Source organism: Coloeus monedula (genome assembly GCF_965178545.1).
Source record: "Coloeus monedula genome assembly, chromosome: 25".
NCBI lineage: Eukaryota > Metazoa > Chordata > Aves > Passeriformes > Corvidae > Coloeus > Coloeus monedula.
The window spans coordinates 4,557,966-4,628,325 of record NC_138805.1 but is presented as its reverse complement, the minus strand read 5'-3'; the positions used below and the strand labels follow the sequence as shown (position 1 = coordinate 4,628,325).

General features: G+C 51.4%; 1 protein-coding gene across 1 annotated transcript; it reads right to left on the bottom strand.

Moving 5' to 3' along the window:
* Nucleotides 1-24,736: 24,736 nt before the first annotated feature.
* On the bottom strand, nt 24,737-45,761 carry TRIM29 (tripartite motif containing 29; the record flags this gene model as incomplete). Its single annotated transcript, XM_082296985.1, has 9 exons — nt 24,737-24,799; nt 27,238-27,317; nt 28,284-28,385; nt 29,394-29,453; nt 32,656-32,739; nt 35,812-36,010; nt 36,338-36,571; nt 37,728-37,823; nt 44,907-45,761. The coding sequence occupies 9 exons, from the start codon at nt 45,759-45,761 to the stop codon at nt 24,737-24,739; spliced, it is 1,773 nt and encodes a 590-aa protein (XP_082153111.1).
* Between the last annotated feature and the right edge of the window lie 24,599 nt (nt 45,762-70,360).

The window sequence follows — 70,360 nt, the reverse complement described above, 5'->3', positions numbered from 1 at the left end:
CAGCATCTGTGTGATAGGTTTGGAGGGGAGAGAGGAGGGAAATGCTGGATAACTGGAAATGTCTTGCTAAGGACCCAGGAGGGAAAGAAGTTGAGAGCAGGAATGTCCAAGCCCCTGATGCCTGAAGGTCCCTGCTTTTGGGTTTGCTGCAGAAAGTGGGGGGAAAGCAGTAAAAAATTGCATCCCTGCTGTAGGAGGGAAGGGAGAGATCCCTGACTATCCCAAAATTGCATCAAAAGGTCTGATTTTTGTGGCACTTGAGAGAGCTTTGGAAAAAAGAGCAACGCTGAGAGCAAAGTCCAGGAGCGTGCAGATTTTGTGCCTGGAATTGTGGCAGATGAAGATTTGCCTTGCTCTGGGGATCTATAGCTCCAACCCCGGGCTGTAAATGCCCCAGCCTGGTATTTAGGGACTTATTTTTACCTCAGTATATAATCCTAAATGTAACATGATCACGGAAAATTACGCTTTTTGGCCTGAAATGCTCTTTTTAAGGGGATATTTTTGCCTCCCCCTTATTCCTCCCCATCCCCAGCACCAGAGCTATCTCTACCCGGCATGACTCAGCCACTGAAGGAACCAAACATTCCCAAAAAACCCCGCAGTGCACAGAGCTGGAGCTGTTTGATCAATCAGAGGGGAGTGATGTCAGTGAAAAAAGCGAATTTGCTGCAGCACCACGAGCTGCTGGAGCTGCTCTCCCACATCCCAGCTCCGGTGGGAGCAGCTGCTCTGGATCTGGGAGTTCAGGAAGAGCCCTGGAAGAGCAGCAGCAGCTCTGAACAGCCTGGGCACCACGGGAGAGAGCCGTGGGATGCTTTCAGACGAGCCCTTAATTAATGAGCCCATGCAGAGAAGCAGCGACTCCAGGTGCCCTCCCCAGCACTTTGTCTGAGTCAAATCCCAGGAAACCCTGTGGAAATCCAGCTGCTGGATGCGAATTCCTGTCCTTTGTCAGGGAGTTTGTCAAGGCATTGTTGCCACAAAGTGGCTCTTCAGCACAGAGATGCTCGGCAGCAGGGCAGGGCCTTACCCCGAGGAGCTGCCAGGATGGGATCTGGAAGCCAGGAGAATCCCTAAAGCTGCAGCCAGCCTTCCCTCATGGAGGGAGGAAGTCTTCCCTCACCCATCCTCAGTCGCATCGTCCAGACTGGAGTTTTTCAGATGGGATATTGGGAAGAGATTCTTCCCCGTGCGGGTGGCGAGGCCCCGGGATGGATCTCCCAAAGGATGCCCCATCCCTGCAAGTGTCCAAGGCCAGGCTGGAGCACCCTGGGATGGTGGAAGGTGTCCCTGCCCATGGCAGGGGGTGGAACAAGAAAATCCTTTCCAAGCCAGGCCATTCCATGACACCAGGAGAGGGATAAATGGATGTTTGTCTTTTCCAGACGAGCTGCTTTAATGTTTTTTTGGAGATGACATTAGCACAGCCAGTCAGCTGTAACCTCTGGGCAGATCCAAACCCTGCTCGAGCAGCTGGCTGGGAAAAAACAACCACTGAGGTGTTGCTAAATGCTTTTATTTCCTTCCACTCTGTTGTTTGGAGATCCTTGTCAACGAGGAAGGGGAAAAAAGTTTAATTTGCACTAAAACCACATTCAATATCTGGGTCCCGGTGCATCTCACCAGCACAGATGTTCCTCTGTTGTTCTCCCTTGAATAACTTTGTGAATTAAATTGGGAATTGGGTGATTCACAGCGTTCAGAGCCTATTTTGGGAGGAAATGAGCAGGACGTGGTGGGGCTGTGTGGGCTGAATTCACACCTTTGTGTGGCTCCTTCCTTCTGTCCCTTTGCTGGATTGCTGCTGCTCATCCCAACCATCCCAACCCCTCCCCAGGATCCCCCTCACAGACATTCCAGCACTCAACACCCCCCCCCGGCGCAGGATTTGCTCGATGAATGGCGAAGTTTTGCCTCGCTTTTGCAAAATACAGCTCCGTTTTTCTGTCTCCTCGTTCTCCCAACCCCACAGCGCTGCAGAACCGAGATTTTTCTACTCCCTTTGCTAAAAACAACCCTGTTCCTTTCTTATCTCTGTGAGGTTGAAGGTGTTGTCACAAAGAGGGGGACACCCAGGACACATCTCTTCACACCTCCACCTTTTAACTGGGATGTTCAGGGCACCAGAGGTTTTCCCTTTGGAGTTCATGGCCTGGCAAACCCCTTTGGGAACATTTCCTGCCACTGCGACACCTCCCAGACAGACAACACGATGCCACGTGAACTTTTGGGTGGCCACAGATGGCATCAGAGACAGGAAATGTCACCAGGCACAGACTTTTCCCTTCTCCTGGCCCCAGGGGATGAATTCAGAGCCCTGTTGCTCTGCCTGGGAGTGACCAGCCCCAGTCTCTGCTGGGAGAATCTGTTCTGAGCTGGTTCTGCTCCAGCTCTGCCCTTTTCACGTCATGTCTGGCTCAGCAGGGCTTTGCATTTTTGTTGCTTTTTAAGGGGTTTTTGTCAGGGACCTCTGTCAAAACCTTTCGAGGGGGCTGTGCATCCTCAGGGCAGGAGAAGGGGAGGGAGAAGCTCAGAAATTGGGGGGGGGGGAAAGTGAAAAATGGGCGAGTGGGATTCCCAGCTGCAGTTATTTCATTCTAAAGTCAGTCTCTTCCCGTTTCACTGAAACTTTTGGCCACACTGGCTATTTAGGTCAGGAAAAATATCATGTTTTGTAGTGTAAATATCACATTTTGTAGGTTAAAGGCTGTGGAAAGGAGGAACAGCCCAGCACAAGCAAGGCAAATACGCAAAGAATTCCTCTCAGCGTTTCAAAGCGGAGAGGAGGAAGGGAGCTGTGTCCCAAAATATTTGGATTTTCAAAGCAAAATCGCTTTGAGGAGCCCTCCCAAGATGGATTACCCCCTGCAGCCAGCTCTGGCGAGGTGCTGCTCATCCTGCAGATGACTTTTTGCAGGTCTCAGCCCATGTCAGCTCCCCTCAGCTAAAAAAGGACCCAGCAGATGGGTTCGTGCATACATTTAGCTCAGACGCGAGGAGGTTTTTATGAGCAGTGATTTAACAGGAGCAGATTAAAAAAAAAAAAAACAAACCCTCGACTGTTTTTAGGTGAAACTTGGTCAGCTTTCAAAATGGAACAGGTTTGCCTCAGCGTTGCTGTTTGTAACCTCTCACGTGATAAATTGCAATTTAAATCATCTCCCAAAGCAACAGCAGCGAGATTATTCCAAAACTGCCAAAGCAGAACACCTCATCATTGTCAATATTCTTTTATCCCCCTCTGGTCAAAATTAGCACAATTTCACAACATCATTTGATTCGGAGTGAATGACATTTTCAAATGGAAAACAGGCCTCATTCAGCTGCTCATTCACTTGATTGGAGATGAATTTTTTAGTGGCAGTTTCACACACTTTGCTTTCTGTGAATACTCTGTGATTGCAGCTTTCTCAGACGTGTGTGTTGGCAACAAGATATTCCAAAAAAGAGTTTCTCCTGATAAATCTTGGCCTAAAGCTTGTCACTTATGGGTGTCTGGGAAGAGTATTTGGAGCAGCTTTGATTCTTGTCTGTGGCATGTTTTAAATCCCTGATTGGATGAGCATAAATCATTTCCTGTATAAATCTTTGTGATTATCAAGCTCAGATTTGGTTTCCCAGCGATGGCTCTGCTTAAAACGGTGTCAAAGACACTTTTTCTAAGCAATCAATTTACTGCAATTCTTTAAAAAGAAACCAAACCAACATGAAGATCCTCTGGACACTTCTTATCTCAAGAGCTTTTATCCATTTCCTTTCATTGCCTGCATTTGTTTGTTACTTGTCCCAGTCGTGCTTAATTCCAGTTGAGATCACAGGGCCTTTTGAGCAGCATTTATCTCCCCACGTGAACACAACATTTCCAGCATAAAAGGAGCCTCATCTGGGGAGCCTGTTCTGCTACTAAATAGCACTGGAGGAATTAGATTTAGGTGGGATATTGGGAAGAAATATTTCAGTAGAAGGGCAGGGAGGCCCTGGCACAGGTTGCCCAGAGAAGCTGTGGCTGCTCCATCCCTGGAAATGTCCAAGGCCAGGTTGGAGCAACCTGGAATAGTGGAAGGGCTGAAACTGGATGAAATTTTAAGTTTCTTCCAGCCCCACACCATTCCATGATTCTATGAAGCAATATTGGCCGTTTTTGTAGTGGATGTGTTGGGGAATGCTCACCTGACACCCCAAACTGAGGCTGGGTCTTGCTGGTACTGAACTTGAAAAAGGTAAAAATGCTTTAAATGGTCTTTAATTGGTCTTCAGTTTATTGTAATTACTCATTCTTTTCTGGCAGAGGTTCTTTTAGCTGTAAGGCTGGGTCTTTTCATGCAAGAGCTGACTTGAGGATATTCTCTACCTTTGGTGGATGCCTTGTTCTTATTTCCAAGTATTAAATCCAATTTTCCCTTTCTCTTCCCTGTCCACATCCATAAATCCTTAATTATAAGGTTGGGGGTTTTGTTTTAGAATAAAATAAAACTTCTAGTTTAAACTAAAACATCCTGTCCTGGATGCACATCCCAGGCTGGATGGACCCCTTGCAGGAATTTATCCCAAATTTTCCCATTGAAGTCAATGGGGTTATTCCAGATTTTTGATAATGGGCGTTCAAGCCTTGGGATCTTCCCAGAGAAACAACCACAGAGGATCCAGCCACTGGTCTACCAGAACAATCTATTTATTCCCAAAAGAAATGGCTCCAGATGATGGACAGGAGGTCACCAGCGGGTAACTGGAAGTCTTTCCCCCTGGAGAAAACACCTCGCAGGGAAAACATTTCTTCTCCCTAACATCAGGATTGATATCCTCCCAAAAAAGTAGGAATAAAAGCAGTTTACTGAGCTCTCCCCTTTATAGCTAAGTCATTTTTTCCTTGAGGCTTAGTGCTAATTGGCGCAGCATTTAATTGTCTTGTATTTTTATTTGCAATTCATTTTTCCCAAGGATCGATGCAGTAATTCAGATAAAAGATTGGGAGCCACAGAGAATTTATCATTATGTATCGATTCCCGTGGCATCAGCAAATGAAACTCTTGTCCACACCACGAAAACATAAAGCAAAGTGGGATAAATGAAGAGTGGGAATTGCAGGGTGGATTTAAGGAGCAGTTGCTACAGTTCTGTGTGGCCTTTCTGATCCAAACAGGGAAGTGAGCAATCAGCTCTTGGCGTGCCCTCAAAAGGACTCGAAGAGCAGCAAAACAGAGCTTGGAGGGCCATTCATGGCTCTTAATCACCCAGCCACGGGCAGGACTATAAATACAGGGTGTGAAAATTTTGGATTTGATCCATGGGTGGTTATTAGATCCCAGGGGCCACCAGCAGCCTGCTTTGGTCACTAATTACACACGAGCTGATTGTAGCAATCAGCTCCCTGTGCACCCAGCTGAGGCCAGTTTGGAGCTCTCCACGTGGAGAAGGGGAGAAGAAAAGGGAAATATTTCACTGGGATTGTTGGGCTGAGCTTGGCCCGCTCGGCTCCTGTGCCTGTTCCATCGGGGATTCCATAGGCCTGGAACGTGCCAGGAATGTGGCACCTCCCCAGGACCCTGTCCTGCTCATGCCAACCAGTCTGTGCTGGGTCAAAAACCTTGAATCAGAGCTTGCACAGGTGCCTGAGATCTGCTCCAGTTTTCCAGGAATTCCTCTGGAATCAGAGTAATTTCCTGCACGGAGCCAAAAGGGAATAATGTCACCTGTCCCCTCCCCAGTGCCCACTGATGTGTGAGCAAGCCCAGGCTCCCAGGCTTTTGTAGAACATAGATTTTATAGAATTTATATTTTATAGGCTCTATGTGTTTAGAATATATAGAGTATACACAAATATAAATATAAAAGATACAAATATAAACACATAAATAGATATATTCTCTACACAGAATATATGTATTATAAATACACAGTGCAGAAACCTGTTTTTACTTTCACTTTAATCTTGGAGCAACTAAGAATCTGATCTTACTGCCACAAACCACCAGCAAAACCCTGCTTGTGTCATCCAGAGTCTCCAGGAGGCTTTGTTTCCTGGTGATCCCATAATGTCTCGTTCCCTGCATCCACTTCAAGGGTCTTTTCCTTATCAGTTTTGGGGTCTCAAAGCTTCTCCCTCAGCCTCCCGCCCCAGTCCTGGAACTGGATTTTGGAATATTTTAAGGTCCGTTGCGTTGCTCCCCTGTTGAAACCTCCGTGACAGAATTATGATGTTGTGATTTTGAAAGAAAATTGGAATTTCCCTCTGGGATTCCAGCCTGAGGAAAGTGAGCGTAACGGATCAAGGATATGCAAAAAATGTTCTAAGTTTCACAGAAAGAGCAGGAAAATTGTTGGGCAATCCCATGAATCCCGCATTTATTAGCAGTCACTTGTCAGAATGCAGCGAGAAACCAGTGGCACTTGCATATCTGCGGTTATTAAGGAACGATTAGGGAATTTAGGGATTCCTGCAGCCCTGCCTGCCTTGACCTTGACTTCCCTCCTTGCTCCTCGTGTGTTGCGTTCCCGAGCCGGCAGCAGCGCGGGATGCAGAGGGAGGGAAGGGGGAATTGGTCCCTGGAGTGATGGAGGAGCCGGGAAAATCTGGGAGCTGTGCTGGATGCAGGGCTGGGCACGGCGGGGAGGGCGGCAGCCGCCCGCGCGTCTCGAGTCTCGGGGTTAACAGCGGCATTGAAATATTTAGAAAGCAAATGTCATCGAAGGGAAATGTTGTGCCCCTGCCAGCACAAATCCCGGCGCGGCTCCCGCTGGGGTGTGACGGGGTCCTCCGGAGGTGGCAGGGGCTCTGCAGGAGCCTCGGTTGCTGCTCCTCCCGCCTGCCTGTGCCCTTCCGGAGCTCACTTGGCATCTGCCAGGGAGCCCTGGCACAGGGGAGAGGTCTCCATCCCTTTCTGAATCCTGGGAAAGGCTTCCCTGCCCATCCCTTCTTTACCATCCCAGAGGAAAGAGAGATTTAGGGGCATCACCTGCTCTCCTGTCACCAAAAAGCTGAAGGTGGAGAGGTTTTGTGAATCACCAAGGATGCCCCAGGACCCACATCCCCTTCTTGTCCCCTCAGTCCTCAGAGCTCTGTGTGAAGTCAGCTGTTCCTGCTTCCATACCCAGGAAATCCTCTCGGATTCTTCAGGAACTCTCATGAAGGATGTGAGTGCCCCTCAGTCATTAGGAACTTCTTCCTTAGTTGTTCACATGTCCTCTCCCTTTGTCACGAGCAGTTAAAGTGCCAAAGCAGCCTTGAAATGTGGAGTAGCCCCCAAAGTGCACTCCGAGCTCTGATGAGGCAGGGAATTAAAAAAAGAGAGAGAAAGAAGAGGGGGGAGAAATCGGAAACCAGAGATTTGGGGCTCATTTATAGCCTAGCACCACTGGAGCTGCTGATGTTGTAATAATGGGACTGCTGCTGTGAGATAATTATTTCACTTTTTGTTTCGGAGCTTCAGGTGCAGTCAATCTCCATGGTGCTGAGGGAAATAAGGACTCTGTAGAAGGATGGTCCTTTCCCTCAGACAGTTGAAATTAAATGTGCCAGGAGACAGAGAGCGAGCACAGACAGAGACGAGGCGAGGAGCTGGGGTAGTTTATCATGATGGGCCACGGATGCAGCCCCAGGAAAAGCTGCTGCTTCATTGGTTTCTTCTGCAAAGGTGTTTTCAGGACAGCCGTGAAGGGGAACAAGGATTTGGCTTCGTGCACACTTGCAGGGTGCTTCTCTGGACTCTAAGAAAGCTCCAAAACACCACACAAATGATAAAATAAAGCATCGGAGGGCTTGGCAGCGCTGCGTCTTTGGAAGAGACATCAGTAACTCGGCAGCCAAGAGGTAAAGGGAGGATAGGAAATGAGTAAACCAAAACAGCTGCTCCTGTCAGCTCGGCTGGGGGACCAACTTCACACCAACACTCCTGTTTTCATCTGTAATTAAAACTGCACTGAAAACAGGGCTCCTGGAGGCTGGGTGGATCCTGCAGGGATCCTCACAGTCCCTCTGGAACCTGCAGATTCAGTGCTGCTCAACCTCTGCCAGGGTTCTAGCAGCACAGAAATAAATGAGAAACAACATCTTTGTTTTCCCAGCCCCCAGGGCAGGGATCTGGGTGGACACAGGGGCACGGAACCCAGAGCAGGCAGCTGCTGGCGTGAGCAGCGTGCAGGTGGAGGTGATGTCTGCCCAGCGGAGCTGTTGTGGGAGGGCTGCTGAGCTCACCTGGCGTGAGACCAAATCCGGCCAGGGCTCATTTAGGTGCTTCCAAGGTCCAGGGCTCATTTAGGTGCTTCCAAGGTCCCCTCCTCTCCATGGCAGAGGCGCTGCTGAGGGGGTGCTGTGGGCAGCAGGAGGATGAGGAGGGGAAGCAGCAGGACGGCTCTTTAGTAGAAACGTGACTTTTAGTAGCTGCTCAGAGGGAGAGCGGCGTTTCAGAGCTTGTTCTTGGTTTCCTCGTGCTGCTCACCAGTGCTGCTCCCTCCTCCTTGGAGCGGCTTTCTGTCCCTCTCTTCCCTTGCACCGCTCCCTGCTCGCACCGCAGCGGCTGAGGAGAGGCAGCTGGGAGCGCCCGGGGCTCTGCGGAGCCTCTGAACTCCCCGGTGCTGCCGGGAGAGGGGAAATGAGAGCTGCCGGGATGTGTGTGCCAGCGAGGGACACCCGCTGCCAGGGTGTGTGTGCCAGCGAGGGACACCCGCTGCCGGGATGTGTGCCAGGGTGTGTGTGCCAGGGTGGGACACCCGCTGCCCCAGCACTGCGCGCATCCCGGCCCCGCTGCCAGAGCGGGGATGAGTGGCAGCCCTCACACGGTGCCTGACGGAGCCCAGCTCGCCCCAGAGCTCCTTGGAGGAGGGATGGGAAGCCGGGATTGCCCCTGGGCTGGGGAGGGAGGCAGCAGTAAAGCCTCTGGCTGCGCTTTCCGTGCTTTCCCTGAGCACAGGTGTCCCTGTGTTCCCTGGCCCGCAAATCCTTGTGTCCGGGTGGGGTTGAGACAGAACTTAAGGACTGAGGACATCCTTAGCTGATGGGGGGAGCAAATAGAGCCTGAGAGAGCTGGAGGTGAGGCCAAGAACCTCAGACAGCTCAGCCTGAGAGCAGGGAGATGCCAGTTCCTCTCTTTGCACCTTTAGGTACCTCGAAGTCCCTTTTTGGAAAGCAGCCTGACCTTTCCAGGGAGTTTAGGGCACCAGTCATAAACCAGACATTTTTTATCAGAGGAAAAGGTTCCTCCCAGGAAATCTCCCCTCCTTCAGAGCCCGGCCGAAGCAGGGAGTGCAGCACCAGGCCTGGTCCAAAGCGAAATCTGGGATGAGCCAGGCCAGTTGGCCTCAAGAGGAGATGAACCTCACAGAAAGGTGTCCCCTGCTCTCTGCTGGCTCAGAAGGAGCCCAGGCAGGCTGCACACACCCTCTGTGCCAGGGGTACCTCCACTGGCACAGCTGAGCCTTGTCCTTTAGTTTTGATGCTTTTTGAGGAGAAAACCCAATTCTCCTGCTCTCATGAGCTCTCCCTGTCTCTGCACCGTTTCAGTCCAACCCTTCTTAAAAATGGCATTGAATTCCTCACATCATCCTTCACTGACAGATTCAGGGAGGTGAGGGGACTGCACCGGTCCCCCAAGAGCATCCAGAACTCTCCCAGCCCATCAGTGGCTCATAAAATCCCCAAATCCAGGGCTCCTTTCACCTGCCTGAAGCCCTGTGACCACTGCCAGAGATGTAAAGCTGTCTCCAGGCCAGGGAAGGGGGTGAAAGGAAAGAAAATACAAGATCTAGAGGAAGCTGGTATGTTCAGTAACCTTCAGAGTTTGTTCCTGAACAATTCTTGCTGTTATCCAGATGGGCCCTGTTCCAAGTGGATGTTTGTGTAACTCCTGAGGGGCATTAGCAGCCCTAGATCAGCATTTTAATCTTCCTTCAATTCCTATTTTCTTGTATGGCCTCTGGGGAGCATCTCGGAGCTTTTAGAGCAGTAATGGGAGATTTGAAGTGAAATTAAGGGGGCTGCTGGTGCAGAGGAGGAGATGCTGACCTCCAAAAAACAGGACTTTCCCCGAAGTTTGCTCAGCTGCTCCCAGAGCCGTGATTGCTCTGGAAGAACCTGCCTGGCAACCCAAAATGCAGACACAGCTCGACTGGAGACAAATCCCCCCCTCCCTGCCAGCTCTGCGTTCTGCAGAAAGAAAACCTCCCCGCCTTCAAAGCAAAGCCCAGGTTTTCCCAAATTGGCAGGAAATGACTCATCCCACAAATATAGACTCAGAAATATCCCAGTTCTCATGCAGGTATGGCCGTGGGAGCAGTAGAAAAAGATCACTTAATTAGGGTTTTGTGGGGAAGTGTTTTGGAGGTCTCAGGTGCTCTGCTTGTCCTGTGTTGGTTTTGAGCCTCTTCAAGAGCAGAGAGATTCAAGTGAAGCCTCTGGTCTGTGATTTCCATGTGGAAAGGACTTCCTGGGACAGGAAAATTGTTGCCCACACCATCCAGCCCAGCAGCAGCTCTCTTGCCAGAGAGGCACAGGCAATTAGGTAATTAGACAGGCAATGTCCAGGTAATTAGACAGGTAATTAGGCAGCCAAACCCTGACTGACAGGAAACTTGGGTACCCTTTACTTGGGTCATAACTTCAGGATGTGTTTCCAACTGCCTGGAGAGGAGAGATTTTAGCCAAGGTCTCTCTTTCTACTCTTTAGGCTCAACTGAAAACTATTTTTCCTTGGCAATGCCCAAGAATTCTGTTCCATTTCTATTTTTCATGGGGGGAAACAGGGAACGACAGAAGAACAAAACAAATCCAAAAATAATCCCTGCCCTTGTTTTTGTTCCGTCACTGGCTCCCTTTGGCCGGGCTGCTTAACCGTGGCTGACATCCTCTCGTGGGCACAATCATATTGATTCCACTGATTCTGTTCTGGAGGATCCGCTCCAATTCCTGGGAAAACAGAAGCAAAATGAAGCTCTGCCGGACCAGGGGTAGCTGAATAGTTTGGGGATGTTTTCCTACAGAAACCCCTCAGGGCTGCTGGTTTGGGATTTTCTCTGGGGGAGAGAAGGAAGCAGAGAAACATCAAGGAAACATCAAGGAAACATCAAGCTCTGTGCAAACTGATTCCCATCCCTTTGCCCCCTTTCCTGCATCCCTGCTGGGTGTAAATTTCAGCACATCCTCATCTCCCCCCCCCCAGAGCTCCCATTCCACAGGGAATTCTCTCCTCAGCATTGGAGAACGCCTCAGGAGGAAGGAAGCAGGCAGGGAAGGCTTTGCTGACACAGAACCTGGGGTTGATGTTGGGTTTTGGTTTTTTTTGCTCTTCCTCAACTCAGCTGTGGTAGTTTCTATCAAGGATGTTTGGGTTGAATTTTCCTGATGTATTCATCTCAGATTTGGGGGGATTTGTATGATTTTGGTCTCTGCTTTGAGCTGGATGACCCTAAAGACCATCAGAACTGTCCCAACACCAAAAAAAAAATCCCAAATAAATAAGCACAGCTCAGTCCCCTCTTCCCCATTTGGTGTCTCCCATTTTGGGGATGTGTCAGACACTGAGCTCATCCTTGCAAGCGCTGTAGAGGAGTTGTTCAACTCACCATGTGTAGATGCATTAAAAAAGCTTGATGTGTTTGTCTGGTGGGAGGAAATGCTTTCACTTAGGAGGTTCCAAGGAAAACTTAGTCCACTTTTCCCTACCGAAAAAAGATGATTTCATCAGATTTCCTTGAGTTCTTTTTTTTTTTTTTTCCTTCTTTTCTTTTTATTTATTTTTGGCTTTTCTTAAAGCTTCACCTCCATGAATCGTGTGTTTATCTTTAAAATCAAAAAGAAAAACTCCCTGGCTCGCCCTGCCTTGCGCTGCCATTAAAAATTCTAAAAGCTGCGTAGCCTTAGAGAATAGCCTTTCCAAAGACATGAAAAAGAATCGCTGATTTATTTATTATTTATAGACCTCATTATATTTTAACTCCAGGGGGTGGCAAATATAGGAGAGACTCCTTCAAACAACTTGTGGGCCCTCCAGTGGTGCTCTCCATGGTTTCTGTGTTGGAGAAGGGAGGGAAAAGCAGTCCCAGAAGAAAAGTGAAGTGAGGACAGGTAGGGTGGGCAGTTTCAGGGAGATTTGATGGGCTGGGATAAGGAATAACAGGGCCAGTTTGGCCAGGAGAGCTGGGAATTGTCTGGAATGGGATTCAGGAAGTTGGGAGCTGGCACAGGATCACCCCAGCAGTGCGTGAAGGATTGGAGGAAGGAAATATTTTCCTTGACAGTGCTGGGAAACACGGAGAATTTCCAGCTCCTCTCCCCTCATCCCGTTCCTGCATCCCTGCTCCATTAAACTCCCTCAGGAAGGAACCTGCCAATGGGTCTCAGGTGGCAAATGAGCCCTGGCAGAGGAGCTGACAGCATGGGAGAGGCAGAAAAATGGCCTCAAAATCCGAGGCTTTGTGAGCAGGGGAATTGTTTGGAAGTGCACTCGGATTTCTGGTGTTTTCCCCATCCCACTGGGTTTGGTCACTGGTGTTTGCTGGGGGACAGACAGGGAGAAAGGATGGACAAAAGGAGATTTGTGATGACAGAACCTTTAAAACCCAGCTTTTTTTTTTGCTGATTGTGACTCCCTATCATAATTCTGGTTAAACTTTTCCCAAATCCTGCTCGTTAGCATGATTTGGGTGGATTTATTCTGCGTCTCAACACCATCCCTGATTATTTATGGGAGCTAACGACCAGTCACAATCAACTTTGATGGGAGAAGGAGAAAAATACCCCCTCCCTTTGCCATAATTCGTAATGCAGGTGAGTTTGGGGGTGCAAATAAATGCAAGTAGGTCATAAAACACCCTGAGGCAGGGGGAGAATCTTTGTGCTCTGCCACCAGGTGTAACTCCAGCAGACTTCACGGAATGGCACCGACTTGCTGCAAGTCCTTTATCTTTAATCTGGATTTTTCCTGCTGATTAGAGTTTTCCTAATATTGGGGGGCTGCTACTTTGTGTAGATTTATGCACCCTGGCAATGTTTATGTGAGTGCACACCAGGAAAAAGGGAGGAAATGATGTCGTTGTCAGAGATGTCCAGAGCGAGGGGAGCCTCTGGAGAGGCTTTGGCTTGGGAAGTAGCTCTGAATCCAAGCTAAATTCCCTAATTCTCTACACGAGGAACCATCTTAACCTCAAAAGGGAGAAAATCAGTGAAACCTTGAATTGTGATGATATTCCACGAGGTTTTTGCTGTTCAAATTCCATGGCAAGGGGAGAGAGCCAGCTCCTCCTGGAAGCTCAGCAAAGCACACCCCCAAATCCCAAATCCCACCCCACAGGACATGGGGATGACTGTCCCAGCAGCAACAGGCCTGTGCAGCCTTTCCTGATCCTGACTTTGGTTTCCCCATGGAAACTCACTCTGTGTCCTCAGCAGCTCCCGGATTTTTTCCTCCTTCGGGAAAAACAAGGATTCACATCTTGTTTGTCACTGTTGTCTTGTTGCTGCTGCTGACCCGGGGATAAGGATCTGGCACAGAACATTTTATCAGCTGTAGTAAATGTTCCTTCGTTATTAATTCCATTTGGGATCAATAATTAATGCTGCTGTCTCCTTTACAATCCCCCTCGGTGGGAGAGGAGGTCAGGATTTCACGGCTCTGTGTTCCTTGAAGCTCCCACAGTCCCAAAATACACAAGGGTTCCTATATTATGGAAGTTTTTTTCCTTGTTCAGGGGTCAGCGAGATCCCAATTTATGGAGGCAAGGTGGATAATTGGGAGTAGAATTCCCAGCACAGAGAAAAGGTAGCAAAGATTGAGCAAGGATCATCCCATCCCTCTTTGGTGAGGGCCAGAATAATTCAGAGAGACTTGAGGGGCAGAAAGTGAAATTTAAATCAGTAGGAAAGCAGCAACAGAGAGGATTTCTCTGCCCAGCAAAGTCTCCCCACTGCTGAGAGTTTTCTGACCAATTCTTTTGGCAGAGATCACCAAATTCCAGGTGTGGGTCAGTGCAGCCCAAACCTCTCGTGCCCAGCAGTGATTCCAAGCTGGAACTGCTTTGTGGTCTCTTGAGCCAATGCACGTCCCTGGAGCATCTCTTACTTCAAAAATCGAAGTGATTTGGGTTCCAAATTTCCCAAAACAAATAGGGCAAGGCTCAGGAGCCAGGATTTCTTGGTTTTTTAGCTGCCTTTAGCTCCCAGCTCCCCTTGGGCCAGCCCACAGCACAGCAGGGCTCTTTCTTGGCTGCTTTTCTGAGGCATTAACCAAGAGCAGATGAATCCTAAGCTTAAGTTTATTTCTGGGACAGCAAAATGCCAGGATGGGATCTCTGTGCCAGCAGCACAAATCTCAGCCCCACTGGTGGCTCTTGGCCCTGCTGTGGGTGAAGAGGGAATTTCAAAAGGTGGCAGAGCACCTGATAAAGGCTCAGTTAATCCCACACGTCCTGGTGTAAGAATGGCAGAGAGCTTTTGCACACCCTGCTGAGCCAGGCCTGCTCCTCTCCCTCAGAGGGAGACGTTTTCCTCCTTCCACATGGAGGGAAACAGAGGCAATGGGGATAAAATTTCCCCATCCGCTTCTTTTCAGATGGTTTCCTTTTCCTGCTGTCTTCTCGCAGCTTCTTCCCTGGCCTTAGTCAAACCCAAAGTCATTTCACATGAAAAAAAGGGGGTTTAATTCCTTTCTGTGACAAGGTGCCACAGCACTGAGCCTGACAGCAGTACTGGGATAGATATTCCAAGGCTGCTCCTCCTGGGCAGCTCTGGCTCCTGTGCCAGCCCATCCTTTATCCCAGCCACGTTTGCTCCAGTCTGGCCAAAGCTGCACAAAGCCAGGGGAGATCTCCTGGAGGAGCTGAGCCTCCTCCCCTTGGCTCTGTCCCACACGTGGCTCCAGCTCTCCGTGTGTGGATAATCCAGGTCCCTGCAGAACCTGCTGCAAAAACTCCTCCAGCCTCTGTTGTTGTCATTTGTCTGATGTTCTCCTCTTGCATCCCCAGATCTTTGCCAGTGGTGGTTTCGATTTCAGTGCCCAGGAATTCCTCCTGCTGTACCGTTGTTATTTCCTAGTCCCTGGCTCTTTTGCAAAAGATCTTCAAACAAAGATCTTCAATCTCAAATTCAGAAGTTAATTCACTCAGGTGGTTGGTCTTTGCCCCACATTCGAACCCATGGATGCTCTGTGGTATAAACTGAATTAATATTACCTGGGCCATCCTCGGCCTTTGAAAACTCTCACTGGAGCATTCAATTTTCTTTGGTTTTTGCCTCATCCTCCACCAGAGGCATAAATGGGATTATTCCACAGCCCTCCAGTCAGCCACAGCCCCAAAACAGGGAAACAATGGAGCTCTCTGCCAGCAAAAGTGAATATGGGATTCAGAGCCTAATTAGATGGGGAGACTGGGAGCAAATATGTAAATACCAGGACGACTCTTGTAAAAAATATTTTTAGTTATTTGTACTGCAGGATTTCTTGATTTGCTGCTGGGACTGGGAGGTTTATCTCCATGGTCTCTTAGGAAAGGGGGGGGGGGGGGAAATTGACATGCAAATCAAAGAAGTGGTTTTGTTTTCCAAATGTGCTGGAAAGGGGGAGGGCAGGTGAGCATCACTCAATTAAGAGGAATGTGAGGGGGGAATTAAAAAAGGTGTCAGAGATGCTCAGCAGTGTGATCTCTGAGCACCTGGATATCAACATGGAGCGATGGTTAGTGTCTGAGAGGTGTAAAATGTGGAGAGATCCAACGAGGATCCACGCTGCAGGGAACAAGCCGTGAGACCAGCTGCTCCTTTTGGTGTTTTTTTTTAATGAGTAGAACTAGAAATGCCTGGCAAGAAGAGTTTAATGAGTGCTGCCTGCGGAAAATGGAGCAAGGAATGACAGACAGGAGGCGATGAATGTCCCTTCTGCCTGGGGATCTGGACATTGCAGCAGGTTCATGTGGGACTCAGAGCTTTAAAAGCTGCTGAAACTACAGCCCCGGGCAGGAACTTGTGTTCTGTGGTGGGAAACAGAGTTTGTGATGCCCTGATTGGCAGCAAGAAAGGCAACTGGGCTTACTGGTAATGCAATTGCCAGCTCAGATCACCAGAACAACCTGTGGAAAAGCAGCTGCCTGGAGGAGAGTCTGGCCTTTGAGCAGCAGCTGAAGGAAATTGCTGTGGGCCCTCAGGGGAAGCTCTGAAGGACTGATTTAAGATGGGTCAGAGCAGTTCTTAGCCCAAATTGCTCTCTGTAATTCCTTGTCTACCACGTGCCAGCCCATCTCTGCTCTCAAATCCCAACGTCTCCCAGAACCTTTCCTGCCATGATCTCCTTTCATCCCCTTCCCTGAACCCTGAGCCCATCTGCTTTAAATAGAAAGCATCCTTCCCGTCTGTGGGGAAGCACAGACTCGGAGTTACCTTTAGAGGGGAAGCAGACCCTTGCACCAAAGTGCTTCTGCACTGCTGGAGCTCCAGCTCTGTCTTTGCAGCCCACCAGGGACCTCCTTCCAGACAGGAAAATGCTCAGCAGCTGCACTGCGTCCCTCAAGCACCACTGTAAGGGAAAAGAAAAAGACAATAACATCCTTCCAGCTGGAAACTTCAGCCCCATGACCGTGTTTTCTCTGGGGCGTAATTCCTTCCAGTGAATATTCATGGAATTAGAAGGGGATTCCATCCAGAAGCCACGAACTGGCCATAATTATGCTGACTGGGATTTGTTTACCGGTGCCTTTGCTGGTTTAGTTAATCTAATCAAGTTTACTGGTGCTTAGCACTGGCAGCCCTTTAGAGAAGGCGATGCAGGAGCTTCACTTCTATTTTGGGGTTCTGTGCTCTCCACAAAGTCCCTCAACATCTGCTCACTGCTTTTCTCATCCAGCCTCAGAGGAGGGAATTGTTCATCGTTCCTTCCGAGGGCAAATCCATCTCCCATTAGGGCCTCTAAAGTGCCACGGGAATCTGGGAGGTTTTCTGGGATTCTTTGGTTTTAAACCAGGTGTTATCAGACATCACCCTCTGGAGAATGAAGGATGTTCCCTTTAGGTGCACAGGTGTCTTTAGGAGACACTGGGAAGCAGCTCAGCAGAGTTCAGGCAGGTTCAGGGTGGAAAATCTTGGGGTTTGCTGCAGGCTGAGGAGTTTGATCCTGGGGTAACCCAGAACTGCTCTTCTGGCTCAGATAAATGAGAAACCTCCCACTGAACCTGATCCATCCTTGCCTTGGACACCTCCAGATCTCCAGCCTCGTTCTCGTATTTCATCAGTCCAAGCCAGCCCTCTGTCCTTTATTTAATTCTCTGTATTTCAGACAAACTCTCTGCCTCACAAGTGATGGAACTGGGGCATGCAGAGAGGTTCAAACAAGGATTAATAATTTCTCTGGGTAATGGAAATACAAAGTTATTGTGTTAGTTATGAAGGGCAGGAGTCCCTCATGCCTACTGAACATGAGAGGATGCCGGGATGAGATTTTTGTTCTTGATTATTTCCCTCTCCTTGCAGTGCAGCTGTTCTTTAAGCAGAAGCAAATGGATTTGGGAATATTCAGTCATTACTTCTCCCTGAAATTATTTTTCTTCTAAGTATATCAAATAATAAGTGTTTCAGCAGGGACAATTTTCATTCTCTCATACTTTTTTTTCAGAAAATACATTATTCTGTTTAGGTTCCTCTGCTCCTTTCATCGTGTGTGTTATTCCATCTCCTCTCTGCAGCATCCACACATAAAATATTAGAATTATTTACTATATTTTGTATAGGCCAAGGTTACCAGAATAGAGAGATATTTTAGACTAGATATGAGAAAAAAAGAAACCTTTCCTGTGAGGTTGGGGAGTCCCTGATACAGGCTGCCCAGAGAAGCTGTGGCTGCCCAATCCTTGGAAAATATTCCTCTCCTCATGGCCTTGCTCCAAACTCCTTTTCCTTAAAAAAAAACCTCACCTTCTCCGTGTTTGTGACCCCTGCGGCTGTAAAATGGGGATTCACGTTTGCTGGGGGGGGCTGGGAAAATCAGTTCAGTAGAGATGCTGATGCTCAGCTGTTCTGCTGATGGGCAGCCACCTCAGGTGTGTGGTTAACGTGATTTAAAGGTGCTAAAAGTGGCATTAACTGGGGCTATGAGCCAAGTGCTCACTGAGGGGGGTGTGAGGAAAGAGCTGGCCCCAAAGGCAGTGTCCCCACATCTGGGGTGTTCATGGAGCAGCTGCTCCATGGCAGATGGGCTCCTCAGCCAGCTGCCCGTGCTCTGCCTCCCCTCTGTCTCTGTTCCTGCATCTCCTCACTGATTTTCCCCCAAAAAATGTTCCCCTTTTCCATTGCAGGGTGTCAATGAGGGTTGATCGCCCCAGCCATGTGTAAACCAGGCTTGATTGGGGCTGAGACCTTTCTTTTCCCCCCTAATAAAGCAGGAACTCATAAATATTGCTGAGTGCTCACCTCTGCAAGCCCAGCGGTGAATTTTCTAGCCCAGCCAGGTTGTTGCCACCTGAGGCCTGGGTGGAGGGAGGTTCTGAGGACACTGCTCAGTTCCCATCCCTCAGGGAGCCAAACAGGACTCTGAAAAAGTTCCTTGCGGCTCACTGGTGCTGAGGTCTGGCAGTGGGTTGGGACAAAGAATTGGACACCCTCAGTGACAATCTTTGGCCAAAACAGAGCCAAAAATTGACTGACCAGAGCAAAATAAAGCACAGAATTCAGCACATGGGGAGATGGGATGGGGCAGGTCTGATAAAGCAGAGTCAGGCTGGAGACTCAGCTCCACACAGGCCCTGACACGCTTGTGCCACGCGTGGCACCAGCCAGCTGAGTGTCACAGCAGGCAGAGCTGCCTGGTGGATTTTAATTAGTGAGACTAAATTACACGGGACTCGGCGAGCCCGTCCTTTTCAGCACGGCTTGGGGAGAATGAAAAGACGAGCATTTTCAATTTAAGGTTTAGTTAGATAATGCCTGTTGGTGCCAGTGGATTACAGAGTGGATATTAAATCCTCCAGGATTTGCAATGGGAAAGTACTCGCAGAATCCATAAGCAGGAGGGAGAGCGCGGCTGTGGAGCTGCCGTCCCCTGGAGGACCCGAGCAGGAGGAGAAAATGGGAAGTAAAGCTTCCCTTTGAAGGAAGCAGAGCACGCATGGGCAGGCTGTGGCCTTTAGAGGTTCCCCTGCTAAGGAGCTTTCCTGCTCCTGACAGCAGCCAAAGCAGGGAAAAGGGCATGGGGTTTGTCAGGCTGCTGGAGCAGGGGGAGGCAGGGCTGGATCCCGAGTGCCAGCGCTCCTGCCAGGGGTTTGGGGCCAAGGATCCCACAAAAGACCTTCTGGGAGTGTCCCTGCAAGCCCACACAGCTGTGCTGTGGTGCCTGAGCTGCAGAGACCCTACAACCAACTCTGGCCTTGAGATACTGAATAAAATCAGCATGAGTTGATGCACAGGGTGATGAGCAGCTCCAATGGCAGCAAAGCAAACCCAAGCAAAGCTTGGGATCTGTGGGTCCATTTAGCCCAGCTTCAGCAGGATTTGGGGGCATCTCGGACTTGTCAAGTTCTTCCTAGAGCTCATCAAGGCCAGACTGAACCAGGTTTGGGGTGCCAGCCACGGGAAGATTGACTGGGACCAGGTTCTAACAGGGTAAACAAACACTCTGAGGCAGAGTTTGACAGAATCTGCTTTAAATCCTCCCCAAAGCACATCCCAGAGCACGGGGTTCAGGGTCTGCAGTGCCAGGGAAGCTGCTCCTGTTGGTCCATGCCTCTGTGTCCTGATGCTGCCTGACTTCTCAGGGAGGAAGTGTTGAAAACTCACATTTACAACATTAAAACTCTTATTTACAAAACACTGAAGACCCAATAAAACCAAACAGAAAGGACAGAACATTCACCCTTCATTGCTTCATATATAAGGAGCTTTACTACTCCAGGACTGGATACGTGGCTGAGGGAGAGTGTAAGATTATTCGTTTAGAAGCACTAAAATGTGCAAATTAATTACCACAACTACCCATGCGTGTTTTATCTGGCTTAAATGCTGGGCTGCTTTTTCCAGGTTAAGGGAAATGCTAACCTGTAAGGAGCTTTATCCAGGTCTGTAGCCTGAAGAGCTAAAAGCCTCAAGATCTGAGTCCTGGCAATGAAAATTCAGGAGCTATCATAGCCTTTGATTGAACATCCCAATAGTTTCATTAAGACCTCGTCCCTGTGTTTTATGTTTGCTAATTAGCAAATTCAAACACTTTATCTCCGTGTTATCTTTGTGCAAGAGAGTGGCAAATTTATGTCATTATAAAATATTGCGAGAATTTAAAGGTTCACAAGCAATTAGATTTTGTAATTCTTGTTTATGCCTCTGAAGCACTGTTCATTTTAAAACTTTATAGTTAATATGTACAAAGATAAAACAGTGGCCTGCGTTGCTCTGGTGACTGAAGTCAAGTGGTTGAGCGAGCTGAATGGATTATGAGAGCAAAATGTTTTGGAAGTGGCTGCCTTGATCCTTAGGTGGATATTGCAGGGAATTTACACCCTGGCAGAGGGTCTGTGCCCAGGTTGGTGGCATTTTCCTTGGCATCATTCCGATTAGGAAGCCCGGGATGATGGATGTGGCAGCAGGATTGAGCACAGGCTCGCTGTGCTGGCTGTCACAGTCGGGTTTCGGTGGGTTTGGGGGTAAGAAGCGATGGATGCGGTGGCAGCGGGGTGAATTCCAGGTGCCGGTCCCGGCAGGAATGCAGCGCGGCGGAGCGCTGACACCTGCCGGCAGGAGCGACCTGGGAGCGGCCCCGGCAGCTGCCCCTGCCCCGGGATCCCTCCTGGGATTGTCCCTGGGACCGGCCCCGAGTCCTGTCCCGGGATCCCTCCTGGGATTGTCCCTGGGACCGGCCCCGAGTCCTGTCCCGGGATCCCTCCTGGGATTGTCCCTGGGACCGGCCCCGAGTCCTGTCCCGGGATCCCTCCTGGGATTGTCCCTGGGACCGGCCCCGAGTCACCTCCTGCTCCGGGATCCCTCCTGGGATTGTCCCGGGAGCCACCAGCTCCCCCGGGATTGTCCCTGGGACCAGCCCCGAGCCACCTCCTGCCCCGGGATCCCTCCTGGGATTGTCCCTGGGACCGGCCCCGAGTCACCTCCTGCCCCGGGATCCCTCCTGGGATTGTCCCTGGGACCGGCCCCGAGCCACCTCCTGCCCCGGGATCCCTCCCGGGATTGTCCCTGGGACCGGCCCCGAGTCACCTCCTGCCCCGGGATCCCTCCTGGGATTGTCCCGGGAGCCACCACCTCCCCCAGGATTGTCCCTGGGACCAACCCCGAGCTGCCTCTTGCACTGGGATCCACCCTGCGACCAGCCCTGACACCCTCATGCCCCCGGGACTGACTCATGGACTGGCCCCGAGCCATCTCCTGTCCCCAGGATCCATCCTGGGACTGTCCACAGAGCCACCTCCCGCCTCGAGTAACCCAGCCTAGCAGCTTCCCTGTCCATGGCAGGGCTTGGAACGGGATGACCTTTAAGGCCCATTCCAACCCAAACCATGCTGTGATTCCGTGACCCAGCCCCACCGCAGAGCTGCCACAGCCGCTGGTTTCACTCCGAGTCACCCTGTGGAGGTCCCTGAGCCTTGCTCTGAGAGCTCCTTTGGGTGTCCAAGCATCCCCCACACCCCCACTCCCTGGCTGGACCTGGGAGAGACCCATCACTGCTGCTCCTTAGGCAATCATGAATAATTTGGATTGGGAGGGACCCTTTAAAGCCCATTTAATCCACCCCCCCTGCATCAAAAAGGTTCATTACTCCATTCCAGCCCTGCTCACTGCCTAGGCCAGGAGCTCCATCACCATTTCCTGGTGTCACTGAGCCCAGGAGCGCAGGGAGTGCTCATAACTCACTCTCCTCCTGCTCCCATGGTGGAACTGAGACGTTCTGCAGCAGTTCCAGGACAGGAAGAAGATTTCTCTGTGATTGCTTTTTAATCACAGTAATAACAGTAATGGAGGCAATGAGTGGAATTGATGGGAAAGAGCTGAGCTCTCTCCTCTGCCAACTCCCTTGTGGGGTAAACAAGAAGGATTTACTGGCTCCTCGGTGAATTGGTGGGATCCTGGCTCTTCAGGTTGAGTGTTGGTGATGTCTGGGGAAAAATAGCTGGTGTTTAGTGCCTGGGAGTAGAAACATGCCAGGAATCCTCTGGAAATCCTCCTGCTTTCATCCGTCTGGGGATGTGAATAACCCTTGTCCACACAGAGGGATGTACAGTTGCTCTTTTAACCAGCTGTCAGTGCTACATCTCCTTGGTTTTGGCCTTGAATCTGCATCTTTAGCACCCCACAGGGGTTTTGTCTCTCCCTCTTCCTCAGAGGAAGGAGACGCTGTGATGGACACAAGACCTTTGAACTGAGCAGAACCAGAAGTCCCCAGAAGGGCTCGAGTGGGTGGAGGGTCCCAGTGGTGCCCAGAACCAACCTCTTGAGGAGATCCAGCTCTGGGCTGGGGCAAAACAGTCTCATTTTGGCCAGTGAATACAGGAGCAAGTGTTTTCCTGCAGTGGGAGCTACTGAGGTTTAACTCTGGCACAGGCTGAGGGGTTTTTCAGAAATGCCCTTGCAGGGAAGGACTTTTGTGGCACCAATGCTTGGGAACTGGAAATGCATCCATCAGCTTCTGGCCCTCAAGGATGTGGGAATTTCCTCTGCCCTTAAATACCCAAAAAGCAGCAAAACAGAGGTGGGAAGATGGGTTCTCCAAGCCTGCTGCTCACATAAAGGATAATCTGGGGAGACTCAACCTCACTGAGAGCACAGAGACGCCAAGGACAGAGCTTACCCCGTTGGTTTTGGTCAGACATGGAGCTTTCTCCTTTATTTCTGCAGCGTGGTGCACACGTGAGGGGCCTCGTTTACATCGCCAGCGCGGCCGTGCCCTGCCTGAGGAGGAGGAGGTGGTGGAACCCCTCTTGCTTTGCTGACCAAGACATGATCAAAACAGTTCCTGCACACCTCAAAGGCTCGCTGGAAGTCCCCCCGGGAAGCAGAGGTACCACAGGGCTGGGATGTGCCCCATCCCAGGGGGAAAAGGGGCTGGGGGGCACCAGCGGGGGCCGGGCGTCCTCCAGGGCTGAGGCAAATGGGGAGCAGCTCCATTCCTTGTGGGAATTCGTGTGTGCAAGGGCTGGGAAGGCCCCTGGGGAGGGGAAGGGGAGCAAAGAGGCTGTGGGGGTGCAGAGAGGGCAGGGGACAGCGGGAGGAAGGGGACAGTGGTGTCCTCAGGCAGGTCCCGGCTGGCACCACCCAGCCTTCCTCAGGGCAGGGAGGGACGGGGGGATTTTAACATCCAAGCTTTGGAGGAGGAGGAAGGGTCATGCCCACATTTTGGAGCATGGGAAGGAGGTGGTGGAAGGTTTTACTGGACCTGCTCAGGGGCAAAACAAACAGTGAGAGCCGGAGGGGGCTGGTTTTATCCTTTCACACACATACTCAGAGCCCTCAGTGCTTTTCCCAGCAATTCCATCCCTTTTTGCACATCCCTTTTGTCACATCCTGCCCTACCACGCCAGCCTCTTCCCTCTCTGGTCTTTATGGGGAAAAAAACCCTCATTATAAAGTGACATTTCAAGTTCTCTGGAGCAACAGACATTCAGGCCCAGGAGTTTGGGGTGAGGAGTTGGGTTACAAAGCCGTGAGTATCTTTGCGAAGGGATGAGCCAGGAAGGAATTTTCAGGTGGGATCTCCCTCAGCAAGGTGCTGCAAGCAGGAAAAAGTGGGGGGAAAGCCATTCCAAAACTGCCTGAATAGAGCAAACCATGGAAAGGAGCTGTTAGGTCTTGGTTTTCACCATTTAAGGGCTTTTATCCCATTTCTCCCCCTGACTGCCCTACACGGCACGGACTGAACCCCTCAGCTTGTCCATGGAGAGGGAAAATCACCTCAGGGAGATCATGGAATGGTTATCCAGCCCTGGATGTGATTCATCTGTCCAGGGGACAAATACAAAAACATGATCCTGAGCAAAAAGCTGCGGCAGTAATTCTCATTGCCCACTGCAGGGAAAAAAATATAAAATAGCTGAACAACAGAATGCAGATCAATTTGGGTTTAGGGGAATTAAGAAAAACCACCACAAACCAGAAAAGCACCCACCACCTATGGCATCTAATCAATCTTCTGTTACTAGGATGGATTTGCTTTTTATTTTTTAATTTGAAAAGGTGGCTGGAGGGGCACTTTAATGGGCTGGAAAGCCTCCCTGGCTTCCTCCAGCAGCTCTGGGAAGCTCCTGCTGGACCTCTTTGGCAGGTGAGGAGCAGAGCTGAGCTGCTGGAGGACCCTGGGGATGCCTGATGCCACCAGGGGATCTGATCCCAGCGGGAGCTGGGTGTCCCCAGGGTGGAGAGGTATGGGAAGAGCTCAAGCCTGGGACCTCTTCGTGCTGGGAAGAGCTTTGGGAACGGCCAGCTTGGGGCCTTCACCAGGATTTAACAGCTCTGGGGACAGGGGGACAGCTGCCTAGCAGGGGGTGCCACCCAAGCATCCACAATTCCCAGGAGGGGCAGAGCAGCTGGGGACAGAGAGGGGACAAGGAGGGGACAGCAGAGGACGGGGTTACGCTGTTAAGGCCTGCGGAGCTCTCAAGGCGAGCGGGTGATTTGGGGAAAAGTCCTGGTTTCCTCAGGGAAAGGCAATTCCCTCGTGCACCTCCCCTGTCCCGGGCAGAGATTAGAGCAGTAAGGTTAAGAGAGTAGCGGGTACATCCATGGAAATCCGCAGCTGAGTCTCCACTCCGAGCGCTGCCAGCTCTCCCGGAATCCTCAGGGCGCCTCGTTGGAGGTGGCTCCGTTGCCTTTGTTGACGTAAAAGGGGCGGTAATGTGACTGCAAGGAGAATTTGGGGCACGTCAGTTGGAGCCCCCCTCCTCTTCCTGACCTCCTACACCTCACCCATCCATCCATATCTTACAAATTCCTGCCCCAGCACCTCCAGCTTCTCCTCCTGGACAGCAGCGCTGCCTCCTTCTCCTCCTGGAGGTGCTGGAGCCATCAAATGCAAGCAACTTTGGGCTTTTTTTGATTTACACACGTGCTTTGCATGGCCCCTGCTGCCGAGCCAAAGGATGCCTCATGTAAAACCTCAGACTGTGACTCACGGCTTGATGAGAGGGCTTTTTTAGGGAGAACGGGAATGTCACCTTTATTTTTATGCCTCTGTCAGTGTGTTTTAATTGCTCACTAACCTGACAGCTCAGGGGAGCTGTCACACTGGGAGCCACACACAGTTATGCAAGTTGTGTGGGGTTTATTTGTGCTCTCTGGCTGGCAAACCCCAAACTCTTGTGCGTGGCAATTCCCACACAGTGGGGCAGCGTTGGTTGGTGCCTCCGTGCGCTGCAGCGCCCAGCGTTTGTGTAAACAGAAATATAAATGGAGAGGTGGGGCAGAACCAACAGGAATTGGCATTTTCTGCCTCTCCAGCTCCGTTTGCTGCGGCCCCTGAGTGAACCTCATCCCATCAGGACCTGCCCCTGGAATTTCACTCTGATCTGCCCCATTTCAAGGAGCAACACGTGGCAAGGTTGTGTTGTGCAGCCTCGTGGTGCAAAAACAGCAGCCAGTTTCTTTGCTGGGATCACTGGCTGCAGCCTGGGTGGGAATATCCTCCTACCACTGAAGGAGTGACCATGGAAATCAGGAAAAGAGGGGGTTTTTAATGTCCAGTGTGTGCTGGGTTTGTTCTCAGGTGCAGAAGGTGGGAGAGGGCCCACAGGAATGTTCTGGCCCCGTTTAGTGCAGCCCTATTTAATATTAGGAACAGCAGGAAGCACGGGCAGAGCAAACCCAGCCCATCTCCCTGCTCAGCGCTCAACACCTCCTGCTCCACGTTCCCTTTTGTCGAGATTCTTTTCATTTTATGGCTTTAATTTCCAACATAATTAAGATATGAAGGAGGGGGGGGGCTTCATTTGAAAGAGCTCCCTGGGCATGAAAAAGACCTTCCTCCTTAAACAGCACAATCCTTTGTGAAAATTCGTATTTACAGACCTTTTAGAAGGTATATTACTTAAATACACATTTAAGGCTATTTTAAAAGCCAGATTATTGGCCCAATAGACCATAAAAGCTCCTACAGAGATCCTGCAGCCTGGAGTGTGTATTTCTATTTTGGTGCTTTTAAATGCTCATATTTATCAGCTCAGTTGTTGGGTTCAGGGCTGTGTGGTGAATATTGGCTATAAAAAGAAAATGGTCATTACAGATGTGTGCCTGGCAGGGGAAAGGAGACAGGGAGGCAATGGTGGGAGCAGTTACCCAGATTTTCTCTGTGGGGATTAAGGAAAAATCACTGGGAACACACAGTGGATGTGGGTGATGATGTTTTAGAGGGTCAAACCCAAGGCAGAAGGGACGGCAGAATTTTGCTGCTTTGCTGCAGCACCTTCAAAGGCTCGAGGCTGGATTTCCTGAAAGAATCTGCCAAGGAACATCCCTTCCACAGGATCCACCTCCTGGGGAGCCTAGAAAATGGAGCAGATCCAGCTGCAGCCGCTTTCTACCTGTTGTGTGTTTCCCTCAGTGTGGGAATGCTCTCAATTCCTGACCCTCTGCTCCTTGCAGGTCTCATTTCCATGGAACAGTAAATAATCTCCCACAAATGTGCAATCAGAAATTAAAAAAAAACATATGTAAGATTTCATCTGTGCGGGCAAAAGCTCGACAATCTTAATTCAGGTCATGCAAGGCCTTAATGCAGCACGGTGTGAATAAAACCAGATTAACTTGGTGCTCCTGAGGCAATGCATTCCCTGGTTGTGTATTTGAGACTACAAGCCCTAAAACATCCCTGGTCTGGGCCTCTGACAACGATCAGTGTAAAACGAGTGGCTCGGAGATGCTGTGATGATTTCTGATCACAGCCTGACCCCTCATCTTTGATCCTGCATTTGCCCACTGCAGGGCATGACCAGCAAGGCGCTTTTATGTGGTTGTCTTTGGTGTCATTTACACATTCTGGATGTCACAGAGTGACACAGAGTGGGTGTCGAGAGCACACCTGCAGGCAGGAAAAGTCCTCTCAGTATCATTTTACAGGATTTGCACAGTTCCTATCTTCTGCATCACATTTTAGACCAAAACCTTCTCCAATCATCAATTCTGCAGCACTGATTATTCCCACACCCCAGAGCTGTGGAAGTTGGGGGCTTAATCTGCATCCTGAATAGGGTTGAAGCCTTTATTTCCCCACCTCCAAAGGACCCATCCCTGCATCTGAAGCCTCCCTGGAACAGGCTGAATCTCCCCACAGAGCTTTTTCTTACCAATACAGACTGCTTCGAGGAGGATTTCCACGTCTGTGGCGTCACCTTTGCAGACTGGTGCCTCACTATGGAGGGGTAGGCTGTGACGACACAAAACACAGCCAGTTACAGAGCAGCCCCTGCCACCACCACCCCCGTGTCCCCTGGCCAGCGCCAGGACCAGCAGCAGGACTGGAAGTGCCACCTCATTAGTATTGCATTGCTCAACATGGAAATGCAGCCGACAGCCATCAGACGGTGCCTCTTCCACCATCCAACCAGGCAGGAAAAGGCAGGAAAGAAGGGCTGGCTAATTAAAACGTCTGAGGAATGCAGAGAGGTGGAATGCAATCAGACCAATTAAATTCAGGCCGAGTCCCAAAGTCAGCATTGTGACTCTTGCAGAGAGCACCACAGGCTGTTTAATTAGTGCAAAGAGCTGAGCCTGGGGTTCTGCAGCTCCTCTGGCAGCTTGATAAGCCCGAAGCCCTTCCAGCCGCCCAGCTCTGCTCTGCCCCACGGGTGCCAGCAGCCCTGCTGTGCCACAGCCAGTGTCAGGGCATCGCACCACGGCCCTGCCCCACCATCTCCGGTTAATCAGACCTGACTCTGGGCAGGTTCTGGTGCTCTTGGATTCCACCTCTGGCGCCCTTGGACCCGTGGGTAGTGACGAGAGGACGATGAGATGGTGAATGGGGGGTTTGGTTCAGGTGAAGGAGGACAGGCAGCTCCTGAATATATTTTTTTTAAAGGTTGTGCTGTTTGTGTTGTTTTTCAGTGACAAAGCTAGAGGGGCGAATGGCCATGGCGTCTTCCTCGAAAATCATCTAAAATTTATCCCATTTCAAACAAAATTTAAAATCGCTTCACCTGCTCACTAAACAAAACTTTGTAATAGTTTTTAACACTCCTTGTCGCCCTGGCTCAGCAGAGTTGCTCGTGTGCAGGTGCCTGGGAGATTGGCAGTCAGGCCAAGGTGTGGGAGTGCTCCGGGAAGCCAGAGCAGGATTAGGGGGCTTGTCACCTCAGAAGGGGCAGGAGGAAGGGGAATACTCAGTTCCTAGTACCGGTCTTAGTGAAGAGGCTCCCATCAGACTGTTTGCTGAAGTCACCGGGCGGATTCTGTCCCACCGAGGAGAACTGAAAAGGCAGCTTAGTGCCATTGCCTACTGGAAGATAGAAGAGGTTGTGTTATTCCAGGGGGCTGCAGGGGGGCATTTCCAAACACACCTGTGGCGCTGCCTTCACCTGGCTCGAGGGGCGTGGGCAGGGACAGCCCTGTCCCTTTTCTCTCAGGGAGAAAAGGCAGATGGGAGCAGGCAGCTGTGTGTGGGTGGGAGCGATCCCAGTGCTCCAGGCAGGGAAGAGCCTTTCTCCTGAGAGCCCCAAGTGCAGGTGTGGCCGCAGAGCAGCAGCTCCTGCACCTCCAGAGGCAGCAGGGATGACTCCAGCGCTGCCCTTGCCTCCTGGCAGTGGAGGCTTCATTCAAACCCCACTGACATTAAAGCAACGCTTCCCCTCCTGGCCTCCTCGGGGTCAGGCCCTGGCTGCCAGAAGGAATCTGAGAGATGAGAGGGACACAGCCCTGCCTGTGGCATGGAAAGCAGGGAGGGCCGAGGTGTGGCCCTGAGTCACCAGAGCTCCCCCAGGCAGGGTGGCCGTGGCTGCTGCCAGCGTGAAGGGAAAGGCTGGACCTTGCAGGAACGAGGCAAAGAAGGAAAATATAGGGAAAGGAAGATGGGGATCTGGGAAGAAAAGGCATGAACACAGGCCAGGCTGTGTCTTTGAGAACTTATTGGTAAAAGGTGTGATGGAGAGAAGCACCTTATGCTTCTGAGAGTATTTGGAGTCTCCTCCTGGTTCTGCCACAACCTCCAGAGTGTTCTGAATGATGGTTCAGGATCTGGGGATCTTTGCAAACTGGCTCCTGTGTTTTCCACCTCCTTTCTCTGTGCAAACAACGGGAAGCAGGGATGCCTTTCCCTCCTGTGAGCACAGCACGGAGAGCCTGGGCTCGGGTGGGTGCACACAGTGCTGATAGCCCAGCCAGGAGCTGGCTCTGGGACTGGCAGGTGCCAGGGCAGCTGAGAGAGCAGCAGGAAAGGTGGGTTAGTCAGGCAGAAAGCTGTGGCACGGGGGGTTAGATCCTCTCAAACTGAAGGCGGAATTACCCGTACCAAGTGTTTCCTCAGTCGCTTGGAAGGAGGAAAATTCCCATGACCGTGGGTTGAAATTGGCTGTAAAACAAGAGCATCCAGTTCAGCAGTTGGCTCCTGATGAGCTGGCCCAGAGGCCTGTACCTGGCATTGCTCTAGGAAAAGGTCCCCACCGAGTTGGGAGCAGCCCCAAAGCAGAAATCTGGGCCCAGGGAGCAGAGGAGAACCTGGGGTTTATCCCTGGGTGTTAGGGAATGGGGAATAGGCTTCTCCTGCAGTGAGCAGAGCTCTCAGTGCCACAGAGCTGCAGCAATTTGCCAGCTCAGGTTTGGCTACTCAACATGAGAGATCTGCAGGCAGAGGTTTGGGTTCAGAGCTGCAGAGACACCAGGACAGGAACATCCCTCTGCCCTGTGCCAGGCGTGTGCCCCAGGGTGCCACCACGACACAGACTGGTGCTGCCGTAGCCCTTCTGGGAGGCACTGGGAAAGCAAAAAGAAGATGGATTCTTGGAGCGGCTCTGCTGCCATCCTGTGGGCTGCTTCTCTATTTTAAGATGTGTTTCTGTTTACACAATTCTCTCTCTTTGTGCCCGAGTCCCTTCTACTCTTCATTCAAAGACTTTCAAGATGATTTTTCCAACTTTGGCTTTGGCCAAACTGTTTGACACATCAGGAGAAGAAAGCTTAGTGGGAGAGGACAGAAAGGAGCGTGGAGCAGTTGAACAGATTGTTCCTCTGTCTTTGAGGCAGCGTTTGAAATGTTTTATATCTCCCCTCTGCCCCATCCTGTCATCCCTGCAAGCAAATGTGGGATCATAGAATGGTTTGGGTTGGAAGGGACCTTAAAAACCATCTAATTGCACCCCCTGCCACAGCCAGGGACACCTTCCACTATCCCAGGTGGCTCCAAGCCCTGTCCAACCTGGCCTTGGACACTGCCACAGCTGCTCTGGGCCAGGGCCTCACCACCCTCACAGGAAGAAATTCTTCCCAATATCCCATCTAAGCCTCCTCTCTTTCAGTGTGAAGCCACTCATTATGACACTGTTTTTAACAAGAAGAGCAGTGGAAGTCTCCTTGAATTCATGCAGGGCTTAAAACCTTACAAATTCAGCTGGAATCCAAGCAGTTCCTCAGTTTGGGCTGCTGTAATTAGCCCAGAGCATTCCTCAGTCCAGCAAACAGACTTTCCACTGTGGCCTGGGGCAGAATCTGCAGTGACCCAGCCTCACCAGAAAAAGGGTGTGTAGCAAAACTGCCATGAGATACTGAAGGATTCCGAGCCTGTTACACAATGCCAAGGGTGGTCCTCGCTTTTTCCTCCCGTTTTATGGGATTCCTTAGCAAAGATGCAATCAGCTGCACTGCTGGACTTCGCTGACACAGGGACAGGGTGCAGAGAGCTCCAGAGAGTGAAATGATGATGGGGATGTTGCATTATTCATCAGGTAATCCTCGGCTAGCCAGCCTGCAAGCTAAATGGGTCGCATCTCCTGCCTTGCCTACTGATTCATCCTGCTCCCCAAATCCCCACCAGTGTGGTTCCAGCAGCTGGATCCTGCCTGTCACCCCTGAGCCCTGACCCTGCTGAGGTCTGTTCATCAGCACAGGCTCTGTGTGCGATCATGAGCTCGGTTGTTTTGGCCAAAGTCACTTTGTTGATAGAAAACACAGAATGAGTAATTTGGAAGGCAGCATTGTCTGTGTTTCCAGGAGAACGCGGATGTGGAGGTGGGATGAACGATCCCTCAGCGTTTGGACAGTCAGAAATGCATTGCAGGGAGAGGGGAATTGTTGTACAGCCCTCACTCTGCTCTGGACACTCATCACTACCTGGATCTGGCAGTGCCTGCAGATCCCTCCTGGATCTTCAGGAGGTTGGGATGCTGGATCCCAGCAGGAGCCTCTTCTCCCAGGTGCCAGCAGCTCCAGAGAGCAGCAGAGGGAGGTTCAGGCACTCATGAGAGCACCGACCATGCTGTGGCACTGCCAAAATGGCTTTTCCCTTCCTTTTTTCCCTTCCTTTTTGCCAGGCTGGGAAGCATCTCCGTCCCAGACACACATGGGATGACATTGCCCAGTGTTCCTCCCACCACACCCCTGCCACACTCTTTAAATGCCTTTGGGGCCGTTTCCACCTGAAAGCTCCACATTTTGGGACGAGACAGGCTCAGCTTGTGCAGTTTTAGAAATTATTTTCAAACGTCCCCTGGGGCTGGAAAGTTTTGGGTGCAGGGCTGAGTCTGTGGTCTGAGCAGGATTTCCCTGGCAGCACAGGGCCTGGAAACCCTGAGGCAGCTGAGCAGCAAAACAAACCCAACTCTAAAAAAATGCCCCTCTGCCCCTGAAGTTGGGAAGAGCCCTGCTCAAGTCCTGCTGGCACTGAAATGGGAATGTCAGCCCTGCTCCAAACAACATCCTCAGGGCTGCCAGGGCTGCCAGGTGTGGGCTGAGGGCACGGGAGAAGGGCACAGTGGCAATCCCGACAAAGGGCTCAGTGTCGGGGTCTGGGTTATCCCCAGGAAACCCCAGCACGGGCAGGAATGTGCCTGCAGGGAGTGTCCCTGCTCACTGCTGGCACATCCCTGCCCACCCTCTGTCTGCAGAACGGGAGCTGGAGACGCCTGGCAAACCCGGGCAGGGCTGAAATGTGGTTCCTTGTTCCGTGCCACCCTTCCTGCTCTTTTGTTCCTCGCCTTGCCTGGGCTTTCAGCGCTCTCAGCTTCTCGCTCTGGGTGCCAGTTTAGGAATGACAGCTGGGATTTTAGAGCTGAATGTGTTGGAAACACTGGTTCACTCCAAAAGCTCATCCTGCAGTGGCCGTGCAACACGTGGGACATAACAAATCACCAGGGCTCTTGCTGTCAGAGCTCAGAGAGGAACTCCAGACTCCTGCCTTTTAGTAGGACACATTCCTCACTTCTTCTGTCCTTTCCCTGGAAGGGAAAATAATGTTTGGTGGTGAAAGTAAAATCTTAGTGCTTAGTGCAGCTTTCACTTGATAGCACAGAGAGGTGAGCTCTGGGTGGAGAAAAACTCTGATTTTATCCTGGTAGCCCCTGTTAAAACTCCTCTATATTCACTCCTGGATAGCGTTCAGTCGCTCCAGCTCTTCCCCATAAAGCTGAGAACCTTTTCTGCCTTGTTTGAGGCAAAACCTTGTCAAAGCTCTGTAAGCTGGAGAGAGGAAGTGCAGAGGGAGAGGAAATTTTGGGATACATCATCAGTGAAGTTCTTTTCCTGAGCTGGAAGGGAGCCTGCCCACCTCTGGGGTGCCCTACCTTTGGGAGACAGGAACATGGAAAATCTCTTCAGGTTGTCGGGCTGGTTCCACTCGTAGTTGTTCATCATGAACCGGTGGTCCCCTGGAGAAGCAGAGCAGGGCATGAGCTGGGGGAGGCACTTTGGTGGTCTTTAAACCCCCTGTGGGATCTTTGGCTGGGACCTAAAGCAGCTCTGGAGCTGCCCAGAGTCGAACATAAAAGGTTCCCTCAGAGGCGGAGCCCAGCTGAAGCATTCAACCTCTCAGCAGACACAGGATCTCCTAAAATCCACAACGAGCCCTGAGGGTTGAGGTGTTTTCTTACCAAAATACTGTTGTGTGGCTGAAAATGCCTTCAGAAGTTTGAGTTTGGCTCCTTTTGTGTGTTTAACCTGAGCACAGGGCTGGCTGATCGAGAACTGCCACTATTTAAAGCTGCAGAAATCAGTTCTGGGAGGGTTAAATGGCTTGGCTTCTCCAGTTTTTAGTGGAAGATGCTAAAGCTGTGTTGCAAGCAGCTCTAAACTCTTGGACAAGGGTGGTTGGTTCAGGTTTCATGGATCAAACTTACTCCTATACAGCCTGGGTTTGGATTTCTGACACTGATTCACAGGAAATGAGGCTTTAGCACTACACTTGCTCATAAAAACACTTTCTTTGAAGGCCTCTGTAAACCTATCATTCTCTGCAAGGAAGTAAATTCAGTTTTCATGTTTAAATAGCTCCACTCTTTGATTCTCAAGTCACTGAACAAACTTTTCTTTTATTTCTCCCATTTATTCCAGTGCTATTTAAGCTCCCTGAATGCTCCCTGATTATTTGTCTCCTCGCCACGTAGGCTCCTGTTATGACAACTGAAAGGACGTGGATTCCCTTTGGAGTCTGCTATTAGGCAGGTTTCATTCCATTAATAGAAGATTTCTTCCTGGGAAGTGTTTTACAGTAGAAGATCAAGCCAGCTGCAAATGAATTTGTTGCAGTGACTCAGGGGGAGACCAAGTTAATAACTCCACAGTTCCTTAATGGATTTAATTCCCTTGCAGCCAGTGGATGCAGAGTGCTGCCCTCTTTCATCTGTCACCGTGGCTTGGAGAAGGGAGAGCTCTGAAGCTCCTGGGACTCGCCATAAATAACATTTCCCACCTGTTCCCAACTTTTCATTAGGCACACTCCAAGCTGTGTCCTTGCTAAAGCTCCTGGAAGCACCCAGGTTTCTGCAGAGCAGGAGTTAAAAATGGTTTTGGCACTTGAATTCCATGGATTTCAAATAACAATCAGGGCTTCTGGCATCAACAACACGGAGGAGACCCCAGATAAAATAATCAAGAAGTAATCAGGCTTTATCCTGAGCTACCAGGACTGAGCAGCTGCAGAACCTTGTTGGGTTATAAGGATGCCCAAGGAAAACGGTTCAGGGCTGGCAAAACCCATCCCAGCAGATGGAAATTCTGCACAGCTTCAGGTGAACAAAGGAAGGAAAATGCGCAGAAAGCGATTTTTGGATTTGTTTGTCATCTATTCATATTAAGTTACTGTCAAATTTTTTTGACACCTATTAATGTCAAGTTATTGTCAGTAAATCTGGAGCACGTGGAGTGTTGAGAATTTAAATGGGAATGCTGCAGTGTTGAAAGATAAGTAAGGTTCAATTTCTGGTGCTACTTTAAGGGCAGGAGAGCTTTAAAAACCTGCCTCTAGCTGTGTATCCTGAGCACTTGGAGTGGGACGCCTGACCTTCCTGAAAGGTTGGTCCAGAAGGATCTGGTCCATCTGATTCCTGTTTGCTGGAGAATGGGCAGTGTAAGGTGTAGATACAGGAGGGACGGCCACTAAACACTGAATTTGAGCGAATTAACAGCGATTTGCAGATTTGCAGCACAGTTCCTCAGCGTCTTGTGTTGTCTGAACTGGCCTTGAGGTTATTCCTGCACCTTTCCAGCTCCCACATCCCCCTGGAAGAGCAGGGTGCCATTTCTCCTCGCATCACCCGCTGCTGTCCTGCTTCCTGGGGTTCCTCAATGACTGACAGATTACATCCTCCCGGCAGCCAGGTGAGATAAGCACTCATTCCCATCCCTGGGATTAAGCAACCTGCCCAGGGTTACAGAGGCTGCTTGTGGGAGAGCTGGGAAGTGCAGACAGCAGAGCCCCATCGTGGTGCCCTGGCCTAATCTTAGGTGTGAGCCTGATGCAAGACAAGGCCTTTATTCATGGCTAATTGGGAGGAAGTGGGTTATAAACTTGAAAGATTAATTTTGGTGCTGTGGTGTTGGCTGTGACCTCTGCATGCACCTTAAAGATCTCCTTAAACATCACTCAGGTGTGGGGATGCCTTGGACATCCTGGATCAGGGCAGGCAGGAAAGCTCTCCCAAGTGGAACAGGGAGTATGATCAGAGTTTTTCCAGTTTCGGTTGTAGCTTAACACCCAAATGGAGCCCTTTTGACTTGGAAAATTAGATTTTCAAATACTTCCTTTTCAGTGGCAGGTGCTTGCAGGGTATTTCATGTTCCAGCCAGGCAAGCAGAGGCTGAAACCCTGCAGTTGTAATATCTGATGTCACACCAGCACCCCACATGTGCTAACCGAGTGTACAAATAGGATTTCAGACTCGCCATCCCACATTCACCCTTCTGCCACTGCCTTCTCCCTGCACTGAGCTGCCTCAGCAGATCTGTGGAGTTTCCCATGTGGAAAATGTCCTGCTGAACTTCCAGGGGCTCGCTGGAGCCTGGCACAGGCAGAATGGCACAGGGTAGGAGGGAAGGGAGGCTGTTCTTGAGCCCATACAGGAGCTGGCAGAACCCATTAAATCCTAAACATGAAACCCTAACATGAACCAGGGAACTGGGGCCAGTTTGGTCCCCTACATGAGATACTTGAATTCCCTGGCAGTTCTACTGATTCCATCCCCACACAGGAGTGGCAGGATAACTCTGATATTCCAGAATTCATATTCTAATGACTCCCATATTCCAGAATTCATATTCTAATGTCTCCCATATTCCAGAATTCATTCCAGCTGCAGGTGTTGTTACTCCCACTTTTCCCCCAGGTCTTTGCTGACTTTCTTCTTCACCAGGATTGCTCATCGTCCTCATCACCCTCATCTCCCCTGACCCTGCCTTCCAGGGGAGCAGCGAGGGAGGGAAGGGGAATATTTGGGATATTTTACCGTTCTCCATGTGGTTCCTCTCGATGAAGTTGCGGCCCAGGTCTGCCTTGCAGATCTTCTCCACGTGCCTCATGCAGACGTTGAGAAGGTCATCCCTGAGCAGCCCCATGGATGGGCTCATGCTCTCCCCTTCCAGCAGCACGCTGTAGGTTGGGAGGGATGGAGGGGGCACATAATTCCTCATCAGAGCCCCAAATTCCTGCCAAAAAAAGAGGGATCATGGGTTAATGAGGAGCATAAGAGGATAGATCCTAGGGAACTGGTTGTTGTTAAGACTCCAAAGGTGCAAAGGAAAGCAGTGAAGATGGGCAGGAAAATGTTCTGCCCATGGTTTGCAGCCATGGCATGTCCAAGCTCATTCCTCACCCACCAGAGCACAGACAGCTCCAAACGTCCAGGTGAGCCCCTGACACGGATGTGCAGTGAACTGGGGAAGGTTCACACATCTCACACTTATTTGGGGTTGTCTTTGGGACAAATCCTGTCCTCGTGGGGACAAAGGAAAGGAAAATGAGGTCTCTGTCACCTGCAGGAAGAGCACGGAGTCGCTGATCTGGTGGATCTGCTCCCTGTTCTCCTTGTCCTCACGCAGCAGCTTCGCCCTCTCCTCCAGCTCATCCACGATTTCTTTCACGTTCTCCGAGGCGATCTTCTCTCGCTGGTCCAGGGCAGCCTTCACCTCATCCCTCTGCCTCTCCAGGTCACGGATCAGCTCCTTGAAGTGCTGGTCCACCGTGGCTTTCTCGTTGGTGGTGTAGTTCTGGATGGGGAAGGGGCAGACAAAGGAGGCAGCAGGAAAGAGGAGAAAGAAAATATTAAGATTTCACAGAGTTCTTTGCTATTAGAGGGACACAGAGGGGGATAAATCCAAGGATTCAGCTTTTAGGTTATGGAAACCCCAGCTATGCAAGTCTTAGCTGCAGGAAAGCTGTGCCAAGAGAAGCAATACCTGTTCCTGCAGTGATCACATGGATGCAATCCAAAGGGGACACTGCCTTCCCAGGGGTAAGAGCATATCTCTTATTTCATTCATGCACTCACAGGTGATATTTAAAAACACTCTGTAGCCTCCTAAATCATGGTTCTGGCTCCTGGACAATTTGAGGACCAAATTCCCACCATTTCAATGATGAAAGGTGCTGAAACACTTTTTACAGGCCTGACCTCGAGGTGCCTCTGAAACATTCCTCAGGAGGACTGGGGATGTAGCTATATTGAGAGTCAACATTTCTAGGTCAGGTTTCCAGTAATAATAATAATAATAATAATAGTAATAATAAAGCAGATGAAAAGCAGAGCTGGTGAGCCAATGTGCTTGCACCACATAAAAGGGAGAAGAATGGCTTTGCCTATTAATATTATGCAAATTTGCTGGGGTGTCTCCAACTTGTGCTTTCACTGCTTTATTCAGTTAGGCTATAAATGAAAAAAATAATACCATGACTCCATTCCAACCCTCACCACGGTGCAAGAATTATAAAGGAGCCCTCTCTCGGCACGGAAAGAAGCTGTTCCACCATAAATAAGATGTTTGTTGGGGTAGCTTCATCTGCTCCTGCTGTCTTATCTCAGTTTGGGCAACCCAGAGCCCTTTTTCAGGTTATTTGTGGATTTTGTTTCTAAATCTGCCTGGCTACTGGTGATGGAAGGGCCATAAAGGACCTAAAAAAGGAGCCAAAGCAGGGAGGTGCCTTGGTTTTGTAACAGGGCTTGATCTCCCCGCAGGGAATGTCACAAGACGCCTTCAGTGGGAGTTGTTGTTTCCAAGATTTGGCTTGGAGTTTGGGATAGGGATGAGGTAGAGGCCAGGGAAGGATGGAGTGAGGAAGAGCTGAATGTCTTGAGGAAAGGAGGAGAAGGAGAAAAGAAATCGGTGATCACAGGAGGAAGAGGTGAATTTAACATCTCAAACACACCTTGATGCGGTCCCTCTCCTTCTGCCACTTGTCCACCTCATCTTCCACCTCGATGATCTTCAGCTGCAGCTGCTCCTTCTGCAGCGACAGCTCGGCCTGTGGGGAGGAGAGGAGAAGAGAGGGAGCCTGGTGAGCTGGGGCTGAGGGTGGCCCACTTCAAACAGCCCCGAGCCTGCCCTGCTGTGCTCAACAGCAGCAGCAGCAGCAGCGGGGAGGTCCAGGCTGCCGGCACTGCCAGCGGGCAGCATCCCAGCACAGTCAGCTCCCTCAGCAAAGCAGCAGCACCCACCTCCCAGGCTGTCAGGGTGCTGCTTTTAATCACATGGGAGTCATGAGCTGCAGGGGAAGGGAGCTGTTTCAAAATTCAGCTGTGTGTGCAGAGCAGGGCCCAGCCCAGGGTGTGCCTGTGCAGCAATAACAGTTTTCATGTAATTACGGAATGACGTTTGACGAGTGTTGCAACAAGAGGATGATGCCTCCGGCAGGAATTCTGTTTAGACAGGATCGTGGATTAATTTGCTCTGAATTGAGAGCTTTCATGTAGCGATGGAGCAGGGGAATGCTTGGAAAAAAAAATTAAAAAAAAAAAAAAAAAAGCCACAAAAGGAGGAGGGAAGAGGTGTAGTCAGAGCCTGCTGGGCTGAGATCAGCAACTTCGCTGGCATTCATTTGCATTTCGTTGTGCAGTGGCTTCCCAGAGAAGCTCGGAGCAGGGACTTGTGCAGGAATTTGTGGCAGTGGAGCCATGGAGGTTGGGCAGCCATGCGCCGTTTCCCCAGATCATTGTTTCCCTAGATCGGCCCAGGACCTGGATGCTGGCAAAGCCTTGCCCCGTTAACTCCAGGTCGTTCCCATTCACCATCCCTGCCCCACAGATGCCTTTGTTGGTGCATTTCTGCATTTCACGGGTGTGCAGGTTGGTCACAGCCGTGGCCGGAGGCAATCTGGCTGTGGGACACCCAGCCCAGAGCTGTTGAGGAACTATGGAGCTGGCAGAAATCCCCTGCGTCCTGTCATGTTAGAAGAGTGCTCAAAACCCGCTGTTCACGGGGGATCTCTAGGAAAATTGTAGGATTAACCCAAACCACTTAAATTCAGGCGGACAGTTAGAGGCGTGGATGGATAAATCCACTCTCACAGTCCAGCTGTCCGTCCAAGAACGTAATGGAACATGAAAATGTGGGTGTTTATTGATCAGAGCTGCCCTCAGGAATTTAAAAGTTTTCAGTTCTCCACTTGAAATGAAGAGCAGGGAAGAAGCTGTGAACCAGCCCAGACAGGAGCTCTTGTCTTGATGCCAGACAAGTGTCTGAACACCCTCTGGAGCTGGAATCCAGCACAGCTGCTCCGAGAGCACCAACCCCAGCTGCTCCAATTTAGAAAATCCCTATTTATGGAGGGAGAAGGATTGGATGGTGGTTTTGTTGCCTTATAAAAAACAAGGAAAGTGGGAAGAAAAAAGGGAAGTGTGCTCAGAGGTGTCTCAGTGCCACAAAAGCTGCATCTTCAAATTGTTTTTAGGAGTTGGGAGAGCATTGGCCATCTAAATATTATCCACACACCCTCAGTAGTGGCCTGAAGGCTGCCATGAGCTGATTCTCACCCTCTCCAGGGGTTCAGGATTTCACAGGAAAGGATTTTGTGGCACAGGTTCACCAGGGAACCCACACTGGATTCCAGATGAGAAAATTTGCTCTGCTACTGATCAAAAGAACAAAGACAGGAGCTTGATCCCGTAATTTTCACATTTTCAAGACAGTGACTTGGAGGAGTTCCTGCTGGTTTCCATTCCCACGTGCAGTGGGAGATGTCCTGTGCATCAAGACTCTGCACAGCAGGGAAAGGCAACGAGATAAAAATATTTTAGATCCATTTATCCATTGCACTGCATTAGCCAATGTGAGAAATGACACCCAAATTCCAGTTGTTTCCCTGAGCCCCAGAGCTACATCCAGGTGGAATTATTTGTTTGCAAAGTAAAAAGCTCATCTCCAGAGCAATTATTTCCCTCCTCATCCCCAAAAATCAGGATATCCTTATAGGAACGTGAGTGCAATCCTACAGAGAAAGACTGGAAGGAATTTTTGGGGAAGAGCAGAACTTTCACAGCCATGCAGACACTCCCAAACTCAAGGGATTTGCAGAGAAAATGACAGGGAAAAAAAAAAAATCAGGTGATGGCTGGAAGAGGGTGATAACTATGCTTTTCTAGTCCTTTTTAATTAAGATGGGTCTCCAAGGAATTTTGGGAACTATGATTTGTAGAAGTGATCCTGACTCTCAGCAATTCAAACATCCCCCAAAAGGTGGTTTGGGTGCTTCTGGTGTGGGGTGTAACAAGCATTTAAGAGCAGAGCCACTCAGCAATTTGGAGCGAGATTTCTGACTTGCAAATGGGAATTACAGAGATGGTCCCAAGAGCCAGGATGCAAATCCCACACTCAGCCAGGTTTGGCAAAGGGGAAACACCAGCACAGGCTGCAGCCAGGGCAGGGGAGGTGAAGGGAGGTGTGAGTGTGTGGTACTGCAAAACATTTTAAAAATACTACAAAAAAACCACCTTAAACATAGAAAAAAAATGTTAAAGAGAGATTCAGGGAAACTCTGGAATAGTGGAGAAACTGGTGGCATGGGCAGCAGGGTTCAGAGAGGGTGCTCTGGAGGTGGAGCACAACATCAAGGGGTTCAGGAGGTGATTTCCTGATGGTTTTAAGACCTTTTTTTTTTGTCTGGAAGGTTGCTTTAGCTGTCCATGTGTATCACAAATAGGCATTTACAGTGGGGGGGTCACAGGTATTAGGGACAGGCGGTGCCTCAGCTTCATTCCCTAAGAGGAAACTCCTATCTGCCTTCATATTTCTCAGATTTCTCAGGGTCAAAAATCCTTGATGGACCACCCAGAACAAATCCATTGGAAGATCTGGGGTTCATAAAATCCCAATGAGAGATAAAACAGCAACACCCCCCATCGTGGGGGTCCCTCCAGAGCAGAAATAACAGGAACAGTGGGAGGAAATCCAGGAAATCCAGATACAGCCCATTTTTGAGCACAGCTGGTTGAGAAATGCAGGCACTGAGAACCTTCAAGCTAAGATTGGATCCCCTATTAGAGCCTCAGTTAATTAGGGCAGTTCAGAGGCTTCAGTGAAAGTTCAGAGCGTCCATCCAAACACGCACAGCTGAGCCCAGCCCTGGTGCCGTGGAGGACCTGCAGATGGGAGATGATGAGCCTTGCACGATGATGCAAGTGGTTTGTGCAAGGCAGCAGCAGCACAAGCAGCATCATGCCCTTAATGCTCTGGGAACACCCCAGTGTCCCCAGCCTGGGAGAGAGAGCTCTGCTAATTAACCTGCCAGCAGCATCCCAAGGAAATCAGGGAGCTGGAGAAGTGCTGTTCCAACTCGTTGTCCATGTGGGTGCCATGGCTGAAAAGTCAGGGAGTTGTCTGAGACATTATTTGTGCTGGGTTTAAGATGACATTTCCCCATCTCAGTTTCTGTGGTGTCAGAGGGCTAAAACCTCTGGAGACTCTGCCAGCACCCTGCAAAAATGTCACTGCAGGAGCTGAGGCTCCCTGAACAGCTTGGAGGGAACTCCTTGCTTGCAAACAAGTGGATTTTCCCTGGATTCTGCCCTCAGTGTAGAGGATTAATGCAGAATTTGGGCAAACAGGCGATTTTGCTCCAATCACAGTCACTTCCTAGATTTCCAGCTGGGAGATGAGTGCCCTTCCTGCAGGTAACTCTGGGGAAAGAGCATCTATTCCGAGCTATGTCCACAGAGCAACCACAGCTGATGCAGATAAAATCTCACAGCCGCGCTGCGCCAGCGAGAAAGGCCCCAAAACCCTTCCAGGGTTTTATTTTGTTTGTTCTCTGCTCAGTGAAAGTGGTGCAGAGATGGGAACCCCTCTGGATCCATCTTTGTTTCTTCAAAGCCTGGCTCAGCCTTTGTGAAATCCCCCCCTTTTCAAAGCTGCTCTGTGGGAAGGAGGAACACCCAGCTCCCCTTCCTGCACAGCACTTCCCTGTACCCTCAGCGAACTTTGCTTTAAAAGATAAATAACTACAGAAAAAAAGCCCAAATCAAAGAGTTTTTCAGCAGAGCTGGCCTGACATGCTGAGCACCAAGGCTGGTGCTGGAAGGTAGTGCCAGGTTGTTTACAGCTCTGGGACTGGCAGACAGAGGTGAAGTTGTCTCCTTTGGAGAGCAGGCCTGTAAAACAGGTTTGGGATGAAGGATCCCCTTCCAGAAGGAAGGATGCTGGCTCCAAGGGGGGCTCTGGCTCTGCTGATAAATCAAGGGTTTTATTGGAGCTGCTGTGGAGAATTCTCACTTTTCAAGTGTCAGTGGTTATTACCCAGCCTCACAACCCTTTCCTCGGCTGTTTTTTATACTGGTTCTGCTGCAAACTGTTACTTTTCCTTTAAATCTGCAGCAGGAAACGAATGCAAAGTGGATCTGGGGAGAGCATTAAAGGTTTGCTGGGTAAAATACGCAAATAGCACAGGGTGGGAAGTCAGGACAAATGTCTCTGTCTGAGTCCCCTGTGCCTTTCACTTGTGTCTGCTCAGCCGGAACAGGGGGTGAGTGAGTCTCACCCCAGGCTCCTGAAAAGTGGAAGATGCTGCTGTGTTCTCTGTCTGAGACAGAGATATCAGGCCTAACTATAGGTGTCTCTGTTCTGGCTTGTTTGCATTCCTCTTCTCCTGGGCTGCACCGTCTCTGTCTGCTCCATGAGACAAGCAGGGTTTCCTAATTCCACAGAAGGGTCTTTCCCAGCTCCAAAGCACAGCTCCTCTCTTCCCTACAGGCCTACAGCAAAGACAGGCTCCTGAAAGAGGCTCCAAGCTGCATTAATCAGGCAGAACTCAAGGGCAGATGGACCTAAACCCAGCTTATTCTGTGACAGTTTTGTGCCACCAGATCGCTGAGCGCCCAGGCTGGCAGTGCAGCGAAACAACCACCAGTTCTGGAACCCTCTCCAGTTCTGGAACCCTCTCCAGTTCTGGAACTCTCTCCAGTTCTGGAACCCTCTCCAGTTCTGGAACTCTCTCCAGTTCTGGAACCCCCTCCAGTTCTGGAACTCTCTCCAGTTCTTGAACCCCCTCCAGTTCTGGAACTTTCTCCAGTTCTGGAGTCACACAGCAGCCAGGGACAAGGAAATCCTCGCAGATAAGTCCTGGACATCCAGCACTGTGTGAAAGGCTCTGGCTGGACACAGCTTTATTCTGGTCACCACTCCAGTGGCAGAATGAATTTGGAGGTTTTAAAGCTACTCTGGAGCTGCTGGGATGCCAAGCTGGGAAAACAGGGCAGGGATAGGGGTGACCTGGCGTGGGGTTGTTGCTTATCCCTTCCAAAAGGGCAGCAGCACCAGCCACTCTCCCAATTTGTGGTCACATTCCAGCTGGGCTGATTTGATAAGGAGAGGTGTTGCACACCAGGGGCTTGGAAACATTCATTGCTCTTTGTGGTTCTTGCTGAGGCTCCACCTCTGGTGAATAAATCAGAGGTGGGAACAAACATTTGTAGGCAACAGCTTTCGTGCTAATTGTTTTTGTCTGAGTGAATGCTCGCTCGAGTTACAACAAGATCAAACTCGTTGTCAGGAGAAACTTGCACATGTGCATGATTCATGTTGATAAATCCTCACTCCTTGAGGCTGAGCAGCGGCAGAGCCAGTGCAGGAGGACCTAAGGACTCAAGGACTCTGAGAGAGGAATCAAACACCATTTGAATCACAGTTCTCTGCTCATCCACGGTCGCCTCTTTACAATCAAGGTGCTGGAGGTGTATCCAGCCACAGGGGGAAGGATCTGAGCAGCTTTGCTTCCTCAGGAAGCAGCTGTTCCCCTCATTGCAGGGCAAGAACTGGACACCCCGGCAGACACCAGACACAGCTTTATGTTAGAGCTCTGCAGTGTTCAGGGCTGACATCAAAACCACGAGGACAGGCAATTACGGAACAAACAAGCCCTGCAGGAAGCTGGGAAAGGCTGGCTGAGACATGGAAGAGGCTTTGTCTGGTTTCAGCAAGGCTGCAAGCTGGAGATGACACGGCAAGGAAAGACCAGAGAAGACAGAGATAAGCTCTACACAAGATGCTCTTTCAGGCTGATGAGATAAATCTTCCCAGCTCCCTAGAAAGAGTAAAATTGTTCTTCCCATGAAGGGAACTCAAGAATTTCTCACAGCAGGAACCTGTGTTTGCCTGGTCACCACATCACAGCACTGGTTTGGGGTTTAGGAGATCTTAGTGCCCTTCCAGGTTCTGACTGTGTGACTCCAGGCACATTGTTTTATATAATTATTATTTTACAGGTCTCCTTTCTGCCATCTCTCCTGTCCTGTTTCTAGGCTGGGTCCTGCTTTTACCACAGGGGATGTGCAGCAACAAACGTGGTGAACCCCTGATTTTTGCTAGAACAAGTGAAATCTCCTCATCCACCCAGAAAGCAAACAACAGGAGGCTTTAGGCAAACAAAGCTGAAAGACATTTCATTAGTGGAATCTCCCTGGATGTCCATCCTCTAAACCTGTTGCAGTAACACTTCAGGGGAAATGATCAGGTTTTGTGCTTGCCACCAGGGTTTGTTGTTTTTTTTTTTTTTTTTTCCCATCTGAGCTTCAAAAGACTCTTTCCGTAGGTGTGGCTCAACAGAAAAGGAAAAAAAAAAAAATCCAAAACCTCATCTCACTCTAAGGAGCTGAGATAGCAATTTTCAATAGTTATTAGTGCCCATGAGGAACTTTAGCAGCCACTGGTTTGACAGCTTGTGTTGTGGAGGTCCTGCCCCTGAGCAATGCCCACCTTTCTGTGGGTAACATCCCACAAACACCATCAAAACTCAAGAATAGTTTTTAAAAACTCAGCATTTCTGGCTTTGATTCAGCTTCTGCTGAGAGTCAGGTGTGCTGGAAACCAGGTTGTCCATCCCTAAATCCAGCGCTGTGCTGCTCCAGCCAGGATTGGGAGAACGACAATCCCATGGCAACAGCACGCAGGCAATATCAGTTCTCCACTAAACACTTCCCATCCACCACCACTGCATCCCGGGATTCCATCCCAGCCATGATCTGAGGGGAGATTGCAGGCTGGGGAGCAAAGGCTGCGGTGTGACACTGGGATCTGCAGACTGCTGGGAACAGAAGGAAGAAAAGGAGAATCAAATTACCTCTTTCCCTGCCTTCTCGATCTCCACTGTCACCGTGCTGTGGTTCTTGTGCTCCTGGAACATGCAGAGGTAGCAGATGCACATCTGGTCTGTCTGGCAGAACAGCTCCATGGTCTTCCCGTGCACAGGGCATTTTCTGGCTTCGAAGTCCCTGATGGGGTCCAGGAGCTGGTGGTCCCGGAAAGCCGCTCCCTCCAGGTGGGGCTTGAGGTGCAGCTCGCAGAAGGAAGCCTGGCACACCAGGCAGGACTTCACAGCCTTCTGCTTGTTGTCAATGCAGGAGTCGCAGAGAACATCCTCGAGCTTCACGCGGGGCCGGGAGCCGGCGGCTCTGTCGGCCTTGTTGAAGGGTCTTCTCAGGTCGCCCGTCTCCACCAGAGGCAGGGAGGATTTCTTCAGGTCCCCCATCTGCCCTGCAGAGAACAAGGATTTCCTCCCTTCCCCGTCAGCGGGCAGGAAGCTCTTTTTGGAATCCAAGGAGAAGAGGGACTTCCTGAGGTCGCCCTTCTCCGGGAAGGACAGGGCCGGTCTCCTCATGTCTCCGATCTGGCCGCTGGCGAACTGCATCTTCTTGGAGTCTGCTGAGTCCATGCTGAAGTAGGTTGACCTCTTCTCGTCGGATGACTCCACAAACTGAATGATGGGCCTCTTCCAGTCACTCCCAGAGAAGAGGGAGCTCTTGATTTGCCCCGTCTCCAATGCAGCACCGCCCGTGCCTTTTATAGCTTCTTTCTCGCCTCCGCCAGGGCTCGTGGCCTTCTTGGCTTCCTCTTCTTTTTTGGGGGCAGTTGGGCTCTTCACGTCCTCGGGCTTGCTGGCGGTGCCGTTTGTCCTGGCTGCGCTCCCCGTTTCCATGTCTCAACAGGGTCAATGGCTTCTCTGCTCGCTCTCTGCTCCAGCTCCCGTCTCTCAGCCCCCTCCAAGGCAGGCAGGCTCTACCTGGTCGTTGTCTCAGCAAGGAATGGCTCTGGAATGGCTCTGGAATGGCTCTGGAATGCAGGAAACCTTCTGCCCGAGTGACGCACCCGCAGCTCCTGCGAGGAGGAGCAGCGCACCCAGACCGCGCCGAGGTGGATGCAGGGGGGAAGAAAGGAGGAAAGGAAGGAGCAGACGTGGAGGGATCAGAAGCTCCAGCTGTGCAGTTAATTATACAAGGCAGTCCACACCCAGGAACATTCTTGTCTAACCAGGTTGGGGAGGAAGGGCTGTTTATATACATAGAAATGGCTCCTTGAAAAAAAAAAAGAAAGAAAGAAAGAGAAGTCATTTTCATTAAGATGTAGCAACCAGTTCCACCGCTTGTTTCAAAAATAATTTGGCCAGCAGCTGAGGTTCCCCTCCTTGCAGAGATGGGCAGGGTTGGGGAGACCACGAGATGCCCAAGGTGGGTTTGTTAACTGGGTCATAGCAATGCACCAAAATAATTAGGGTTGTAATTAAAATGAACGCCTAGAATAAAGCATTCTTCAACCAGGCTCCCCCAAGGGCTTGCTGCATTCAGGAGGGAGGAGAAATGCATGGTTAATACTGGGTTTAAATGGCCCTATTACCTTTATTTTGATTTTATTTTGGGTTTGTACAAGGTCTGTCCATCTAGACCTGGAAATAACCCAGCCACGGATCAGAACAGGCAAAAATTGGCTGGGCCTGCTTTTCTCACAGGCCACGGAATCTCCGAAAGATGAGTGGTAAAATAAAACCCCACTGTGTGCTCTGTGATAAAGGTTTAGGTGTATCCTACGTAGCTCTTCCCATAAATGTCCTCGGAACTGGAACACACCTGGAAGAGGAACCATTTTGCAGCTTAGATGGTCAGAACGTCTCTTGCCAGAGAAAAGAAGTGAAGAAGTTTTAAAAATAGATCTGTCTCCAGCAGCTGAACTCCTGGGAAATGTTCACCTGTTGGAATCACAGAAGATTTCAGGAGAAAAAAGCTTTTTATAAGCACTGGTGGATTCCAGCGACTTCTAAAGAATGAGGTTGATCTTCTTCTCACATCACATCAGATTATACTCGGAATTTCAGTGAGATTTCTCTGAGAGGAATGTCCAGGGTGCAAATTAACCATGCCAGAGATTTGTGCTTAATTGAGTTTTCTCAGAACGCCCTGGTGACGCTGCTGGAGAAGGTGATTTTTACCCGTAAAAAATCTCCTTAAACATCCACCAGGAACCCCTTGTTGGAAGGGATTTGAGTACAAATCCAGGTCTGCATTTTCCAGCTTTTTTTGAGGTGTGGAGGAAACAGAGGCAAAGCAGGGACAGCATAAATTCTGGATGTGATAGGAGAGGAGAGCGTGAATTACAGACTCAGCTTCTAAAGGTCTCTAAAGGAGAGAAAAGCAAAGTGAAATTTGTTTTCTGGGCCCCTGGCTCATAGATCCAGCCCCTCTCGCTGCCTGCCTGTCTTTACCACTCTCTCTTTATGAAAAATGCCTCAGCATTCTGCATTTTTTGGATAATAGTTGTTGGGAAAGGGCATTTCTTTCATTAATAATTTTTTATTAATAGGCCTACAGCCTTTCATGAGTCAGAATTCATTCCCCGGCGCAGGAAAGGGCAATGCCGTTTTTTTTTTTAAGAGCCGATTTCATAAAAGAAAAATTTGACTGACATAAATGCATTTCTTTCCCCCTGGCTTGCTGGGCTGAGCTGTTCTTTAGAACATCAACAGTCCTGTAAGTCTCCAAGTAATTAAAAATCCTGCAGGGTGGAGGCTCCTGTTCTCACGTGTACCGAGAGACTCAGCAGAGCTTTTCCAGCCAAGGCTGATCCTTGAGGAACAAAAAAACATCCCTAGGAAGAAGTCTGGCTTGGATGAAGGTGGCCTTGGTTTGTTTTCCTGATGCTTTGATAAGATTTTGGTGCAGGTAAAGCAGATGAAAGGTTAAGGGTTGAATTTTTAGATTTTGGTTTGACTGATGCAAATCCAGAGGAAATCCCAGAATCACAGGATGGGTTGGAAAGGACCTTAAAGCCCTTCCAGTTCCAAACCTGTGCCATGGGCAGGGACAGCTTCCACTGTCCCAGGCTGCTCCAAGCCCCAATGTCCAGCCTGGCCTTGGACACTGCCAGGGATCCAGGGGCAGCCCCAGCTGCTCTGGGCACTCTGTGCCAGGGCCTGCCCACCCTCCCAGGGAACAATTCCTTCCTAATATCCAACCCAAATTTCCCCTCTTCCAGTTTGAACCCATCATGCCGTGACATTTCCTGATCCAGAGTCCCTGTCCAGCTTCCCTTCAGACGCTGGCAGGTGCTGTGAGGTGTCCACACAAGGTTCTCCTCTCCAGCCTGAACATTTCCCACTCTCAGCTTGTCTCCAGACCCCTTATCAACCTCGTGGCCTCCTCCGGACCTGCTCCAACACTTCCATGTCCTCTTTGTGTTGGGGACCTCACATTCCAGGTGCCAATTTGTGCACACACGCACATTTTCCAGGCAATTTAGGAGCCAAAACACAGCCCAGCCTGGACATCTCCTTATCTTTGCCCCTCCCAGAGGGTGGCTCCTGCTGTTTCCAGCATGAGTTCATTTTTGTAGGAGCATCCCCTGGGATTTTTGGTCCCTGCACAAGACAAGTGTCCCCTGCCGGGTGCTGGCCCAGCACTCGGGTCCCTGGCTGTGCCTGTGACTCAGAGCACACACCCACGGGTGGCATCTGCAGGGCCTTTCATCTCCAGGACTCGGCAGAGCTTTTCAAAGGTTTGCAAATTAAACCTGACAACACCTTTGCAAAATAGGTCTGGGCTGGTAACCCCACACAGCAATTAGGGAAACTGAGGCATGCACTGGGGAGCCGGCAGATTTTTTCAGCAAAACGGAAGTGTTTTCCCCCCTAAAATCACTCTGCAGCCTTTTTGCTTTCTCTTATTTTTTATCTCGTGCATTCTCTTATTTTTCATCTTTTGCATCCTCTTACTTTTCATGATCGGGACCCCTCTCAATCCTTGCTCTTTTCTATTAATACCTCCTGATGCTGCTGTTCTTGTTTAGAGCTTCATCTTTTTGTCACTCTACCAGGAAGTTTGGGTGTTTTATTGCTGGTACCAAAGCATTTCCACTCTGCAATATCGCTGCACATGGCTGGTGCCTGGAAAACCAATCTCCCCAGGATGAAAAAGTGAAAGAAACTGGGTCCACTTCAAACTAAATAGAACAGAAACAGTTAAGCCAACCCCGGGGCACTCCTTTAGACAGGCTCCAGAGCAGGTTTTCAAACAGCAGCGAGTGATGAAGTCATGGGGAGTCAGGGAGAGTTAGCTCAACCAGCCCGTGATTCACTGGCCCTGGTTCTCACAACTCCGAGCCAAGCAGGAGCAGGGAGCCTGCCCGGTAATTGCCTGCTCCGTGCTCTGCCCACTAATCCACGGTGCCTTGCACATCCTGCATATTTCCAGCCCTTTCTCATTTCTTCCACCTTTACATGAAATAAATCCCCGGCCCAGAAAATGTGACGCCGAGGTGCAGCCAGGGTGGTTCTGCTGTGGGAGAGCTCACAGATCACTCCAGCAGCCGTGTGGGGACCATTGGGCAATGCCAGGGCACGAAAGCAGCTCCCAGGGTGACAGCAGAGCTGGCAGAACGAGTTCAGGGCTTCGTGCTGCTCTCACAGGGATCAGGTTCAGGCAGCAGCACATCCAGGTGTGGGTCCGTGGGGCTCTCCTGGAAGAGAGGGCAGCTCTGCAGAGACTCTGGGCTGTGATTTCATGGTTTGGGGTGGAAGGGACCTTAAATCCCATCTTGTTCCACCCCTGCCACATTCAGGGACCCCTTCTACTATCCCAGGTTCCTCCAGCCTGGCCTTGGACACTTGCAGGGATGGGGCAGCCACAGCTGCTCTGGGCACCCTGTGCCAGGACCTCTCCACCCTCACAGGGAGGAATTCCATCCAAACACCTATTCCAACCTCTTTTAGTGTAAAACCATTGTCCTGTTGTTACCCGTCCATGTAAAAAATCCCTCTCCCTACTTTTTATAAACCTCCTGAATACTGCAAAGCCCCAGTGAGGTCTCCCTGGAGCCTTCTCTTCCCCAGGCTGAGTTTAGATGAGACAGACTCAGTTTAGATGAGATAGACTAAATTTATAGGGCATAAGGTGAAGCTCAGATGTTTGCAATGATGTTAGCATCGTCTGTGTGTCTTAGATTAGGGGATGAAGGGAAGGAAAGCTGAACCAGCAGGACTCAGTAATTTGGGGGATGAATTTGGTTCCGTTCTGGTCAAGTCCCGGTCAGGATTTGGCTTCCTACACCAAGACTTGGACTTGTAGGGTGTTGTGAACATCCAAGGAGCTTCTCATGGGTACCACCCAGGCCAAGCACCCTTCCCAAGGCTTAAACCAGGCCTGCAGGCTATGAGCAGGACCACGGGGAGCCCTAATTGTTGGCAGAAGTCGCAGGCAGGACGTGAGTGCCCCGTTGTGTAAGAGCGATACCGGGTGAGCGTGCAGGAGCAGGGCGAGGCACTGCAGCAGGGACAGGGGTGTGACAGCACAGAGGATTTGTGCAGCCTGGGGGACAAGCCCTGTGCAGGGCTTGTGCTGAGTCTGGAAAGGCTGAAGGGCAAAGCGACAGCTCAGCATTAAATTAGAGGACAGACAGAGGGGAGTCGGAGTTAAAGGCCAGTGTCAGATCAAAAAGGGTGAATTTGCTCGTTCAAAAACACAGGCTGGGAATTAGGGGAGCACCACAGGAGCACAGGCCAGGCTTTGGAGCAGCCTTGGACCCCAGAATCCAGGGTTCTGCAGCCACCAACACGTTGCATAACTGCGCAGAGGATCCCGCATGCCTTCAACGTGCTCGCAGGGCTTGTTGCACCATGTTCCTGTTGTTTATAATTAATTAATTAAAGCTGTGTTTCAAGGCTCCTGCTGCATGCCTGCTGAGGGCCCCCCCCCCCCGACTTTGATGATTAACTTGGTTTCTGTGTCATTGAGTTTGAGTTTTTGTTTTCTTTTCCACCTCCTTTTCACTGGAGATTGGCCCAGGGGAGAGGGGGAAGTTGGGTGGAGCTGGCTGCACCTCGCAGGTGTCTGCTCAGCCCTAAAATGCCAGCTCCAAATCTGGGATCAGGAAGGGTTATTCCTTAGCTGGACAGGAAAAGGACCACTGGAGATTTCTTGCCATCTGCTTTGGCTTCTTGGGACTGTGGGCACTGGCAGTTTTCAGCCTCAGTGACTCTGGAGCTGGGATTTCATGGGTGGTTCCTCATCCAAACTTGGGAGATGGAGATTCTGCTCTGCTCCAGCCTGTTTAAAGTGCCCTGGGATCTTTGGGAGCAAAGCAAGCTGCCAGAGAAAGAGATTATTTATGTGAAATTGATAGTTGATATAATCTTATGCTTTTGGGAGGCTGTAGAAGTCTTATAAAACATTCTGCTCTCTTTATTGTTTATTTATTCTTTATTTACCCTGCAGCTGGCACAACTGACTGCACTGAGATCTGGGTGGCTGCAAGAGGTTGTACTTCCACAAAAAGGTTTGGTCCTGAGGTGTAGCTGCTATCAAGGGTCTGTGGCCCCCAGGATCTCCTTTGAGGAAGCTCTTTTTAATCTGAAATTATAACTTTCAGCATAATTTGCTTTTGCCCCCAGCACCAGGAACCCCTTTGTTAGTTTAGTTCTCTCTGGATTTGCATCCCAGTAAGAAATTCCCTGCGTCCAACTCTGCAAAGCCGGGGAATGCCAGCTCCATCTTGTGCCCCAGGAAACTGCAGCCTGCCCAAGCTGGGAAACATTGGCTTCCCAGAAATCCAGAGACTGGAAACCCCAAAACAGAGACCTTTTTGTCCCTGACTCACTGCTTAAAAAGTTGATTTTCCCCCTAGAGCTTCTTTTCCTGGTCTATGAGATACAGTTCCAGTGTGTTGGCAGGTGGGAAAGGCTCGCAGGGCACATCTGGAGCAGGGCACATCTGGAGCAGGGCACAGGGACAGCTTTGCTCCCTCTGAAGAGTTGTGCTGGTGCAGCTTGTCCTGCTGGGGTCCTGGAGTGGGGGTGAGGTGCTGTGGGATGGAGACCAGGCTGGGAAAGGGTTGAGGGCACCACTTAGTGATGGGAGGGACTTGACAAGCCCAGATATCCAGAAGCTGTGTGAGGATGGAGCTGGAAGAAGCTCTGCATGGTCAGAAGTTGTTAGAAGGAACATCGTCACTTAGGCTCTTTCTGAAGGTTCTCCCTTCCCCTCATGGTTCCCTGTCTGCCTCTCCAGGCATCTCTGCTGTTCCCAATTTCCCTCTCAGTGCAGCCTCTGCCTCCCCAAGACCCAAGTGCAGCTCCCTGCTGAGGTCAGGGAGTTCCAGCCAGCGGAGCCAGTGGGATTTGTGTGACTCACAGAGCCCAGCCTGGAGAGAAAGTGGGGAAACAGCAGGAGAAAGAGCAGCAGGACAAGGCCTGCCAGGGAAAGAACGAAAAGGCCAGCCAGATGTTAATAGAGTCTCCTGTGAAATCCTCTGAAATCCTCGGGATTTGGCAATCCCAAGCCAAGCATCCCTGCAGGCCGTGGTCCAGCAAGAGAGCTGTGCACGGAGCACTCCCTGCCCTGGCCTGCCCTGGGGACAGAAACTGGGGCTCTGTCCCTCCTGAGCCACCCAGGGTCACTGGGCAGCCTGGCACAGCGGCAGGGACAGAGCACAGGCCAGGCTGAGGAGGAGGCAGTGCTTCCCTGTGCTCGTGAGGAGCTGGGGATGTTGGCAGGATCATGGATTTGGGGTCAGCTCTGAGATTTTTTTGGCTGGTGTCTTCATTGCTCTGAGCACGTGTGGTGGGTGCCCCCCAAATGTTCCTTCACCCCTTGGAAAAGCCTCGAGTGGGATCTGACTCCTGAGAAGGCTCAGAGGGATGGGAGGCATCACCCAGCCCGGGCAGCAGGGCTGAGCAATCCCACGGATGTGGGAGAACCCCAGCACAGAAAATCCTGCTCCTGTGGCTCCTGCCCTGCACAGAAACCTCCAGCAGAGGCTGTGGCCCTGCTCTGGAGCCAGCTCAGCACCCGGGGCGCTCCAGCTGCCCTGCAGGCAGGCTTTGGGTGGGCTCTGTGTCATTGTTGGGCTCCTGGAAATCAGGAAAAGGGGGGGAAATCCTGAGGAATGAGGCCACCTTGCACAGCAAAGGAGTGTGAGCTCAGCCCTGCTGTGTGGCTGTGCGGAGGACTCCTCGCTCTGAAAAGCCCCTGGGAAGTGAAATGGGAAAGCATGTTGGAACAAGGACACTTATTCACCCTGTGACTGAGCAAGACAAATATCCAGCCCGTGTGTGTGCCTGCACATGTGGCTCTGGATTTACTCCCCTCTCCCTTCCCACTGTAAATACAGAATGAAAAAACAGGCCAACGAGAGAAATACGAGACAGGGGCGAAGGGGGAGAGAGCAGGAAGAGGGAAAACACTGGGAAAAGGAGTGAAAAAAATCCAGAGCCATTCTGGGAGATAAATAAAAATATAAATACCAAATCTAGATAGGAGCGTGAACCTGGGGCCTGAAGCTGCCTTACTCATGGCAATAAACTCAGGATAACGTGGCAGGAGCCAAGGCAGGTGGAGGGTCAGGACCAGACCTCGGGGAGGGTTTTGCATCCACCACTCTGACTCAGCAGCAGCAGCACCGAGCTGCCTTGCCTGGGCTTGCAGTCCTGGGTCAGCATTATCCCTCTGCAGCCCAATCCCACCCTTTGGGTTTAGGGTGGTGGCAGCTCCTGGGAAACAACTCTGTGTCTGTGTGTGTGTGTGTGTGTCATGCCATCCCCTTTTCCAGGCAAATCCAGCAGGATCAGCAGGCTGCAGGCAAGGCCAGCAAGGCTGCTCTTCTCCAGGCAGCAGCACAGAGAGGGTGTTTTGGAGGCTGGAATTTAGATGGAAACAGGATCAGGTAGTGCTTGACACAGCTCCTCTTCCCAGCTCCCTTATCTGCTCCTGCCAGGGCTGCTCCATGTTGGAGGTTTGGGAAGGGATCTGTAATTCACTGGGAGCATGTGGACACCAGCCCTGGCTTGCAGGAATGGGAGTGAGATTTGGCATCCGAGGGAAGCAGCGCCCGATGGAAAATGTCTGATGTTTGCCTTGGAAAGGAGCTGGGGACAGGCTGAGCACGGCGGCCCTGACGTCAGTGGCACTGAGCTCATCATGGGCCCTCCTTCAGCACCTGTTTGTGTTTGCTCCCAACCCGCTGTGGGATGGCAGGGACTGCACCTCTCATCCTGCTCCTGCCTCTCTCCAGGTGCTCCATCCTCGCTGCTCTGGACAGCCCAGAGTGTCACCTGTACCCCAAAGTCCCCTCATGGCCTCCACCACCCTGTCAACACCCTGAGGCCTCTTTGCCTCATTCCTACCTGCTCTGGTGGCAGAAAAAGCTCTTCCCACCTAGCAAAACCTCTGAATGTTCTCCAGCTCAGGGAACATCCCCAGCAGGACCTGACTCAAAGTCAGGGCAGACAGTGAGGTTCTAGGTGGCACAGCAGTGACATCCCACTGCATCCCTGCCAGTCCATCCCTGCCCGTCCATCCCTGCCTGTCCATCCTTGCCCATCCATCCCTGCCCATCCATCCCTGCCCATCCATCCCTGCCAGTTCATCTCTGCCCGTCCATCCCTGCCCGTCCATCTCTGCCTGTCCAGCCTCTCCCTGACCCCTCCCGGGCAGGATTTGCTGTGTGCCAGCTCTCTCTGGACTCGGCAGCAGCTCTGTGTGGGGAGCAAAGTGCCCAGAACAAGGTGCGGGGAGCAGGCTGGGCACTGCCAGCAGCAGCACGGGCACAGCCCACAGCCTGGCATGGCCCACACTGTCACCTGCTGGCCCTGCACGCCAGGGTGGCACTGAGGCTGGAGAACTCCCGTGCAGCTGCACTTTGGGAAGTGCCCAGAGGGCCCAGAAGCTCCTGCACTGCCTCCCCACCGCGCTGCTCCCAGCAGAGCCCGCTCCTCCGGCAGGATCCGGCCTCCTCGTAGGTGGCACGGTTGTGAAAGAGGGGGAAAATCACGGGGCAGATTCCCAGGCAGCTCCTCAGGGGTGCCAGGGAGCGAGGAAGGGATGCTGCTTGCTGTGCACAGGCAGGGAACACCCGGAGCTCGGGCAAGGCAGGGAGCCCTGCTCCACTCGGAGCCCGGCCTGCTCTGCTGGCTGGGCTTTATTACATTAATTGCATCCCAGCTGGAGGCTCCACCAAGTCCCAGCGCAGCCTCATGTGGCGTCCTGGGGCTGGCTGGCACCCAGGGAGGGGAGCCAAGGGGTGGAGGAAGGTTGGAAGGTTGGGAGAGGAAGCTGCAGCTCCCTCTTGGAGCAGGGAATGGCCTGGCCCCGCATTCCCGGGGCTCCCGGTGCCCTCGGGGCTCCCTGGGGCAGTCCCCTGGCACAGGGACACGCTGGCACCCAGGGATGGTGGGCATTGCTGGAAGGGTCTCACATCGCTCACCTGAGGCTTTGGTGCTCAGATTTTCCTGCACTCAGTGCTCACATCCTGCCCGTGCAGCGAGGGAAAGTGAACCACGAGTGGGGATGTCCCTCCCAGGGCACTCTTAGTGACTTTTTTCCCAGAGCAGGATCCTCTGAGCATCCACCCAGGCTCCCAGGCTGGTTGTGCAGCCCTGCTGAGCACCCAAATTCCTCCTTCCTTGTGCCACCTCTGCCAGGCTCCCCCAGCATCCTCTGGCCCATCCCAGCTCCCCTTATCCTGCCCATCCCCGTGCCCTGCACCAGCTTGGGAGCACACAGGAGCTGCTGATTCTGCCTTGCTGACTGTCTGCATCCGTATTCCCACCCCATGGAGCATTCCAGGGATCCCCCACACATCCTGCTGGGGCCAGGGCTTGGCTGGGAGGGTGCCACAGGTATGGAACAAAGACACTCATTATCCCGGCCATGTGGATCTCCCGGGATCTGGGGCTTCTGTGTGAGCATGGAGGATGGAGAGGGGATGTGGGGATGGAGATGGAGAGGGAAAAGGAGGATGAAGATGGAGAGAGGAGATGGAGAGCAGAAAGGGACATGGAGAGGGGAGATGGAGAAAGGAGATGGTAGAGGGGAGATGAGGATGGAGGAAGGGGATGGGAGAAGGGAGATGAGGATGGAGAAAGGAGATGTACAAAGGAGATGGGGGAGCAGAAAAGGACATGGAGAGAGGAGATGGGGATGGAGAGGTGGAGAAGCTGGAGAGCTGTGCCCAGCAGAGGAGGTGCTGTGGGGCAGGACACCCCGCACGGGCTGCTAGCCACTAGGTGTCCTCCGTGGCCCACACACGGGTGTCAGAGGCCCCAAAAATCTGCGAGTGTTGGAAAATCCCTCCAGGACACGGCGGGTCAGTCCCACTCCACCTTGGGATGGGAGCGGGTGCTTGGCGCTGAGCAGGGGCAGGGGCTGTGATCACAATTCCATGTTTTTGGTGGGAAGGTGGATGCCTGGAGCTGCAGGGATGGGTCCATCCCTGGTGTGTTCCACTGGGTGTAATCCTCCTGGCTTCTCCGTGCTTTGGGAAAGGGTAAATCCACTGGGTTGCAATGCGGCCAGCCCTGGGGAGCCTGTGCTGGACCAGGTTCGTTCTCCATGTGCTGCTCCATGCCCATCCTGCAGGTCCCCGGCAGGGTCAGCGCCCTCAGGATTCCTTCCCAGCAGTACCGGGGCTCCCTGGGGCTCTGATAATCCCCTTTCCTCTCCTCCTCCCCGCCGGAATGCCCCGGCTGCTGGGAAGGGATCCGTTGGATTTACAGCAGGCAAAACACCCCAGATTCCATCCCGGCGGTGAAATCCTGGAAATCCCAGCTCTCCTAGTTCTGTTTTTCTGTCCTGGGAAGACCTTCTCCCTACGAGGCCTGAGAGGAGAGCCCGGGAGGGAACGGTGTTACCTGTGCAGGGTGCCGGGAGGGCATTTCCCAACCAGCCTGCAGAGCACACCCAGCACTCCCCATGCCCATATTCCCTCCCGGCTGAAATCCCCGGATCCTGCGCTATCTTATCAGCACGCTCATTATCCCCTCAGAAGCACCGTGTAAACATCCCGCACAAAGCGCTCTCCACGACAATTTCCTTGCCGAACAAAGCCACTTCCCCGCTTGAGTGATGGTTGAGAGGGAGGATTGCTGTACCCGCTGCTGTTTGAACAAGCGAGGAGCAAACAGAGCTCCGAGCTCACCGTGCACCTGCTCGGCCGAGTTTCATCACAGGAAGGTGTCTGTGGGAACTGCTCATTAAAATCCTGGCAGCTCATCACGGCTGCTTTGTTCAGCTTCTCACCTGGAATTTGGCTGAGGGAGGGAGATAACGCTGGCAGGAGCTGCCGGGGGAGGGTTTTTTTACACTCCAGGCTGTCAGGCAGGCGGGTTGATGTCTTATTCCAGAGGATGGCACCTCCAGCGGCACGGCAGCTCTCATCCAGAGTGGCAGGGCTGAGTGGGGAATGGTTGGTTGTGCTGGGATCACAAAATCGTGGAGCTGCTGCTGGGCACCAGCCAGAGAGCAGAGGAGGAGATGACAGAGCACTCAACGTCCTCAGCTCCTGTTTTCTTTCTTCTTTCATTCATTCCCTGCCACTGCTGTGGGGTTTTGAGCAGTCCCTGGGTTGCTGCACTCCACACCAGGTAATGCTGGAGACAGGCCAGAACCTGTCAGGGATTTCAAGTGCTCTTCTTCAGCGTTTAACTCAGCCTGAGGAAGCTCTTCCAGCTCTCCCTGGTGTTTCCTCCTCCTCTGAGTGACCCAGCCTGGCTGGAGCAGAGCCCTTGGCCGCCTTCCTCCCCTATTCAGAGAGAGAAAGAGGGAGAAGGGGGAAAGAACAGAAACTAAATTAGTCTCCCAGCTGGTAGCAGCGATTCCAGGAGCCTGTCCAAGCCCTTCTCCATCACCAGGCTGTGCTGCAGCCCCTCACCTCCTGCCTGAGCTCTCTCTGTGCTCATTCCTCCCGTGGGCTGGGGTGTCTGCTCAGATCCCACCCCATTCCCCCTTCCCTCTCAGCTCCTATTTCACAAAGATTCATTTTCCCTTCCTTTCCCCGTGTAAATAACACCACATATGGCCCCAAACCGTGTGTGCAGCCTGCCAGGCTGCTCCTGACAGCAGCCAGAGCTGAGCTCAGCAAACACCATCCCCCTGGCCTGATGCCCACCCGGGCAGGCTGGGGGAAAGCTTTACAGCTCAGGGAGAAGCATCAGGAGGAGAAAGGGAAGAGTTTTAGACAGGAACTCAAATATAAAGTGGGAGAAAATGCCCTGGGTGTTGAATGTTGGTTGTTTTGGATTCTTGCAGGGATGTGATGGTGCTGGAGATGATTCTGTATCACCCCACGAGCCCTGGCACACATTAAAATGAGGTGCTGGTGCACAGGATGCTTTGCACTCTTGCCCTGTGTCCACACCAGCTCTTTGCATTTATCCAGTGGCTGCTGAATGGTGACTGAGAGGAAAATTTAACTGCAGTCTTGGGATTTAACTCTGTTTTTGTTTGAATCTGGAGAGATTAGAAGTGAGAAAAAAGGTAAAGCCTTGTCCATTCTGGGCTGAACCCTGGTTTCAGCAGCTCCCTAGTTCAGGGAACTGCATTTCCTCACCATTTGCAGCCTGCCCAGCTCTCAGAGGATGTGTTACAGCTCTCTGATGAAGTGCAGGAGCACTCTGAGACCAGATCTGAAATAATTACAACTCCCCGAAGGGATGTGCAGTAAAAAGGGCAATACAGAGCTTTAGAGTGAGAATCCTCCAAGTCCTGACATGCTGTAAAAAGAATCTATAAGGCTTAAGATCAGTAGAGAAGGAAATCTGGGCTGGTCTTGGCGTTGTCAGGGGGGTTCTGTGAGTTCCCAGGGTCAAATTGGGACGTGGAAAGAGAATCCTGCAAAATGATTCACCTGACACAGCCTGAGAAAATGTGTTCTTAGGAAGGGAGCCTCTTATTTAGCCTGAAAATCAATGACATTAATAACAGCAGGGAATATATCCTGGCGTGGGATAGAGATGAATTTCCTCAGCAGTGTTCACTGAACCAGTGAGGAAAGGCATTGCTCTGTCCTGGGGTTTGATAAGCATTGAGGGCACCGCGCTAAGAAAGCAACCTCGGATTCAGAGATTAACTGCTGATTCAATTACAATGAAATGGAGAGGCAAACAAAGCCTGCAGATGAGATCCTCGATTTCAAACAGGCAAGCCCTCGTTGGTGGAGAGAAATCCACAGGAATGAAAATTGGACTCAGGAGCTCAGAGGAGCGATTGCAATTTTTCTAAAAAAAACCCAAAAAAAACAAGCAGAGTTCAAAACGTTTGAGAGGACACCTTCCAAGGGAGGTTTCCAGTTCTAGCTGGATGAATAACCACCTCAAAAGGATGCTAAGAGTCATCAGAATGCCTGCAAGGGATGGAGAAACAGGCCACAGCAGCAGGGAGAGCAGAGGTCGGTGTGTGGAGGAATCAGCTGTCAAAAGCTGGGCTGAGTAACCTTGAAAGAGGCGTTAAAATACCCCGGCCCGAGTTCTTTGGGTGCAGAACAAAAAGGGAAACGGAGGAGGGAGAATGGGCGATGTTCTGCAATCAGAAGGGGTAGGGATGAGTCTAAGGATTGCCTCAGAAGGGTTTAATCATCAGTGGGAAAAGGGCTGAGTGTGGGGCAAGTGGAGGCAGAGGTCCCAAAGGGAAATTGCCAAGTTCCTGGTAGAGGCAAAACTCAGAGCTCGCTCTCTGGGGAGGAGGATTTAGGAAAAAACCTTCTTCCCTCTGGTTCTGGAGAGTGGGGGAAACCACGGCTCCTTCAGCAGGGTTTTCAACATCTCAGCTTTATCACGGGGTCAGAGCACCTAATTCAGGACCTACAACTAAAAAGGGGGTAGAGCTGGGAGAAATTATAGTAGATGAATACAGAAATGCTGCCTCACTCCTCAGCAGGATGTCACAAAATCCGGGAATGGTTTGGGTTGGAAGGGACCTTAAAAACCATCTCATCCCACCCCCTGCCATGGGCAGGGACACCTTCCACTATCCCAGGGTGCTCCAACCTGGCCTTGGACACTCCCAGGGATCCAGGGGCAGCCACAGCTTCTCTGGGCACCCTGTGCCAGGGCCTCCCCACCCTCACAGTCAGAGCAAATTTTTCAGGGCAGAAGCGCTAAGATTACAGATAAATGGGAAACAAGATTAACTGTGGCCGCCTAGGTTGTTTTCCTGACTGGTTGTTTTTCTTTTCTAAAAGAATTTAACTTGTAGATAAAGCCTTGGGCGGCAGGAAAAAAAACCTCTCTATTTTGAGGAAGGCAGCTGTGATATGATTTACCCTGAGATTACTCCAGCAGATCCGAGCCCTGTTTCCGTGTACTCCTTCCACATGGCCATGGGTGAGCTGTGACCCCAACTCTGAGATTACAGGGCCACAGAAATTCCCGTGTCCGGCTGTTATTCCCAAACCCAGCATATCCAGATCTGCTCTGCTACTCTGCACACACACAGCGAGAAACCTGAGCCTGGCCTTCCCCTTTTCCTTACTTTCTCTCCTCCTGCTCAGGCACGTTGTCGCTGGGGAGGCCAAAAGTCAGGGCTGCTCCAGGAGGGAGCCCCTGAAGTGACACAGGGGGAGAGGAGCCAGCTGGCAAGGGAATGGCTCTGGGAGAGGTGGCAGGAAAAGGGAAAGAAGGGGAGAAAAAAATTCAAGGAGAGAGAAAGCATTTTTGCTCCGATTTGTGAGAAATCTCCCCATTGCCCGTTAGCAAAACTCTCCTTTTTCTGCAGCAGCTGCATCCCTGAGCTCCAGCCTGGAAGCTGAGGAGGATGAAAGCAAAGGAAGAGGTGGGAGAGGGCCCAAGCTGAGCCAGCGGGACATGGGAGCTGCGGCAGGGCCTGGCTGTCCGCGCTCGCTGCTGCTCCCCACCACGGCCCTGGCAGCACAGCCGAGCCCCTCGGCACCTCGGTGTCCAGCAGTGGCCAGGGACTGCCCAGGACTCCCTCAGGGTCAGTCTTTGGCAGGCAGGACTTTCTCCAGCGCTGCCTGCTCCAGATCAAAGCTCCTCTCGCTGCCCTGGCTGGCAGGCAGCAGTTCCGCTCCAGCACCAGTTCTCCTCTTGGCACTGGAGCAGCAGATGGGAAGATCTCCTAGCTCAGTTGGAAGAGCCTGTCCTGACTTTAGGGTTTTTGTTCTTTCTTTTATTTAAAACCACAGTTCACGTCTCCGGCGCTAAGCTGTGCTGCTCATGCCTCCCCAAATCTTGCACTGAGCAGGTCTGCTCCTGCTCCGGCTCAGGGGAGGTGTTCAAAGTGCTCCTGTGGGGCAGGGGAGGGGGTTGGCAGCCGTTTGCTTTCATCATCCCTGTCAGAGCTGTTTCCTGACCTTGCAGCTCTGCACTCTCTCCTGTCCACCCCAAGCCGTGGTCTCTGCCTTCCCTACCTCCCTCCTCAGGGGGTTTTGCAGGGAGAGCACTCCTGCCTGCTCTCCAGGTGCTCCGTATGGACCTGTACACCCTCCAGCAACGCCAGCTGGAGCCCAGGGCAGTGCCAGCCAACCTCTGAGGGGCTGGGAATGTCCTCCCCAGCTCTGAGAGATGAAGCAGTGCCCAAACAGCACAACAGAACCAAGCCTTTTATAGCAGCCAAGGCGCCTGCCCTGCCAGGATTAATCATTACACCGAACGCAACACTTCCATGAACCGCGGGTGGCTGCAGTGCCGGGTGAGGGCTGTCGTGCCCTCCTCTGTCCTGCCCTCCTCTGTCGTGCCCCGGTGCCTCGAATGCCGCATGGCAGCAGCAGGGCAGGAGCTGGGAATGCTGCCTGGCATCCTCTGCTGCTGTGCCGGTGCTGCCGGGGGAGGCTCTGCTCCAAGGGAGCAGCTCCGGGCCCGTTTGGAGTTCGTGTTCCGAGCAGGGGCCCCTCTTTCTGAGCCCACCTCCTTTCCCCCTTTTACGAGGAGCTGGCCCCTTTCAACTGACGGCAGGGCTTTCCTGCCAGGCTTGTTAGCTTTAGCTGGAACAATTTCCTTTGAACTCGGCTTGAATTAACATCTCCATGGCAATGGGATCAGGGCTTTGTCTCTTTGCAACCTGCCCTTCACCCTCAGCACGAGGTTCCAGCAGGAGGTGGGCAGGGATGGGCAGGGCACCCCGGCCAGCAGCACCAGCCCCTGCTGCGGGACAGCACAGGGCAAGTCAGGGATGGTTCTGCTGCCTGGAACTCCCAAGGGGTGGCAGATGCTGGCAGGTCCCTGCTCAGGTTAGAGGAGCTTTCTGCACCAAGTGCCAGCGAGGGGGTGTGTGGTGGGGTGAAAGCAAAGCAGATTTCCCTCTGCCATCAACAATCCCAAATGAACAGTTTCCCTCGGACTGGGTTTCTCCGGCGCAGGGGAAGGAAAGGGAGTGCTCCTGCTGGATCCAAACTGGGCATTTTCCCTTCTCTCCCCTCATTTCTCCCACAGCCATCCCCACTTCCAACTCTGGCTGCTCCTTCACCTCCGTGGCTTGGCAATGTGCTGCTGCCCACGGAGGTTCTCCCATGCTCCCAGGGACCATTTGCCTGTTCGCTGCTCAGATTCTCCTCCTCCAGCTCCCCCAGAAGGGAGATCCCTCTCTTTGGGCTATTATGAAACTTGACCTTTCCAGTTCTGCTGCCTGTGCATCACCCCCAGCCCCGTCCAGCCTGGCCACCGCATAAAGAGCCACTTTATTCCCTCCCTGTGCCACTCCTGCTCCCTGCTCTGGCCCACGTGGGTCAGGCTGTTTGGCAGGAGTGGGCTCTCCCCAACAATATGGGTTTTTTCCTCTTGTGGAGCGAGAGGCTGCTTTTGCAGCCAACTCCGTAGGTGGGGAAAAAAAAAAAAAAAGAGGCCTTTTTCTTAGAATGTCGGGTAAATTCCTTGGGAGCTGCCTGGGGGAATCGCAGCTCGGCTTCTTCTGTTTGGGGGTGATGTAAACAGTGCAGGGCTGCTCCTCTTCATCCTGCTCTGCTCCTAAACGCCCTGGGAAGGCAGTGCCCCCCCTGCTCCCCACTCCCAGCATCCTGGGGTGGGCTCAGGGTGCCTGGGAAGTCCCAGTGGATGTTTCATGGGCAGAGAGATTTTGCTGGGGGTTACACTGAGGTCAAGGCTGGTCCAGCTGTGATCCTCCAAAAGATTTGGGGAGCAGGACACACTGGGGTCAGTGAGGGTCCAGCCGGGTCCTTAAGGAAAGGAGTGCAGAGACAACACCACGAGGCTCAGAGCTCTGGGCTCTGAGTGTGAGGCACTGTGCAGGTTTGATTTCCTTTTCCACCTCTTTCTTCTCCCTCAGCGCTTCTCCTCCCTCCTCCAAGGGAGCTGCCGCAGCTGGATCCCAGCAGGCACTTTTCATTCCCTGTTAATGAGAAACTCCTGCACTTTGTCCCTTGAAACGGAGCCACATTCTCCACGTGGTGCTGGGGAAGGGCTCCAGCTGAGGTTACAGGGAGAGGAGAAGGGGTGAAGTGGCTCCTGTCCTACCCGTGGTTCCACGGCTGGGCTGAGGGAATCAGAGCCTGGCTGGCCTTTCCCTGCCTCTGCGGGGCCGGCCAGAGCCTTCCGTGCCAGGGAATGGGAATCCATCCCCTTCCAACCTCCCCCAGCCCCATCCTGGGCTGTGATGAGCGCACCAGGCACGGAGCAGCCACTGCACCGCCCAAATCCTGACTTGGGGTCTGCTGGGGTGGTGTCCTGGAGCTGGACAGTGGGGGTCAATCCTTCCTCACGTCCTGGACAGTGAGGGTCAATCCTTCCTCACGTCCTGGACAGTGGAGGTCAATCCTTCCTCACGTCCTGGACAGTGGAGGTCAATCCTTCCTCACCTCCTGGACAGCGAGGGTCATCCCTTCCTCACCTGCTGGGAGGGCTGGGCTGGCGTTTTCCATGAGGAGCAGCTTTTGGGCAGGGCCAGGGAGTCCCAGCTTGTCCCAGAGGCAGATTCAGGAGTGTCCCTGGGAAGGAGGGAAAGGGAGATTTCTCTTCCATGAGCCTCAGGAGCATTTTCTCTCCTGCCTCTGCTCCTGAGCAAGCAAAGCCCGGTGCCCCAGGCCCTGCCTCCCTCCCGCTGTGCTTAATGCCTCTTATCTGCAGCAAAAGGGATCTCTTTCCTTGCTGATACAGACTGGAGTGCCCTGACCCTTCCGTGGCTCCGTCCCAGCCAGGAATTCGTGTTCTCTGGCACTCCTGGCCCACGAGCTGTGACAGGAATGTGATGTGATTTCTCCTGCAGCACGAGGCGCCGCTCAATTAATCCTGGGCTGCAGATTTCCTTAGGGCCAAGAGGAAATTCCTCACCCACCAGCAGCAGGAGGGATCCTCTCCAGCCTGGCACTTCCAGCTCCAAGTCTGCAGTGGTTGGCAGCACAGCCACAAGCAGGAGCATCCTGGTTTGTCCTTAATCAATCCGTGAGCTCCTGCCACGGTGCTTTGGGCACACAAAGGAGGTTTCCCACTGGCAGCTCTGTCTGATTCCAGCTCCTGTGCCCCCTTGCTGTCTCCTTTCACACTTTTTCTGCTTGCCTGAGTCACTGTCTGGAAGTGGAGCCCACTGGTTTTACTCTGCAGAAAGACACATGCAGAGTCACTGCTCCAGCCAAACCTCTCCAGCCTTTGGAGTATTTGAAATTCAGAGTTAAGGTCTTTCATGAGGGAGGCTTGGGAACTCTGGGATTTGAAGCTCCATTTTTTGGGGTGGCTTCTCAAAAGGTGCTGCTGATTTCACTCACCTGCCACAGAAAGGGAAGGCAGAAGCTGGGCCAGAGGGAAGAAAAATATTCCCAGCTCTGGAGGCTTCTCAGCTTTTGCATTCCTGCCTTTCCCACCTCCTTAAAGGGGGGAGGGCGAGTGAGGGGAGGCCGAGCAACAGGAAGCTCTCAGACAGCTGTGATTTTTCACCAGAACCCGACGAAATGCCTGAGCTCGGCAGCTGCACTTTGAGGTGGGTCATTAAAGTGACACAGCAGCTCGGCTGGGCTGCAGGGGAGCAGGGAGAGCTTGGAGAGCAGGGCTGGGGGAAGCCCCTGAGAGAGACAAAAAAAACCAACCAACCAAATAAAAAAAAAAAAAAAACTTTGGAAAGACCAACTGGAGATATGAAAAATATTCCTGTAAATTCTGGTAGCTGCTGGGGAGCCCAGCTGGGGAGCTGCTGTGGTTTTTCCCCAGTGGCGTGGGAGCAGAGTAAAGGGTCACCTGGAAGAGTTTGGTTTCCTTTGCTGGCCTCATGATCCTCCTGCTTTATCTGAGGGGCTGGGGCCAGGCGAGGAAGGCATTATTTATTTGATTCTGCTTTGCTCCATCCCCCAAACGCCACATCAGCAGCAAACTGCAGGATGACCTCAATGAGGAACAGATTGTCCCTTGGCCTGCCTCCATCTCGCTGCCTGTGGGGACATCAACCTTGAGCTGGGAAGAGAGAGAGGAGGGAGGGTGGGCTCATTCCAGGAGCCACGCATCAGGATACCGTCACCAGGGAGCTGGAGGGGGGTTTGGGAATTACAGAAGGGTTTGGGAGCTGGAGAGGGCTTTGGGAACTACAGAAGGGTTTGGGAGTTACAGCAAGTTTGGGAGCTGGAGAAGGGTTTGGAAGCTGCAGTAGGTTTTGGGGGCTGGAGCAGGGTTTGGGATTACAGCAGGGTTTGGGAGCTGCAGAGGGGTTTGGGAGCTGCAGAGGGGTTTGGGAGCTGCAGCAGGAGGGTTTGGGAACAGGAGTACTGGGTTTGGGAGCAGCAGCAGGGGCTGCAGGAATGGGCACAGGAGGGAATTTATTCCCTCATCCCAAATTTGATGGCTCACTGGCATCACCCAGCAAGGATTTCCATCCAGTGTTAGTCCAGAGCTGTTCTTGAGGAGAAGCTGCACCGTGCCCTGGCCCCAGCTGCTCTCCCTGTGCCCCAGGCTGCTGTGGGCAGCCCTTGTCCTCCTGCAGCCACCAGTGAGGCTTTGGTGCCAGCTCGGAGCGAGTTCCGTGCCCCCAGGACTCCTGTTCGCTGGCTGCACAGCACAGCGAGCTCAGTGTCCGTCCTGCAGCGTGTGTGCGGCCACTCAGCCGTGAGCAGCAGGGGGACACAGCCTGCCAGGGAATCCCTGCTCAGTCCCGGGGCTGATCCCACCCGTGTTTGCCCTGTGGGGATCCCCAGAGCCAGATCCAGCCCACTGTGCCCACAGGGACACTTTCCCGTATCTCATTCCGGGGCTGTAGAGGTCAAACCCTCCTCTGGTGTAAAATCTGTCCCAGAAGGACAATCCCAAGAGGATTTATTCCATCAGAACAGAGGCTTTTTGCTGTTCTCACACAACTGGGAGCCCAGGAAAAGCAGGAGGCACTCAAGTGGCAGTCTGGAGCTGATGTGTAACAGCCCTTAGTCACCTATTTCCCAATTTCCAGCTCACTCATTCATTCCAGCTGTCCCATCTCATTCCTTCCAGCTTGAATCAGGCTGGGATTTAGGGGATGCTGATGGTCTGCCCACATCCTCGATTCCAGGAAATGGGTTCTGGGAGGTTTGGCTGGAGGAACCTTAAATCAGAGACGGGATGGCAAAAGTGGTGACTGTGTCCTGGTCATCTCCAGCTGTTTGCTTCAAGCTGATCCCCGTGATCTGATGAGAAAAAAATAATATAATCAATATAATATCATTTACAAACCAATTTCCAATGGGTTTTAAGACCCCATTGACACAAATGCTGTCCCCAGATCCATAAATAAACTAAATTGACATTTTGATTAACTCGGGGTTGGGTTTTTTTAAAGCTGTTTGTCTCAGTGGCTGCTGAATCCTGTCTTAGTGTTTCAGGAAAGCACAGTGTACTAGTTTGCAAACAAACCAGTGGGAGGCACCAAGTCAGAATAACAATTTAATGGAAATTAAAGAAAAGGAAAAAAAAAAAAGTAAAACAAAACACTGGTTCAAACTGACAGAGTCAAGATACAACCTGAGTCCCTGTTCGGCAGGGTGGTGGCAGCAGTCTGGTAGAATGGTGGCTGCAGTCCTCTGAAGTGGTGATCCTGTAGTAAAAGGGGCTGCTCTTCCTCAGGTCCAGTGGTGGCTGTGTAGCTCCTGTCCTCTGGAAATCCAGTGGAAGGGTTGTCTCTGGTGTTCAGAGTCTCAGATTATATCCACAATGGGATGCTCTGGGTGGAGCATCTCACAATGGGGTAATGAGTCATGAGGCCAAGTGTTGATTAGGCTCATTAACAGAAGATAGTCCGGAGGGAGTTATCTGGGAGTCATGGGGCAGGACAATGATGGGCCATGAACAGCAAGACAGTCTGGGGGGAGGAGGCAAGGAAACACTGCCCCACCTGATTTCACCAGCTCCTGAGGATGGGAATAGAATACACTGCAACCCAGGACACACAGGAAATATTTCCAGCTAAATCTGCCAGAAAAATACTTGCATTTTCCTCCAGGCTGATTTTCGAACATAAATTGTTGGGGTTGGGGGTTTGGGGAGGGGGTTGCTGCTTCCCAGTGAATTTCCACAAAATAGATCTTTTCCTTTGCTCTGGAAAAAGAAATGAAATCCAGGCCACTGCAGATGCTCAAATGCCAAATGACTTTCAAGCACGAGAAAATGTTGGAATTGCAAGTATAAAACATATGGCACTTTGGAGGAAGATTGGAAGGCAAAAGCACAATTGTAAAGCTGAACCGAGGGTGTTTTATTATTCAGAATGAAAATACTTTCTTTTAGCTAAAGGCAGCCAGAATTTTGAGCAGATCTGCTTATTTTCTGGAATTGATTGGGTTTTTTTTTCCCCAAAGACAAACAGCATTATTGATTATGATTGTTTGGATTGTGGCTGGATTAGGTCAATTATTCCATCACTTAAGTGGAAAAAAAGAAAGACCTTTAGGAACTTATTTTATGTGCAAGTGGAAGAAAATGGAAACTACAAATGGGATTTTTCCAGTTTAAGGCAAAAATAGTCCCCACTGTGTCAGTCTGCAAACACAGCAGATTTGGGACAGTTCTGCCTTTAAACATAGCAGGTGAACAGGGGGGTGGAGAAAATCCCCAAAATCCTTCATTTTCTTTTTGTTGCTTCACTGTACCCAGGAAAATTTGGGTCGGGAATGAGTAGGGGGGGAAAATATCAGGGCTGTGCTGGCTGAGTTCTCCTGAGCTCCCACAAATTCCTGCTGGGCTGAGGATCCCCCAGAACTCCCAAGACCTTGAGCTGGAAAATTCTGTGGTTCCCCTGGCATGATTTTCACCATTTACCCCATGAAACCATCCCCATTTCGCTGCCTTGCCCTGGGAAATGTGGGTCAGAATAAAGTGGGATTCAGAGTTGTGGGGAAGAGGAGCTTCCCTGACCCTCTTTGCAGCTGGAGCACGGCACCTCATTAACCTTGGGCGATTCTTTGTGGTTTTATTGCTCATAAACCTCTCCTGGTCCCACTCTCCAGCTCCTCTCCTCTTCTGTGGGCCGTGATTCTTCTCGAAATGTCCATTTTATAAATCACTTTAATTAGTTTTAGATCTTCCTGCTGTATTTATAGCACTTGATTTAGGGTTCAGATTGCTTCCGTTACATCTTCTATATTGCTTTGATTTTATTTATGATGTTTCTGGTGCATTTGCATTGCTTTCCTTAGATGGGTATCATTTTGGCTGGATTTACAGTGTATTTCTCCTGTTAGATTTATATCACTTTAATTAGATTTATATCCTTTTAGAATTTGAGGGCTTCGCGGAGATTTATAATATCTGTTACACCGGGCTTGCCTTGCACGGAAAATTCACACCCTTTTTGTTTTAAAGGATATTAACTCCACACTGGCGTTGCTTTCTCTGGTCTTTGGTCAGCCTCCCAATTAAAAACTCACCACCTGGGGGTTTTTCTCCCCCCCTAAATTCCCCAGGAATCATTCCAGCCTAAACTGTGCTGGTTTAAATTAACCTCTCCCCAGCCAGCAGCAGCAGGGCTGCAGTGCAGGACATCTCCCTGCCTGGATTCCTCAGAAGTGGAGGGACACTTGGAGAGGCACCGCTTTTATTCATGGAATGGTTTGGCTTGGAAGAGACATGAAAGCTCCTTCCCTCCATCCCGGCTGTCCCTGGGGGCTGTTATTTCAGATGTTCCCAGCAGGATATTCGGCTGCTTTCATGGGAATGTGGGATCCAGGGCTCAGAGCAGTTGCTGCTCCCAGACCTTGCCCGTTTTTATCTCCAAACACGCCGAGGGCGTGAGTTGATGGACTTTAATCAACATTGACCTCCTGGATTGCTTCATTCCCAAAATACAGCACGGAGCCTTCCGTGTGCCCAGGGACAGTAGCAGATTCCCACTTCCCCAGCTGTGGCCCCGGGGCTGGGCTGTGAGAGATACCTGCAGAGCATTCCACATCCTTTCCATCCCTGGAAATGGCTGGAAGGTTTTCCCTCTGCCACTGAGGGATTTCACAGGATCCCAGCATGGTTTGGGTTGGAAGGGACCTTAAAACTCATTTTGTCCCATCAGCAGGGACATTTCCACTAAATCAGGCTGCTCCAAACCCCAGCTTTGAAAACTTCCAGGGATGGGGGCAGCTTCAGAAGACTTTTTTCAGTGGGTTTTAATGGGATTCCTGTATTTCTGCAGCATTTGGGAGCCACACAGGCCAAGAGCTGAGTTCGGGAAAGGAAAAGAAGAAATGATTTCACCTCCCAATGCCTTCCTCCTGCCCTGTCCTCCTTTTTCTCTCTCTGGCCTCCCCCTCTTTGTGTCTGTTCCCTCTGTGAACAGGACACGAGGCAGGAGGGAGGGGAGGAATGTGCTGTAAAGGTCCTGCTGCTGGGTAGTTGAATCCAGATGTTGAGGGAAGGAGCGGGGCTGTGTGAGCAGGACACAAAAGGGCCGGAGCAGGAGGAAATAAGGAGCACCAAGCCTGACTTCAGCACAAAAGGAATGGGAATTTGACTCGTCAGGTACAACTTCTGCCCCCAGCAGAGGACAGGGGACGAAAAGGGGCACCTGCCCAAACCTCCAGTGCCACAGGAGGCATCCACAGCCCTTGCTCTGCCCCACGGAGGAGCTTTTACTTTTGTAATGAGCAGTGCTGGCCATGAGGAGATTTTTCCAGTAATTTCCTAGTACTTCCCAAATCCACACCATCAGTGCGAACTCTGAAGTGTCTCCTGGCAGCCCAGACTCTTCCACATGATCCTTCCAGCTCTCATGGCCTTTCCAAGGAGGGCAGCCCAGTTTTGGCTGGGTGATCTCCAGCAGCTCCCACAGTTCAGGATTGTTCTCTCAAGGTTCCGGGAGCCCTGTGAGGGATCCTCACCTGGATTGTGGGGTGTGGCTTCAGAATTGTTCTTTTGTGGCACTTCCACCTGAACCAGGTTACGCCAGGCTCGTGCTCTTGAGTCCCTTTCATTAATTAATCCAGGAGAGAAGGGGCAGAACCCCTCCTGCACACCCCAAGAACCTCTCCCACTGCTCTCCTTCTGCCCTTCCCAGCCTCCCTGCAGCTGCATCGCTGAGCGTGGAATCCCAATTAACCTGCATCTAATCAGGATAACATCTCTGGACAAGCATCTGCAGCAGC